Raw genomic sequence first — 72,089 nt, 5'->3', positions numbered from 1 at the left:
CATTCTCCCCCTGTTGAAAGACTCGACTCCGGCGAGTTAAAGGTGTAGACTCCCCTTCCCAAACCACCAGGTTCTATCTGAAACCATTTCGACACAAGAATGTGAAGAACTTTCCCCTTGGTTGCATCAAGTTTCATAAATGATGAAGAATACAAGCTGAATATTTTAAGTCAAGATTTGGAAAGTAGTTCAAATATATCTAGGTTTTTATTATTAGGATTCTTATAATTATTAGGATTATTTCTTTAGGATTCTTCAAGGATATCCCTAGTTATTCTAGAGTTATCTTAGCCTCCCTATATATAGAGGCCTTTGTAGTCTTTTATTGGCAGATTTGAGTTAATAAAAATTGAAAGCTGTTGCTTCTCTCCAGGTTTGTGTGATGCAACCTAACCTTAGGTGTGATGCCTAAGTTCTCTGGGTGTGATGCCTAGAAACCCCCTGTGTGATGCAACCTAACCTTAGGTGTGATGCCTAAGTTCTCTGGGTGTGATGCCTAGAAACCCTACTGGTGTGATGCTGGTAGTTTTATCCCTTTTCTTCTTAAGTTTCTTATTCTAAAACCTTTTTCTTTCTAACAATCGAGACTGCTGCAAATAAACCCCAGTTCTGCAGTTCTTTTGCTACTTGTCCTGCATCAAAACTACTGTTCAAGATTATCTTTAGTGAAAAGGAAATATAAGCAGAGTTATTTCGTATAAAACTATTGTGTACTTAAAAGCAATGTTACCTTCTCAATCCAGAATAGAGATGATTTAATTGGAGCACACTGATTATCCAACTCCTTTTTTTCCTGAACCATTGCAGAAAAAATCTCTAGATTTCTGCAGTTATCCACTATCAATTCATTGAGTAACGGACACTAGGAAACATGCATGCCTGGATAGAAACCACTCAGATTGGGCAGTTCTCTAATTTCCATATATCTTAATTTTGGGAACACAGACTCAGGAGGAGTTGTCCTCCACTACTGTTCAAAGCTTCACTTGCAGATTCTATAGTTGCTGAAGACCATCTCTGACCATTAATGGGACTAAAAAAATATTTTTCAAACTCTCACAAAACAGCATCTCTATGGAGTTTAGAATTTGACATCAAAGTTTGGAGCAAGCAGTTGGTTCTGCCATATTGTCATCAACTTAGGTAATGCATATATGTCCAATCTCTTCAACTGAGGAGCTCTTACCTGCAAGCATATAAGACATTCTAATCAATGTCAGTATGTCACTCAAGTGCACAAAATGCATATAAATTATGACTGAAACAGAAATATAATTACATTTTCATCAAAGTGAGTAACACTAATATGATCATCAAGGTTGACCTTCTCCTGGTGTACCTTTTCAATTTCCTTGTGAATCATATTGCATTTACTCACAGGATGTGATATGAATGCTGCCAGTTTTGTGCAACCCTCCAACACCAATTTCTCCCAAAAAAAAGAAAAATCAAATCTCAATGAGGTGCACATAAGTGAAAACTAGTAAACCAAGGTTAATACTACCTCTATCTTTTTCCCATTCCTGTGTTTTTAGGGTTCAGTATTCCAATTTGACAAACAGTAGAGCAGTAATCAAAGTAAAACCACAAGAAGGTGGCCCTTAGTGAGTGTGCTGCAAGGGGACTCAACTACTCAATGACGCTGCATGCAGAGCTGTTATTTGATAATAACGTAGATCATTTGAGTGAGTGAATGGTAGAAAAAGGGATGGCAACAGAGAATAAAAATCATGCAGGACAGAAGAGGCAATAATAAGAAAAAGTGGAAAGCAAAAACATGCTTATTAATTTTCTACCTCTGAGAACTTTTGATTTGTCATTATCCACCACAGAAATCCATCTTAGATGCTTATCTGATCTCTTTCTTTTGCCATTCATTGTTGATGTGGGCCGCCAAGAGTGGGCAAGTTGAAGTCTATCATCAAGCACTGTAAATTCTGTAATGCCAATCTGCATTAGATTCATTCCTTTTTCGCTTTGGTCAGCTAGCCTCATATGATTGATACCTACCTTTACTCTTGGCTAAGCCGGACACGGTTGCAGCATGATATATTTTGAGGTAAAAGCATAAAATATGTATCATACCCCAGAAAGGAATTCAGGGATTGAGACTTTGTATCTCATCACTATTACAAGATATCTAAGCAATTCAACCCAAACATCATACATGAAATGCAATAGCATCGATCAGGACACAAATCATACCGACCAGTATTTTCTCAAAAACTTTATGCACACTCCACAAGTTCACTAATACAATACACATTTTGCATTGCAGTATATTCTTCCACTTAAACAGCTAGTGCCCAAGCTTTTAGCAAACAAGATTAAGATGGTCAATCACATGCATGCTGAGCGAGGAACAAAAGATTGTCCAAACGAGTAATAATAAATGTCAAAGTAAAAGCAATTGCAAGAAAATGTTACAGTTAGCATATGAAAATATAACAGTTAATTGGAAACAGATGGCCCTGCAGCTTAAATATATATCAAACTGAAATTTTTGTCCGCAGTCAGCCTGATCCTTACAAATATGTACATATACTGATATAAATATATAATATTTATAACATGCACAAGAAAATTTATATGAACTACATTAATATTTATATGATATTCACAATCGTGATGGTATATTCTCTGTGCATGTATAGTGGACAATTCAGGAACCTTAGAGAACTAGCTAACCGAAGATATATAGTGAATGAACTTACTGTTCATCATTGTCTTCCCCCTCCTCCTAGTTGTCGTTACTACCATTGTTGCCTTCCTTCACATCCTTTATGAAATTATTGCTTCTCAATAAATGTCCAGAAACATTGCTTACGTATCACTGAGAAGTGCATTATTACCAACATTTGAATTTGGCAGTTCATCATCAACATCTGTGTCCAGCCAAGTATATGTTTTGTCTTCAGGATCTCATCATGAGATAAAATGTTCAATTTCACGAGGTCACCAATGTATAATCGTTTCAAGGATGGGAATCTGGCAATGCAATTTCCCGAGCAAAAGCCTTGCAGTCATGCTAGCATTACAATTAATATTTAAATGTTGCAACTGGCCAAAAACAATCTCATGATTTCCTCCTGCATCATCATCATCTATGGACATATATGCAGACGTTGATTAATTAGCATACAGGTGATATTCCAAATGACTAGATTATAAATCAATCTTGATCATGGAGATATACATAGTATTACTTTTTACTATTTTTAGCCTCAAATGTTGTTTGCAGTCAGATATTTTAAGAACTTAGAAAAAGTGAAACCCAATTTTCAGTGACTTTAATACATAACAGAATTCAATAATCAATCAAAACTATTTACTTATGATGAACTAATTAAGGAAATATATGCACAGACATATATATAAAGATTAATTAGTTTCATGTAATTAAAGTCTTACCTTCTCAGTTGAAAAGAAGATTGTTTACAGCACACCTTGGGTTGTTTCCTGAAACAACAAAATTTCTGCAGGAAAAATTTATAGTCCACCACAGTGATCCACCCCAATTTAGTGATCCAGTAATGGTCGCTTGGAAACATGGCACCACGGGATACAAACTCCCAACTTGGGGGAGAAAGTCAAAGTTCAGGTTTGTTACTTTAGGGAATACAAATTTAGGATAAGCCATTGTTTGTAACCCCTCTTTCTGTAGCTGCTGAAGGTGTCTGACCATCGAGGCTGCAAAAATGTTTTTCAGACTGTCACAGTTTCGTATGTCCATGGAATTCTGATGTTGACAGGAGTCAAAAGTTCTCAACTTATTAGTTGAATATGTGTCATGTGTTTCTTTATCTTCTATTTCTCCTAGTTCAAATATCACTCTACTGATTGCAATCCCTTATCAGTAAGGTGGCAAGAACACTCAATCTTCCAATATTACTAGGCACAAATTTATTTATTAAGCAAGAACATATCAACTTGAACTAATCCGATTTGGCAAAAAGAGCAAGTTGGCTGTCCCATTTTGCTGTCATCGACTTACTCAAGCCACGAATGACCAATATTTTCAAGCTGTATTCTTGTATTGATACAATCTCCTACAGGATTCCACATTTGGATATCTCAAGATATTTGATTTGAACAAGACGTCTTGCTATGGAAGATGAAAAGTACCTTTAACCATCACATCTATGCATGTTCAAGGTTTTTAAATTGGGCAGCAAGACCTGTTGTACAGAATTATTGATTAGAAATTAATGCAGATAAAGAAACACATGACACATCTTCAGAAACTGGAATGATCAAGAGAAGTATCTGACATTTCTTCATGCATATGCAATGGCTAGGAAACAAAGTATGGATGATAGTGTATCTTTAGGATAGTACATACGTCAAAACTAAAGTGAAAGGAACATACCATCTCCTTACTGATATATGTAAAATCAACATTGTTTTGGAGGTGCAGATGTTTCAGTTGCTGGAAACCCTTCATTATCTAATAGTGATATTGAAGTACTGATCAATGCAATGACCCGCAATCTGGAATATCAAGCTGGACTATCTTACTTGGTTATCAAATAGATGGATGCGAGGATTAACATCCTCCATCCCATCCTAGTGCAAATCTTCAGAACTCTTCAGCAATTTTTTTAGACCTTGGTTCAATTCCATGTATTGTGGTGGAGTTCTAGTGTGTTGAGGGTTGTTTCAGGCATCTCATGTCAAAATTTCTACCAATGACTAGAACGTATACACATTTCACTAATAAGTATTTGGTATCTTTCTAAGCTCGATGTCACGCCCCCAAATCCAAGGCCAATATTGTACTGAAATATGGCTCGTGAATTTGTGACGTGAGTCAAAACAAATACAATTTTCTTGAATAAATCAACAGGAAGTAAAAGAAATTATATACATGTTTGAATAGTACTTTTATTAGAAAACAAATATCGGTAATATATTTACAAAACCAAAGTTAAGCAAAATTCGAATCAGTACAGGTATTCACTAGAAATAGTAGTAGAAAAATATTATTTTATCTAGTAGGTTCATCCCGTTTCCCCAAGCATCTACTCAATACCTGAAAACAAGAAGGTGTAGCATCATGAGCAACACAAGCCCAGTAAGTACACAACTTACATTCTTATATTAATGTGTCTTATAAGAAATCAAAACTGAACAACCAAGTAAAATGTACCAAGAACCATTTATATGTTCATACGAATTCTTAAATATGTATATATATACACACAATACACACACACATATATACAAATATATTCATTCATGTGAATGGTTTGGTAATAAATCACAAAGTCACATCTTCTTATCAAACCAACAAATATTGTAGTATTAATATGTGAAATAACCTTAAAGTAATACATGCTTGATTCTCTTTTTACTAACACCTTCACATATTCAAAATATTGATCACAACCAACAAATATTGCAACATTAATATGTGAAATAACATTAAAGCAACACATGCTTGATTTTCTTTTCACAAACACCTTCACATATTCAAAATATATCATAGATAGATATTTAATCAAAATAACACAAGTACACATCTCTTTTTAGTGAATTTTCAGATTAACTGGTAACAAATCACAAATCCACGTGTTAGGGACTGACGTACTATTCCCAAAACACGGGACACAAATCCACATACTAGGGTCCGACGTACTATACCCAAAGCATGGGACAACCAGGTTGACTGGTATCAAATCATAAATCCACGTACTAGGGACCGACGTACTATTCCCAAAGTACGGGTAAGCCGCAGCATACCAAGGACACAACCAAAGTATGTATACTCAAAGTAAGCACACTTCCTAAGAGTATAATATAATTGTATATCACAAATAAGTAAATTTACTAGCAAACAACATAATTAAAAAGAAGCTTATACATAATTGAAATCAAGTAAAACAGATAATAATAAAGCACAAACATTAAATAAGTAACTATAAACAATTTAACAAAATTAAATTATAGTTAGTATAAACATTAAAAAGAAGCTTATACATAATTGAAATCAAGTAAAATAGGTAATAATAAAGCACAAGCATTAAATAAGTAACTATAAACAATTTAACAAAATTAAATTATAGTTAGTATAAACATTAAAAAGAAGCTTATACATAATTGAAATTAAGTAAAATAGGTAATAATAAAGCACAAGCATTAAATAAGTAACTATAAATAATTTAACAAAATTATATTATAGTTAGTATTTCAGTCCTTATGTCCAAATTTATTGAAGTTCATCAACCATGTTCATGTTTCTCCTATTAGAGTCATCAAACTTCAAAATATGTTATGTTGTCCATCACAAGTCCGAATTAGTCAAATGAGTATACCAATTCAAAGGGTTTCTCACAAGGAATGCAATGGTATAAGTCGTGTAATCCAGTTCGAAGTCACATAGTCCAGAAATGGTGAAGAACTATAACAGTGCAGAAACCGATATTTTTGATACTGTCCTTTGATATCTAAGCCTTTACGTACAGTATAAAATTACCATTACTTCTCAAACTTTCCAGATCACAAGTAGAGGTCCTAAGCTTCAAATTGATATAAAGTTTGTAGAAAATGGATAAGAAATGAGGGAGATATGAATTTTTGAAGTTGTGATGGCTGTATGAGATTTCCAGCAAGTTTAAAAGTTGAAAACTTTGATTAGCCATAACTTCTTCATTTCTTAACCTTTTTTTAGTGATTCAAAAGCCTAAATTGAAGAACTTTTGATGAGGAATTTAATACTGTAAATAGTTTTGACAAAACAGATTTTGTTATATACGAAAATACTGGTTTGCAGCAAAGCAGATCCTTTTCCATTTTATCATTGATTATGTAGTTTGATAAATCTTAAAGACAAAAGAACATAAAAATGTATTCATGTACTTACTTAAGAAACTCAGGGGTGAGGTGAAGATTTTGGTCTTGAATTCAAGCTTGGACTTCTTTAAGAAAAACAAAGGGAGCTTCTAAAGAGAAGAAAGGATGAAGGATTTGTGTGGGAATCTTGAGTTTTCTCTACAACTAAGGAGGCTTCAAATCAGTTTTGCACTTGATTTTTAAGCTTGTAGGAAATATGATCAGATCATATGCTTAAATAGGCTAGAATTAAGCATAAAATAAGTAAGTGGCTAATTATTATAAGGTAAGTGACTAATTACTATTTAGGTTAAATGATTAAAATGATAAGATAAAATTAAAAAAAATAAAAAGAAAGAAAGCATAAATCCACTTGCTAAATATATATATATATATATATATATATATGCATATATATATATATATATATATGTTCACATACACATCCATATGCACATTTACCCAATTAATAAGTAAAGAACTTTAGTAAAAAAAAATTACAATAATTAGTACTAAAATGACATGCATCACAAAAATAACATAGATGAGAGTCTTGAGCTCAATAACAAAGATTTTTTTCGAATATAGTTAATAATATAGTGTTCTATAGTTGGCACTAATTTTCGGGTTATTACACTCGAGCTCTAAAAGGTTTGCATTTTTTCCTTCACTCCTGACCCTCCTATTTGCTAAAGCTGTTTCTCATTCTCAAATCTTCCAGCATTTTCAAGCTTAACATAACATCAGGTGAAATCACCTTAAGTTCAATTCAGAGCAATTGGTTAATTCCAACAATCATAGACAAATTAATAGCCCTATTTTCTTAGGCAAATATCTGACTTCCGAAGGTGCAAAGCTACGCATTTCCATATTCTATAGTTGTCCAACAAGAGCTATGTCTCCAAGTGGCAATGATCTAAGGTCTTAGGAACTGAAGAGATGGAAGGAGTGACCTAAGAACACACAGCTTAATTAAACCCAGTACTTTTGAGTTCTCTCATCTCTTCAAAAGAGTTGTACAGAATTTTCAGCTAGTATCATGATAACTCGCCAAAGACATTTTTACTACTGGGCATGGCAAAACGTTAGGAAGCCTAGGAATAGTGCAGCAAGGGAAAAAGGATCCTAGTGTATTTCTTCAGGACATCCTTGTTTGGCCACACTTGGTTATTGACTGATGTCTTTTTATAAACACATGTAGAGTGCTGCCATCAAAACCCAAAACAAAAATCATTGCTAAGAATGGTCTAAACTTAACAAAATTATATGACTGCTCAATGAACTTTTAACAGCATGATTCAAAAACCCCACATCCAACAAAATCAAAGGGACTCCATATCCAATTTATGACATCGATCCTTCTATGGCATTACAGAAGGCACAATGACATGCACAAAAGAACGCAAAAATAATTTGACCAATGCACTAAAAAGGTAGCCATACTGAAGCTGAATCTTGCTACTAAACCTTGATAGAGCAAAAGGTCAAGACTCGATGGAAAAATTATTTACATTAATAAAGATTGTGAATTTCCGGTCACTCATTCCATGCATATATTAGTGAGCCAAACCAGAGACGACAACCAACCTCATCAATTTAATTCACAAAATTTTCGCATAATATGTAGCAGAACAGAGTTTGCACTGGTTCAAATTGCAACTGGCATGTTAGCGCGCAGTTTCCTAGCTAGGGCAGGACAGTCACAGATAGCTGAGTCAGAAAGAAACATTTTAAGCAGAAAAATTATACCCTTTGATGAGCTTGGTCTTGCCCTTATCTCCCCTGCCATAAAGGGACAAAACTGCAGAAGCTAGGCACACCTGGTTTGAGTGGAGGAGCAAATTGCACACCAACTGTTTGAGAAAATTGCCTCTTTGATTATGATGCACTCTAAATTCTTATGCTTGTGCCTTGTAAAACAAGTCTGATCATTTGCTTTGTTTGAAGAACAAGCAAACACATGACACCTAATTGCCTAAACCCACGTTTTTCTTATGAAAATTAGATACACTGCCATTTTGACTCAAAACACATGAATGGAAGTCAGGTACTGGATTTTATGAACGCATGACGGAAGTTTGTGAAGAAATAGTAGGGTTGATACGACGTCGTTGCTGCGACCGAGTGGGGGCCCACGAAGGATGGAGATAAATTATCCAAAAGCTAATTGGATAAGGTGGGTAACGATTCTATAATCCTCTTTTTACGGTAGATAATTAGATTCCCTGGATGCGGTTGTACGCCCGAATCTGCACCGACCACTTCCCTCGACTTCCACGTGTACGGTAATACAGCTTAAATCGTTTTTACACTTAAGATAAAAGGAAAATTTTTAGAGAAATTACAGTCTATTTTGTCGGTCCTGACTCCTGACGTGTTAGCTAGCTGGCATAATTTTGAGGAGGTTATTTGTTCAAATTTCATATAATATGAAAATTTAAAATACCTGTAAAATAAATTAATTATAAAATTAGTAAGGAAAAAAAAAAACTCGATAACTTTTTTTTTTTTTTTTTTTTTAGGAAAATGGAATCAGGTATATATTACGACGTCACAGCGTCAAGGTAGAGGGTTTCAAGAAATCACTCATAGTACAAATACAAGCACAATATAGACTGCGCAAAGCAGCCAAACACCTAATCAGACTGTCCAAAGCAGCCAAATTATTACTAGCCAAACCTAGAAAAAGAAAATGCAACAAATAAATAACCCATCACCTATCCAACCCTGAACCAAAGCAACTGACATAACAAGCATTGACGCCTAAGACCTTCATGGTGTACATCGCCACTCATCAATTAGCACACAGCAACGATCAAGGACAAAATAGGAGGTGAACCGAGCCAAGCTCAATTATTCAAAACAAGAAAATTGAAAAACTACCACTCTCCCAAAAAAAACTAAAACAGGCTTGGTCTAAGAAAAGGAAGGGAATAAGAGAATGGGCTTACCCAGCCAGACCACTAGGAGCGGCCCAAGCAGGCAGAGGCCCACTGGCCAAGGCCCATCTCTTACCCACACCTTCCCAGACCCGCCCGCGTTAGGCTTCGAGAGAGTAGCCTCAGTCACCAGTTCGGCGGCCGGCCGTGGACCTCCACCATGGCCATGGTCAAGTCTGGACCCCGACCTGGATCGAACTACTTGTTCTCCGACACCTCCTCGCCGCTGAGCCCGGCAGGACGGATCAGACTCCAGATCCAAGCATCGTCACAGCCCAAACACCCTTAAACGCAAACAGAGGAGGGCACACCTGAAGTGAACAACGCCGTCGACCACCCTTGCCCTCGCCGCAATCAAAGTCAGTCACCTCTTGGATCGAAACTCTCCAACACGAACTGAGAAACCTCTGAACAGAGAACCCTTCGCCGCACCCACGATCAGAGAAGCCTCCGACCAGAAAAGCCTCCGATCAGAAAACTCCCGCCGCACCCCACGATAGTCGCCAAGAACCAGCCCCGCGCCGTTGTCGTACCTCGTCACTCCCACGGTCGTCGCCTTGCCAGAGGGAAGAACGCCACCGCCGCTCCACGAACCTAGGTTTCGCCCGTCGAGGTCGCTCCACAAAACTCGGAGGCCTCCCTTAAATTTTCCCCTATGTGTGTTATAAATAAACTCGATAACTTATTTATTTGAAATGTGAAAGAATTGAATGAGAATAAACTCTTGTGATAAGTTTTTTTTTAGGTACCAAATATAAAATGAATAGTCATTCATTAATCTTAATCGCTTATTAGAACAAAATGAATCGAAATGCATGTGAACTTCACATTCAAAAGTGAGTAGGAGTGGGGTTAAAAAACAAAAAATTTATAAAGCATTTTCTAGATCGATGACTAAGATTAACCACTTTCAATTTTTCGAATCAAATCCATGAAGTAAGGAAAATACTTGCATCCAAACCAGTATGTATGTTAGCATCCAAACTCTCTCTCTAAATCCATAATTTAACCATTCAAAAGTTAAATCAACATTTAAAGATCATCTCTGTAAAAATTCATTGTGAATAAAAATCATTTACTCATTCGATTGCGTCAAACAAATGAACAGGTATGATGAAAGTTAACACTCTCATACTCTCATGACAATTGTCTATTGGTTTGATACAATCAAATGAGTAAACGATTTTTATTTCCAATGTAGTTTTGCAGATATAATCTTTAATAATTGATGTAACTTTTAATCAGTTAAATAATAGATTTAAATTGCTGACTGTATTTAAATGCTCACATACATACTAATTTCCAATGCAAGTATTATTCAAAAAAGTAATTAACAAACTGATTTGCGAGTTTTTATGATCAGTCTCACATGCATTCTTGTTTCTCCACCCAATTTGGTGAGCAAATATTCAAGAATTATATAGTTAAAAATCAAAAATATATCACATCAAGCATCAACAACCCCTCTTATCACACACTTCAAAAGATTAAAAATAAAAAATTAATCCATATAGGTTAAAAATTTTGTACAAAACACAACTACGTGTGAAGTGTTTGACCAAATGGATAAGCACTCATTTTGCCAGAGCAAAACCTCGCGGAACACCAAATAGTTTTCCCATTCTCTTTCTCTCTATCCACGCCCACCACGATTTATATGGATAGTGTTCTCCTCTTCTTCTACAAATAATCTAATCCTCCACGACTTTGTTCCGTGTCTCTCTCTTCTGTCTTCTGCCGCCAAACCCAACTCCCCTGGAACAACCTTATTCAGACACTATCCCAACCCTCCCCCCATCTTGTTCAAATAATCCGGATCCTCCGATCCGCCCCACCCCGAACCCACCGCTGATCCGATCCGACTCCCACCATGACGCGGCGGTGCTCGCATTGCAGCCACAATGGCCACAACTCCCGCACGTGCCCCAACCGCGGCGTCAAGCTCTTCGGCGTCCGCCTCACCGACGGCGGCATCAGGAAGAGTGCTAGTATGGGCAATCTGACCCACTATGCCGGGTCCGGTTCCGGCCTGCTCCATAACAACCCGGACTCTCCCGGCGAGGCTGCCGATCACTCCGGCGCCGCTGACGGTTATGCTTCTGAGGACTTCGTGCCCGGATCGTCTTCCAGCTGCCGGGAACGTAAAAAAGGTCCAAGCTTTGTTTTGGTTAATCTTTAAAGTGTGTGGCTTTTTTGGTTTTTGGTTGAGTGTGGATGTTGAGGTATTTGGGTTTGTGTGTTTAAATTGGGATTTGGATTGGTTTAATTGGTTGGGGGGCTAAGCAATAAAGATCACAGTACTGTGTTTGTCTGTGTTTGATTAGTGGTGGGTTAGTGGGATTGTAGTTGGCTTTACTGTTTTATTGAGTTTCTGATTTGGGTGCTTGGCAATTTGTCAATAGTAGGAGTTCTTTTTTGGGGTGTTTGCATAGTGATCTGAAGTTTGGTTTGTCTATTTGGGGTAGTATGGTAGCCAATTGGTTTGTCTATTTGGGGCAGGATGGTAGCCAATAATTGAGGGAGAAATGGGATCATTGATGAAGCATAGAGGAACAGAATGAAGATATTATTTGCAACAGGAGTAACAACAGGCTTTTCTCCTATCAAGATATAGGCTTCAATTATGGGGCTCGATTAGTTTAAGAGGTTAAAACAAGGCTTATGATCTTGGTGCTTGAATTCTTTAGTCTTACTATGTCTGCTCATACTGAAATTGTGAATTTCAGTTTCATTTATTGGGAAGCGGGTTCATTTCATAGGTCGTTGAATGAGGTCAATTTAGATGTGAATATATGCCTGGGTCCAATTTTAGGTGTGGTACTGTAATGTTCCAGGAATTTTGGATCATGTCGTTTGGACTAGTATTTCATCCATTCTGTGGGTGTTGGTAATATGTTTGTCTTTAAAAGGAAAAACTTTTTCTTGAAGGCTAGAATAGTTAACATCACATGGCAGTTCTACTTTTTGTGTTGAACTTCTATTTTTTCATATGTCATACTCATTCATGCTTTGTTGAGTAATAAAATTGAGGTCCAATTGTTCTCTGTGTTATGGTCAGAAGAACAATGTTTAGTTTAGATTGATTGATTGGAAACAGAGCAGAGATTAAAGCATAGGGTTTATTAGCCTTTTGCTCAGGAGATAGCACGTTACGATTTTTACAGTCAAGGCAAAATTACTATTTGAATGATATTACAGAAGAAACTTATAAAAAGAAAGGAGTGTGTAGGGCCAAATAGTGCTTTTAGATCGAGATGTTCGTGTTGGTTTATTTTCAAATTTCTATTGGTTTGGTGCATATATTTGACTTCAGGATCTACAAGGTGAATGTGCTACACAAAACATTGACTACCCACAATAGACGCATAAGTCTTTTCGGATACTAATTAAAATAGTTGAAAAAAGTACTCGTTTAATCATGATGTTTATGTTGCAATTTTGGAATGTATTTATAGAGAACATTGGAACTGCTCTAAGCTCTTACTTCTTGTCTTAGCAGATTATAATTTTATGTTTCATTTTTTGTGTTCTGTAGGCACCCCATGGACAGAGGAGGAACATAGGATGTTTTTACTTGGACTACAGAAACTTGGTAAAGGTGATTGGCGTGGAATCGCTCGCAATTATGTTATTTCAAGAACACCTACTCAAGTGGCTAGCCATGCTCAGAAATATTTCATTAGGCAGTCTAATGTATCACGGAGAAAAAGACGTTCTAGCCTGTTTGATATAGTAGCAGATGATGTAAGTATCTTTTGTCTTGCATAACTTGTGTGCACATGTTTCTCACATATAGGCACACAACTTGAAATATTTACTCTATAATGTGCTTTGCAATTTCTCTCGACTAGCTATTCTAGTTGGTTAAAAACTCATGTCCTTTGCATTTGTAAACAGTTAAGATAGCCGGTCCTTCTTTATGTCCTTTTATTTTATTTTTTAACTAGCACTTCCTTTCCTTCTTGACCTGGAATGCAGCATTTGTCTGCAACAATTCTTCAAACTAGGGCCGTAGTTTAAATACACTTGATTGTGCAACATGATTCCTATTTGAAATCTAATAAGGTTCTCAATACTTTTTGTTGATGCAATATTGTTATAGATGCTTTGTTGATATTTTTCTGCAGTCAGTTGATACTCCAATGGAACCACTGGACTTCTTACCTGAAAACCATGTAGAAGATGATACTGAAAGCAACCACCCATTGCCTGCTCCTCCAGCTTTGGATGAAGAATGTGAATCAATGGCATCTACCAACTCAGATGGAGAACCTTCCCCTCCAAAGGCTGATAACTCACAGTCATGTTATCCAGTGATGTATCCCACTTATTTCTCACCTTTTCCATTTCCTTTTCCAATGTGGCCTGGATACAGTACTGAGCCAACTAAGGTGGATACACACGAGGTCCTTAAGCCAACTGCAGTACATTCAAAGAGCCCAATTAATGTTGATGAGCTAGTAGGCATGTCGAATCTGAGTATAGGAGAGCCTAAAGGTCAAGCCGGTCCGTCCTCGCTCTCACTAAATCTTGTTGAAGGGTCCTCTAGGCAATCGGCTTTCCATGCAAATCCAAGTTCTGGCAGTTCAAATATGAAATCAGGTGGTAGTCCAATCCATGCGCTTTAGTGGTTAGCCTTCTTGGCTTGGGATTTCACAGGTTATGGTTGTTAATATTAGTCATGTTAGTATGATTTGGGTGTGAGTTATGGGATCACTTTAATAAGGGGGGATTTAAAAGTTTAATTAATAGTTGGTTCTGGTATTTAGGTTGTACCATCTTATTGTCAAATTATTTAAATCTTTGACATTTTGTGTTGTCTCCAACTCAAGAATTTGTTCTACCCTCCTACTGTTAGTCATGTAGACATGATATAGTTAAGGAACACTTCTTTACCTGTAGAATAGTAATTCACTTGTAATATGAATAAGTTTGATTATCTACTGTCTTTTTGTTTTTGGTTCATCCACGAATATATTATCTTAGTCTAAAAAGACATTTTTGTTCATCAAGGTTCTGGATAGTGGAGACTTTTGGCTTCCAAGTTGGGGACTATGTAGGGTACCTGTTGTGAGCAGAACCTTTTATCAGGCTGAGGTGCCTCATATACTTGCGTGCAAGAAGTCGGGAGTTCGCCCCGCTGCACGAAATAATGAAAACAGCGTCATAGGAGTTCGGTACTAATAAAAAGTGGCAATTCCTTTGCACCCATTACAGACTTGGAGACCCTCTCTTTCCCCCCCAGCTACAAAGGAGTTGAAACAATAATTTCATTCTCCAAACTCTTGATCTTTTTATACTTTTAAGGTGCTGAATAGAGGAGTGCATTGCTGTTACATATTGAAAATCATTAAAGTTCTGTCAATAGTATCAATAATCTAAAATGTGGTAAATCAGGTCATGAGACTGCCTTCTGGCGTGTGACTAGAAGAATAGTCGTTATTGTTTTAATTTGCAGCCCCATTTATTCTTCAACAATAGTTAATTGCGTCAGTTTGAGTGTTTGACTCATAACTTTCCACTTACGAATGAGACTTCTGATATTAGAGTAAATAGTACTTGACTGTATTCCCATTTATTCTTAAATGTCTTATAAATTTACCGTATAAGCATTATACGAGAATTTCTCAAACGAATGGAATATTAATGCATAACTTTAATACCCAATAAACTAATGTGCAGCCTTCGAACATCAATTACTAGCGCCTCGTCCAAAACTATTTTCGCACAAAAAAAATCAATCAAATTGAGAACCGATCAGTCATTTCTATTCATCATAATCGTTTTTGTGTCTTACAAAATGGAAATTATTCTATGCACCGACGGTGTATAGGTCCGACTATTAACTTCTGATTTTTCTAATTTTTCATAAAACATATTTGAATTGACACGAGTGGCTCTTGACAGACCCGGACCCGTAACCCGTAACCCATCATGAGTTGGTTCAACCCACTTACCCAGAATCCCAGATCCAGTTCCTCCTCCCAATTCCGTATCATACATTCACAGCAACACTCAAAGCTCCAGTCTTTCTACCCCAATTCAAAAACCCAGAAAGCCATGAACCTCTTAACCTCAAAACCCACCACCCTCCGATCCAAAAGGCAACCCTCCCAAAGGTCCCCACTCCTCTACCTCACCCTCCTCTTCTCCCTCCTCATCTTCCTCTTCTACTTCTTCTCCCTCAGCCCCAATTCCCTCCTCACCGCCCAACTTTCCCATTCTCCAAAATGCCCTTCTCTGGGTGGAGACAAGTTCCTCTGGTACGCCCCCCACAGTGGCTTCAGCAACCAGCTCATGGAGTTGAAGAACGGAATCTTGATGGCCGGCATTTTGAACCGGACGCTGGTTGTGCCGCCGGTTCTCGATCACCACGCTGTGGCTCTCGGGAGTTGCCCCAAGTTTCGGGTTTCGGCTCCGAATGAGATCAGGGGTCAGGTCTGGGAGCATGTGATTGAGCTCATTGGGAGTGGGAGGTATGTTGGTTTTTCTCTGTTTCTCGTTTTGTTGGTTAGAATTGAAATGTGGGTTCGAAAGTTTGATTGGTTTCTTTTAGTTTTTATGTCAATGCCACCATTGTGTGGTCTTGATTACACAAAGTGTTTGGTTAGTATAATTGGAGTTTTTGCTAGGATTTACATCTGGATTTATGATAAATTGGGTGTGGTTGAGTTTCTGTGTTGATAGATGTATAGGACAGACACTGGTTTTTGTTTAATCCACGCTTTATAGTAGGAATGTAGGGAATGCAAAGTTTGGTGCTTTTGTTTTCATCTTTGAAGAATGAAATATGCTTCTTTGCTAGGCCAAATAATCTTAACAACAAAAAGTTTGTGCACTTTCTTCTCCACTAAGTTTTCTTCATAACTGCCACCATGTTCATGTATAGAAATAGAAGATTTATTTGATGGCTCCATTTCAAATATCTTTATCTCTTGTTACAGGTATGTATCCATGGCTGACATTGTTGATATATCGTCATTAGTTTCTTCTTCGTTAGTTCGAGTTATAGATTTCAGGGTTTTTATATCCTCATGGTGCAATGTGAACTTAGATTTTGCTTGCCATAATGAGTTCAATGCACATTTGCTGGATAAATTAAAGGAATGTGGATCTGTACTAAGTGGTGTCAAAGGTAACGTTAAGTGTTTATATGCTGTTAATGAAGACTGCAGAACCACTGTTTGGACATACCAGAATGGTAATGAGGATGTGGCATTAGATTCTTTTCAACCTGATGAAAAACTCAAGAAAAAGAAGATTTCATATGTTAGGAAACGACGAGATGTATACAAGACTCTCGGACCGGGTTCTGAAGCTGAATCAGCTTCTGTGCTGGCATTTGGAAGCCTTTTCACAGCTCCTTACAAAGGTTCTGAGCTACTTATTGATATCCATGAATCTCCAAGAGATCAAAGGATAGGAAGTCTAATGGAGAAGATTGAGTTTCTTCCATTTGCTCCTGAAATTGTGAGTGCAGGAAAGAAGTTTGCTTTGGATACCATAAAGGCTCCTTTTCTATGTGCACAGCTTCGATTATTAGACGGGCAGTTCAAGAATCACCGGAAGGCTACTTTTCAAGGGCTAAAACAAAAGTTGGATGCTTTGATGCAGAGCCCTCTCCCCATTCATATCTTTGTGATGACTGATCTTCCTGAAAGTAATTGGACTGAAAATTACTTGGGGGATTTGGCTAGAGATTCAAATCAGTTTAAACTGTTTTTCCTGAAAGAAAGAGATGATTTGGTAATACAAACAGCTACAAGAATTGTTGATGCAGGCCATGGCTTGAAGTTTGGGTCTGTTGCAAATATTCATGATGGAACTGATCAGATTAAGAAGGATTGCCCTTCTGCAGTAATACCCGATGTTCTTCTATACATAGAGCAAACTGTTTGCAGTTGTGCGTCTCTTGGATTTGTTGGGACTGCAGGATCAACTATTGCAGGGAGCATAGAGCTAATGAGAAAGTTCGGCGCATGTTCAAGCTAATCTCTGATGACATTGCTGAATGTCTTTTGACACGACAAATTCTAGTTCAACGAAAGGTTGCTGACTCTGTGAAAATTCAAAAGCATGCCCGAAACTGGTCCTAATATGCCAATACCAAGTTTAAACAATCTTGGCTCGTCCTGAAGCACGACTTGACAGCACCAGCAGACTTGGTGTCGCAAATCTAGGCAGGATGCCAGAAAGAAAGCGATGTGTGTAGAGAAGAGTAGGTTCAGATAAGGTGCTGCTTTGTTAAGGTTATCTGACAGTCTGAAAACAATAGGGTGATTCTCATTATATCCATCGGTGCTCAGTTCAAACTTCAGTATCGAGTCGATAGGCACTTTTTTCGACGTTGATGGGTGCACAGTGATTCTTTGAGTGTTTGCTATTGGTGGTAACGCCATGAATTCAAGGCGGATTGCGCGATGCATATCGGAAACTCTTAACATACGTCTTTGGCGAACATTGTTGTAAATTAACTCCAAAATGTCTGAGTTATCAGAGTGTAATTTGAAGAATGCTTCTCCTGTAGCTGATTTTTCTTTTTTCCCAAATAACGATGGTGTTTGTTAATCAAAATTCCCATTATAGTAATGTTAGAACAATGATCTCAATAGGTCAATTCAAGCTTACGCTATTTAAATCGAGCCATGTCGAAGTCAAACTATACAAGTTCCAGCTAAAACATCAATACCAAATACTTGACTAGGAGAACAGCAGTCTGAGAAACCAACATCAGTTGCCGTATATGGACGTTTGCATTGTTTGGTAGTCGGCATAGGCGGCGAGTGAACCAATGTCTCTACATGTAATTTTCCCTAATAAACTATGATGTTTTCCTTAAAAAGAAAAGGAACAGGAATGTTTTTCATCTCTCTACAACACGTGGAGGCATCAGAGAGCATCTGTAAAAGGCACTCTCGCCCTAAACTACTGCCCTAGCATCATTTTCATTTGGCAACTGAGCTCCAAAATAAAGCAAATTCACCCAAATTAGGGATTTTCAGAGGTGGGAAACCCAAACTGGGTAAAAATTTCATTTCTTTTTCAGGGTTTTTGGCGAGCAATTAATCAAGTGTGTGCAGCTGGTTCATCAGTGGATTCATGCCCTTGTGTTCATCCAAATCCTACAGCCAATTCAAGTGGTGAGCTTTCTAATTTGATCCCTCTCTCTCTCTCTCTCTCTCTCTCTCTCTCTGTGTTCGATTATTATAGATGATTGGGATATTGGATAAAGATTGGTACTTTATGGAGCTCTTATGTATGGATTTTACTGTTCAAATTTGGGGCTTTGTTGAAAATTTGATTTCGACCTGCTTTATGTTCAATGTGTTTGGGTTTGAGGGTCTGTTTTCTTTGGTAAAATTTTAATCAATTTAAGCGTGAAAGTTGCTGACTTTATATAAACATAATGAATTAATGTTATTTCCATGTGCATTGTTTAATACCATGTTTGTTTTCTTTGTTTGACTAGGATGAGTAAGATGTAAGTTGTGTTGTTTGCTCAGATTGTAATTTTATTTACTGTTTTTTTTGGTGTTGTTTGAATTTAAAGGGTTTTAGTAGAGAAATGGATTCAAAAGCCAGGAGAAGAGCTTCTATTGAGAATGGGGAAGCCGGGGAGGACTTGGTTCTCGCTACGTTGATTGGGAATGGAGATGACCTGGGTCCTATTGTCAGGCATGCATTTGAGATGGGGAGGCCAGAATCGCTCCTTCAGCAGCTCAAGCATGTGGTGAGAAAGAAGGAAGTCGAGATTGAGGATCTGTGTAAGACTCATTACGAGGAGTTCATTCTTGCAGTTGACGAGCTTCGTGGGGTGTTGGTGGATGCTGAAGAGCTGAAAGGCGAGCTCTCTAGTGATAATTTTAAGTTGCAAGAGGTTGGCAGTACTTTGTTGATTAAACTTGAGGAGCTTCTCGAGTCTTATTCAATCAAAAAGAATGTGGCTGAAGCTATCAAAATGTCCAAGAATTGTGTACAGGTGTTGGAGCTCTGCGTTAAGTTTAACAAGCACATATCCGAAGGCCAGTTTTACCCAGCTTTGAAAACCTTAGATCTGATTGAGAAAAGTTACTTGAAGAATGTTCCTGTCAGGACGCTGAGAATGGTTATAGAGAAGAGGATTCCATTGATTAAGTTGCACATCGAGAAGAAAGTAACTAGTCAATTCAATGAATGGCTGGTTCAGATAAGAAGTTCTGCAAAGGATATTGGACAAACAGCAATAGGGCAAGCTGCTTCTGCGCGCCAGAGAGATGAGGAAATGCTGGATCGGCAAAGGAAAGCTGAGGAACAGAATCTTCCGGGGTTGGGAGATTTTGCGTATACTTTAGATGTTGAACAGATTGAAGAAGAATCAGTTCTAAAGGTTGACCTAACTCCTCTATACAGGGCTTATCACATCCAAAGTTGCCTAGGAATCCAAGAGCAGTTTTGGGAATATTACTATAGAAATCGATTGTTGCAGCTTAATTCAGACTTACAGATCTCTTCAACACAGCCCTTTGTTGAATCCTATCAAACATTTTTGGCTCAAATTGCAGGATACTTCATAGTGGAGGATCGGGTCCTGAGGACTGCTGGAGGCCTACGTTTAGGTGAACAAGTTGAAACAATGTGGGAAACAGCTGTAGCGAAAATGAAATCTCTGTTAGAGGTGCAGTTCTCCCAGATGAATTCTGCAACCCATCTTCTCTTGGTGAAGGATTATGTGACACTTCTCGGCTGTACTCTCAGACAATATGGGTATGAAGTGGGACCACTTCTTGAGACACTTAACAAGAGCCGAGACAAATACCACGAGCTTCTTTCAGAAGAGTGTCGTAAACAAATTGTTAATGTTATTGCCAATGATACCTATGAGCAGATGGTGTTGAAAAAGGAAAGTGACTATGAAAATAATGTCTTGTCCTTCAATCTCCAGACAACAGATATCACACCGGCTTTTCCATTCATTGCACCATTCTCCTCCACAGTACCTGATTCCTGCCGAATTGTCAGGTCATTCATCAAAGGGTCTGTTGATTACTTGACCTATGGGACAAATACTAATGTTTACGATGTTGTGAAGAAATATTTGGATAAATTCTTGATAGATGTGTTAAATGAGGTGATACTTAATACTATTCAAGGTGGCAGCATTGGTGTCTCTCAGGCCATGCAGATTGCTGCGAACATATCTGTACTTGAAGGAGCTTGTGACTTTTTCCTTCGACATGCAGCCCAACTATGTGGGATTCCAAGTCGTTCAGTTGAGAGGCCTCAAGCTGGTTTAACTGCTAAGGTAGTTCTAAAGACTTCTAGGGATGAAGCTTATCTTGCTTTGCTGAATTTGGTGAATGCGAAGTTGGATCAGTTCATGCAACTAACAGAAAATATCAATTGGACTTCAGAGGAACCAACACAGGGTGAAAATGAGTACATGAATGAAGTTGTTATTTACCTCGATACTCTTATGTCCACTGCGCAACAAATCTTACCTTTGGATGCTCTGTACAAGGTTGGGAGTGGGGCTCTTGACCACATTTCCAACTCTATAGTATCAGCTTTTCTTAGCAGTAGCATAAAGCGGTTCAATGCTAATGCAGTTATGAGTATCAACAATGATTTGAAGATGGTGGAGTCTTTTGCAGATGAGAGGTTTCACAGTACTGGCTTGAGCGAAATTTACAAAGACGGAAGTTTTAGAGGTTGCTTGATAGAGGCAAGACAACTGATAAACCTTTTGTCAAGCAGTCAGCCAGAGAATTTCATGAATCCCGTGATAAGGGAGAAAAACTACAATACTTTGGATTATAAAAAGGTGGCCAGTATCTGCGAGAAATTCAAGGACTCTGCTGATGGGATTTTTGGAAGCCTTTCGAACAAGAATAACAAGCAAAATGCTCGTAAGAAATCAATGGACATGCTTAAGAAAAGATTGAAGGACTTCAACTGAGACTTGAAAAATCTTTCTGCAATAGAATTAGGATCTGCTTTGCCCGCTTGATTATTATATAATTTTTCCCAGTGTTCTCTTGTTTCTTTTAAGAATGCATGGGATTGATTGTTGTTCCTGATAATTTGTACTCATATAATAAATCTTATGCACAGACCTTCGCCTGGTAATTGTAACAATCCTTTTACTTTCCCATGCCAAGACAAATACGTCCATTATTACTTGGGAAAATAATTTGTAGCCTAATAGATGTATTATGTGCTAGGATTTCCATAGTCTTAGACTCTGTGTACTAGTGTAGTGATGGTGCATGTAGATTGTAGACCAAGGATTGCTTTCATTTATTGAAATAGCTACATTTATTTAAGAGATTTCATTACATGTATTAAGATATCAATGCTTACGCTCAATACTGGTGAATGGCAAGAATTTTTCTTCTTCTTTTATTTCTGGCATCCATTATTAGTAGGTAGATACAGATACAGCAGAGAGGAATTTTCAATTGTTGGGAAGGTTTCACCCTGGAGGTAGGTGCTTAAGTCTTAACCATATGTTGCAGAGCATCTCTGGCATTGTTACGACACCTTTCAGAGAGTGGTTCAACTCTTGTCCAATTTGAATCAACTCTAGCTGTCATAAGTTCATTGTTGACAACCGACCTTAATGAAGGTACTGCATGCAGCATGCTGTCCTTTGTTTCTTGTTTTGATTTCCTGATAACTGACTGACTGTTGTTCTCCTTAACGGAGTAGTCATGGATCTGTCTAATATACTTTATTCTGTTTGACTTGTTTACTGTACAGATTGCTTAATAGTTAGCTACACCAAATTATTTGTTTGTGGTTGGCAAGAGTTAAAAGATGAAATGATAAAATGGAAATTCCTTTTAGCTTTCCATGGGTGACTTGTACTTTTGACGTACCATGAATGCTAAACATTCATATGCTAAAAAATTGAAGATTTGCAACATTGTATGATTTAGATGAATAATGGTATGGCAATAAAGTAGTGAATATGCAGTTATGCACATGAATTGCATTCAGGTAAGCTAGAGCTACAATTTATGCGACTCTGAGATATATATAGGGGGAAATGAAAAAGAGTGGGAGGGGAAGTGCACTTGAATAATCCTATCTTGTTTTAGAGATAATTAGTCACCCACAATTTTATTTTGGTGGTGTAGTATTTTAGGTATTGGAGGTAACTAATATTCACTTTATATTTGTACAGAAATATAATCAAATTTCAATCAAAGAATAAAGAAGACAATAATGAGGCAAATTAAATTTCTATAGCCACAACGAGAGGAATTTGTTAGATTCGTACGCTTAGACTAGAGATTAGGGGAGCAAAAGAACTAACTTCTATTTTGTCTGTTTGGTTAGTAGAAAGATTTCATTGAAATTAAGATAGCAAAAAGTAGGATGAAGATGACAAACATTGAATGTTTTTTGACAGATCCAAGCATAAAGCTTCAGGATAGTTTACAAGTAATTGAAAGCGAGTTCAATGCTAAAATGATGATGTGGTTTCGCAACTCAAACTTCAAATAATATTATTCTTATAATTCTCCATCATACTTTGATGCTCTTTAATCGGCTATGTTTTAAGCTTTTTCATATAGGGAGTTATGTTTGATCCAAAAATGCTCAAAGCATCTATTGTTCTTCTCTTTTTTTTGCTTGAATGGATCAAAGAATCCAACTGCAATGAGGAATGCAACAAGAATATGAAGATGATATTATCTCTCTGCATCATGGAGTATGTCATCGATGGCAATTTAATGTACGGTGTCAGGTCCACCGTGAAAGCAAAAGCTAGCTCCCTGAGATCTTCCCCGGCTAACGTGGCAAAACTTTGGTCTTAGAAGTGAAAGTGAGCATATTGTCTCTTTGCTAGCTTTAGCAGACGGTCTCTGCCGACCAAACTAGAGCACAAAATTTAGGCCCAATCTTGTAACTCTTGCCAATTTGCCATCAACATTTACACGCAAATTTCACTTTCGATGTCCTGTGTTTTGTGCCTTTTTTTTTGTTTTTTTGAAAACGGGCATGGGTCTCCCGCTAGGTTGGAGTAGTGGTCCTCCTCCCTATATTATTAGTAATAAGAGTTTGAGAGTACAATGAGGGGACATAGAGTCTCGACCTCTTGACAAAATATACCCATCCTTTTTTCTTTTCTTTTTTAAACGGGCATGGGTCTCCCGCTAGATTGGAGTAGTGGTCCTCCTCCCTATATTATTATTAATAAGAGTTTGAGAGTACAACGAGAGGGACATAGAGCCTAGAGTCTTGTGTTTTGTGCCTTTTAAACAGCGAAAAATTTGAGAAATTTTCTTCGTGAAACTGAAAACAAATTACGAGTTAAAAAGTTTGAGCTAAATGGCATAGTTGTTCGGTAGTGACATGCTCACACTAAATGAATGCAAGGGCTCAGTAGTTTTAGTGAAACTCAGAGTTCAACATTATTTTGGTCACCAACCTCTTTATCAACTACGTGTGTTAGACTGTTAGATGACATGACATATATCTACAACCTCATTAATCCTAATTAATCCTCTTTTATTGTTGAGTTATCTTGGGGTCTTTCTTTTATTTATCTTGGGAGTCTTTTTTTCTTCTTCTTTCGGCTAGTTATCGTAGATAGGGCCTAGACTCTAGAATTGCAAAATGAGGAGTCCAAACCTCCGGTAGAATACAGGGGATGTAAGAAGAAAATGAAGACAAATCTAAACGGTAAAATTCTAAAATCTAAACGATAGATGATGTTGTGACAAATGAAACCGAGGTCAAATCATATCATTTGTCATATAACTCTGTGTACAAATAATTATTAGTAGGCAGACTTTATTTATCATACGACCAAAACTAGATTAAATTATGCAGTTGGTTAGTTTTATTCCTACTTATTTAAATTCTTATGTTGAAAAGACAAACTAATTAGTCAATGTCTACTTCTTCTGGCTCCCAATCTTGCACCGTTGCACGTAGAGAAAGCTATAACCTTTTCAAAGGTGTTTTCAGGAACTAACAAAGTCCTATTGCGGAGCGTAATACTTTTCGGTCCCTATTGACCCTAAACTTAGAATCTGCAGAACCTAATACCAGGGATAGAAGTGCAGGTTGAATTTGACATGGTCCTTAGATAGGATTGACAACTATTGATCAAAGATTCAAAAGAGTTTTTTGCCGTCAAAAGTCAATAGCTTTTTTTTTTGACAACTTGTAATACTCAATCAATAAACCAAGGGGGAGAAGAACCCTTGACAGAACAAACAAAGAGCCAGGACCAAACCAACTAAACTAAACCAAAATTCAATAGCTTTGAGTTGATTGATCCCAAATTAACAATGCAAACTGTGGACACCCTCTGTTTTTTTTCTCTCCATTAATTTGTTTAAAGTTGCTGTAGTTGTGATTGCCGCCTGGAGGAGACTATGCTAGGTATATTCAAAAGGGACTCTCACAAGGATCACAATTGTTTCAGTCAATGCCTTTAATCATATATATAGAAGAGAAATTCTTGCATAATCAGAAATTTTTTTCCATTTTCTGAAACTGTACATGCTTGTTAAAGTAAAATACCTAAATCATCCTCCCTGTTGGGCAATGATTGGTCCGCCGCAAGAACTTCTCTATATAAAATAGGTTAATAAATAATAAGAATTTGTTAGTACGGCCATAGCTCAAACTTATTAAGAAGGATTTGAAAAGTACTTTACAAAATTTATCTTTTTCTTCACAATGTTTGTTACTAAAAATGATGTGAGAGCTATGTAAACTTATAAAGTAGTACATTTAATCTTCTTAAGGACAAGTTTATTTATTTGCATAGTTTTTTGAGTATATTTATTTGCATAGTTTTTTGAGTAAATGATAATTCAATTAATAGAACTCATGCCAAATAAGTCATTACATACCCTCCCGTTGATGAGCTGAGGTCAGATCAAGGATTTGTGGTGAAAACCACAGTGGTACATAGGGATAGTCGGATAGACCTATCATATACGAACGTAGCGCTCACTTAAAAGCGAGCTTATAAGCTATGGAAAAACATAGCGAATATACAAGCATAGGGCCCTAAAAAGATAAGGGGTTATTTATCTAAAACAATAAAACTAAAATAGAGGCTACAGCCCAATAGCCCATAGTTTGCCCAAACCTGAGCCTAACAACAAGCACCCCAGCCCAATCCATGTCGCACTGTGCCAAGCCACCAACAGTGAAACAAGCAGCCCCGCCACTGCCAAGATGAACACCACCACCATCATCACCTGAAGCCGTCAACCTAAACCCTTAGCGAAACCCATACAAGAGAAGACCCAACTCGATCCAATCGATTTCCACTGCACCAAGTCACCACCAGAAAACTCCGCTGCCTATACCTCCATCAAAGCCATCACCTGTGAGTTGCTCCTTGACCCACCATGTCGCCGTCGATCCCACATGCCACATCGCCCAACAAACTAAGATTCGGCACCAATGTCGTCAACCTCCAAGCCAAGAGGCAAACTGAGAACAACTATCAGCAAGCCTTTGAGGCCCGTCCGGCAGCAGCCCCGACATCACGCGACCAAGACCGACATAGATGCCAGGCCACCACCAGACGAACGCCGGAAGACGCGCTAGGGTTCTGAGAGAAAACTTCGAAGAGAGAAGTCTGCCTCTCTCTTTGTTTTGTCTTGCCTAGTTAGAGTCAACTATTTATTTGCATAGTTAGTAAAATATGAAATGTGTATAATACGGACAAAATAAATACGTGTATTATTCATACATTTCATCAAAAGTTCATTAAAGGGTTCGACAAAATATTTTTGATTAGTTAATGAATTGGACTTGGTATGGAAAATATCATTCTCATTAAGCTGCTTAGTAACCATATCATATCATAATTAAGATAAGAATGCAAATGATTCATTTTAGTAGCTAGTCTTCACTGGTTCTCATGGATTAGTAAAAATCTTAGTTCATACTATTTATGGGTAACAATTCCGATGAAATATTTCTTAATACTTAATTACTCCCTCCTTGAATGTTCAACTCATGGTTATTCACGAATGAGTTCTCATCTCCGTTTTGTGTTAGCAAATGCAAAGGAAATCAGGGAAGTAAATCATTCCGTTTCCAAATACATTCTAAGTAAATAAATGTCATTAGTTATAATATAATAGTAGATGCTATTAGTGAAATGTCAATTGAATAATTCAACCCATAAATTAAGTCCCTTGAATTTGACAACTAAATAAATTTCGGATGCCATGAGAACAGTACAAAATTCATCTCTTGACCATGGTAGAGGTAGCCAAGATTTGAATAGAACTACCATTTTGTTTTTCTTAAGTACGATGAATGGAACTACCATTTTTCGAATAAGTACGTTTGTTATAATTGAGAAATACGTATGAACTTGATATATCCAAAAAATATATATATATATTTGACGCATTTACCACGTGCAAAGATGTTAGTGGAGAAAAACAAATAAACAAAAAAGGCCAAACGTCTCAATTTCTGAAACATGAACATTGGGAAACACGAAGCCAAGTCGTCCTAGCTTATCCATGATTCAAAGTAGACCTCCTTTTAGAAACCATTATAATTACTCTTAGTCGTCGTTCACCGACCGCTACTTATTGCCTTCCTCTCCAAATCCACCTTACTCTTCTTACAAAACCAGACTGCTCCTTTGTCAAATTCACACTCTTTTTTTTTCTTTTTGTTTTGGTTGAGACGAAGGTGAACAATGGAGGGTGTGGATCATTTGGCTCTCGAAAGGAGCAAGACCCAGTTCGATGTGGACCAGATGAAGGTCGTCTGGGCCGGCTCCCGCCACGCCTTGGACGTCTCCGATCGAATTGGCCGCCTCGTCGCCAGCGATCCGGTAATCCAAATCTGATCGAAATTTTCACAATTTTCAAGTCAAGTTCCAGTCTTTCAGTTCTTAGCTGAAATGGGTCTAACCCAAGCTTTTGTTTTTGTAAATCTATTGTTTAAAGCTCATGGCTTTGTTATGAGTTAGTGCTTTAGCTTATGGTGATTGGAATTGGGAAAAATTTAGAGGGCGGGCTAATGCAATTGTGGATTTTTTTTTTTATTTTAATTGTTTTTGTTTTGTTGTTAGGTGTTTAAGAAGGATAATAGGGCTATGCTGAGTAGGAAGGACTTGTTTAAAGACACTCTAAGAAAGGCAGCTCATGTCTGGAAGCGGATCAACGAGCTTAAACTCACTGGTAGGTTTCACAATATTTTACGGATTTGGATTATTGTTTACTTGTCTGTGGTTGAATGATTCGAGTATGCTACTGTTATTGCAGAAGAAGAGGCATCCAGGTTAAGGTTTTTTATCGATCAACCTTCATATATGGATCTTCACTGGGTAAGCTCAGTTCTTTTTATAGGCGTAGCGTGTTCTAGTTTGCTGCATTTCCATGTCTTATATGAGATGATCACTTGTTTGTAGAGTTAGTGTCTTTCTTGTATGATAAGCTTTGTGCATATTCTTCTAGGATTTAGTAATTTAGAAATTCAGATGCTTAGATTTTAGTTTGTCTGATGAAGTTGATTTTCTCTTCAGGGAATGTTTATACCTGTTATTAAAGGATCAGGTACCGAGGAGCAGCAAAAGAAGTGGTTGCCGATCGCATACAAGATGCAAATAATTGGCTGCTATGCACAGACTGAACTTGGCCATGGCTCCAATGTCCAAGGGCTTGAGACCACTGCAACTTTTGATCCAAAGACAGACGAGTTTGTTATTAATAGCCCTACACTGACCTCTAGCAAAGTAAGCAATTTTGATAGTACTGTTTTTCTAGTCTTTTATTTCTTGTGGTTTTTAGTAATGCTTTAGTATCAATAGTAACAAACTTGTGGCAGCAAGTTGTTCTTTGATCCTTTTTGCATTTTTTCTACATATCTCAAGCATGATGTGGCATTCTTTTTTATTCTCCATGGTCAAAATATCTAGATAAGGTTCTTATTGCTTTTCCTTCATTGTTGTGAGTAGTGGTGGCCTGGTGGTTTGGGAAAAGTTTCGACTCACGCTGTTGTTTTTGCGCGTCTTATTACTGATGGTCAAGACCATGGAGTGAACGGTAATTACTAAGCATACATTTTTTTTGCAAGTTCTATTATAAAGTGAATGGCTAATGGTTTAACCATGTACTAAGCATACATTTTTGCAAGTTCTATTATAAAGTGAATGACTAATGGTTTAGCCATGTAAATATCTTCACTTTTAGGTTTCATCGTCCAACTTCGGAGCTTGGATGATCACTTGCCTCTTCCAGGCGTAACTGTTGGAGATATCGGAATGAAATTTGGAAGTGGTGCATACAACTCCATGGACAATGGTGTCCTAAGATTTGATCATGTGCGCATCCCAAGGGATCAAATGTTGATGAGGTATGTACTTCTCATTGAGTGTACAGATGGGATGATGTTCTGATGTTTAAAATTTTTAGCTGCACATTTACTTAGGGACTTGCATGGGTAGATAGGACGGTCATTCTGATAATTCTTCCGAATGTCCCAGAGTCTCACAGGTTACAAGAGAAGGAAAAGTTGTTCTATCCAACGTTCCAAGGCAACTACTTTATGGAACTATGGTTTTTGTTCGACAAACAATTGTGGCTGATGCTTCCTCTGCATTGTCACGAGCAGTATGTATTGCTACTAGGTATAGTGCTGTTCGTCGACAATTTGGTTCAAATGATAGTGGTGTTGAGACACAGGTATGATCTAAACTTATCCTCTTCGTGAATTTAGAGATGTCAGTTTCTTTGTTTGTTCCGAACATGATGTATCCAGTGCTTTTGGTTCATGTTTTTAAGGTGATTGATTACAAGACTCAACAAAGTAGACTATTCCCTTTGCTGGCTTCCGCCTATGCTTTCAGATTTGTTGGTGAGTGGTTGAAATGGCTATATACGGACGTAACACAAAAACTGCAAGCAAATGATTTTTCTACATTGCCTGAGGCTCATGCATGCACTGCGGGTTTAAAGTCATTGACTACTTCAGCAACTGCTGTATGTGATTATTCCTGCCCTTGCCTCCTCTCCGTTTTCCCCTTTTTTTTTTTTTTGGGAGGTCGGTTGAGCTCATACACAACAAAGATATCCCTTCCCATACCATAGACAGCATATAAGTCTTGTTTATTTATTTAATTTTTTTCCCTGTTCTTTTGGCAGGATGCCATTGAAGAATGCCGGAAATTATGTGGTGGTCATGGTTATCTTTCTAGCAGTGGGCTCCCCGAGTTATTTGCTGTTTATATCCCGGCATGTACATATGAAGGAGACAATATTGTTCTACTTCTGCAGGTCTGTGGCTTGAGAATCCGAGATCTTACTTGTTTTTGACTGGACCCTTACGGGTTACTGCATGGAATTTGCTTTGGGTTGAATCAGATCCAACAGGTTCTGTTAATATTTGATTATGTGTGCTGAATTGCTGAAAAATGTCTTCAGGTTGCAAGGTTTCTGATGAAGACTGTTTCTCAGCTACCGTCTGGTAAAAAACCCGTTGGAACAACTTCCTATATGGGGCGTGCAGAACAGTTGCTCCAATCTCGTTCTAATGTTCAGAAAGGTTCAGTATCGTAAATCATGTAATCTATAAGTTGCTGGTTTCCTCTTTCTATTTGTCAAATACAGGGTTACCAAATTTTACATTGTCAAAGGATAATTTCTGCTACACTGATATGCATATATACATAATGGTTGGCTATACCTTTTGAATACCTTAAAGAGTTCAACTACATGCTTTTATTGCTTACTTTGTATTTCAATGTCATGCAGCTGAGGATTGGTTGAAGCCTAGTGTAATACTGGAGGCATTTGAAGCAAGGGCTATGAGAATGTCTGTTGCCTGTGCAAAAGACCTTAGCAAGTTTGCAAATCCAGAAGAGGGTGGGTTTGTGTCCTTTTGGCTCTTTGTTGTGTGTGTGTGCGTGTTTTTTTATATTTTATTATTATTATTATTATTATTATTTTTATTTATTTATTTATTTTTTTTTAATTTTTATTTTTATTTTTATTTCACATATATTGTTAATGAGTAAAAGAAGAATTTTCATCAAAGTGTCCAAAGAGAATACTATCACAGGTAGTATCATTTATTTTCAATTTTTTTTCCCTTGGTGCGACTTCAGTTAGGTGCTTCTATATTTCTTTTTAACTTTGTATTTAGAACTATATATTACTTTAAAAAAGTTCCTTGGTCATTCATATTTCTTGAACTAATGCCATCACATTATGAAGTATTTGATAATTTTCATGTTTTTCTACTGCAGGCTTTGCGGAACTATCGCCTAATTTGGTGGATGCAGCAGTTGCTCATTGCCAATTGATTGTTGTTTCCAAGTATAGCTCATTCCTTTCTGTCATGTTATTCTAGTAGAGTTTTGAAATCCACACATTTCCTTGGGTTTGACTCCTCCCTGTATAAAGGTGTTCGTTATGAAGCACTATTTGTTGGATGAGTTGGGCACCACTGGGAGGAATTAAAATCTTAAGACCAGTTATTGTACAATTTGATCATCTTGTTTATAAGTTTACCTTTCATGATAGGTTCATTGAGAAACTGCAACAAGACATACCCGGGAAGGGAGTGAAAGAACAGTTGCAGATCCTCTGTAATGTATATGCTTTATTTCTTGTTCACAAACATCTGGGTGATTTTCTCTCCACTGGAAGTATCACAGCCAAACAAGCTTCACTTGCCAACGATCAGCTTAGATCTCTATATTCCCAGGTTTACCCTCTGCAGCATTCTTGTAAGATCTACTTGTTCATTCTTTGAAGGCTGCTGTCATCTGATTATTGTGTCATTATTTATTCTAGGTCCGCCCCAATGCCATTGCCCTTGTTGATGCATTTAATTACACTGACCACTACCTTAGCTCAATTCTTGGCCGATATGACGGTAATGTGTACGCGAAACTTTATGAGGAGGCCTGGAAGGATCCTCTGAATGACACGGTTGTGCCAGAGGGCTATCGCGAGTACATCCAACCTTTGCTGAAGCAACAGCTCCGAAATGCAAGGCTATGATTATAAAATGTGGTTGTGATTGTATTGTTGCCAATAAAGCTAGCAGCTATTTGTTGCCCGAAGGGAAATTGTGAAATTTATGTCACGGAGACATATATATATATATATTACTTGATTAGAATGATAAAAAGAACTGGGATGATGTAAACAGGATATGGTAGATCGTTTATAAAAGCTATTAATTAAGTTAAGTACGGACTATTCGTGGCCCTTCTGTTCTGCAATTCTCACTGTCCAGTATGGTTAGAGTTAGAATGAGTCCATTTTACGCGTCACAGTCTAGGACTGAACATAATGGTAGTTTCAGACTTTCAGTGGTTAAGAAGGCCATGGCACTGTGGTTTATGTTGGAGGGAATCGGTTTCCATGAACTGGCGAAAGCCTGTGTACTGTATACTGGGCGGTCTGGGCCAGTTGGGATTTTGGTACAAATGAGATTGGAGGTTGAGGCGATGAGTCCGACTCTTCCCTTGGGCCTCCTCTTCTTTTCTTTGGATACATATGACATGGCATATTGACGTTTGTACCTAACTATTTTCGGACCCAATAAACACGCACACATACACATGTATATGTGAGTTTTATTAGTAGAAATTTGCTCACCATGGTATATTTAGCGTCTACCCAACAAGCTGAACTACTCATTTTGTATATTTTTTTTTTAGTAGAAATGTCAATAAAAAATTCATTCTCTAATTATATATACGCATAAATTCTTTAAAAAAATTAGTCAAATCGGAAAACATCGAACCATTTTATTAGCACCATATTTGATGACCAAATGATTATGAATCTCAGGTTATTCTAATTAGATCATAAAAGAATGAGTGGTTCGGATCATTGAATTAGGTTTGATTAGCATCATGTTCATTTCAATTTTATCTAACAAGAGTATATTTATTTACACATTTTTTATGACCTAGCTAATAATTTTGGATTTGATTGATTTTGTATAGACACGACTCTTGAATAAAAAATTTAGAGAATGAATGGTTTGAATAGTTGAATTAGGTTACATAATAGTGAAAAATAGTAAAAATCTTTCTAGGGTCTCTACATATAGGGCTTCTTTGCTAAGAGTTCCACACTTAGAAAAGTGGGAACATCATCAATTTGATAATCACACTATATTTTAACACTTGGAAACGTTGATCTTTCACCAACATTGCTGAATTTTGCAGGGTTAAATATCAAACAGAAATTTAAAAAATCAACGATTCCGATTATTGAGATACCTTGTGTGAGTATCAAATTGATGATGTCGACACTGTGCCGACTTCCTTAAGGGAATTGGTCTCTCTCTAATCATCAACTGGCACTTCCAGCAACGAATATAACTCCAGAAATATTTACAATCATACATGAAACTTACTCCTGCGCATGCAAGTCACCATCCTGATGATGTAAATTAACTATTGAATCAGCTGTGCCCTAGCCTGATACGAACTGTCGATCCTTATGTCTTTGTCTAATTTGTCTCTTAAACTATATAATTCAAATGGTCCCCCATAACCAGCGCCAAAAATGTCTGCAATGCCGCAGCAGCTAGCTTGCTCTATTATTTAAATGAGTGCACCATCTCAACCACCAATTCTTCAGCTGTCTCCCTCCCATCGTTAGCCTCGCTTGCCAGGACATGCCCATCATTAACCACATGCTTAGCTGAGCTCATATATTCCATATATTGAACTACAGCTGCTACCTATATACATCTCCGATTCTTCGTACTCTATCTTTATCTCACAGTGGACCACCTGCAAGTTAATGGTTGTTTGACAAAATAACTTGCAGCCAAATTTTGTTTAACCCATATGTAAGGCGGCATGTTATCTTATACTCGATTCCTTGATCTAGCTTTATGTCATAGCTACTCGACCAACGTCTTGCCACGAGCCAAACTCACAGTTACAGCAAACCTGCAAGAACTAATTAACTTGCTGGCAAATGTAATCGATCTTTCAACAATATCTGCTCCATTACAAACACGTTTGAATATGGTGTGTGGTTTAAAACAGATCGAGCTGGAACTAAACAGATAATTGATCTTTCTCAACAACAAAATTGTGTCACTATTGAGCATTATTATTATGTTGAAATATTCAATGCCATAATTGATTTTCAATTGATGGAACGAAACAGTAGATTCAATGAGCAGACAAGGGAACTCTTGGTTCTTAGTTCTGCATTGGATCTTCGATTTGATTTTCAGTCATCTGATGTTGACAAAGTATGTTGTTTGGCTGAGAAATTCTATCCTCATGATGTGCCTAATTTGAATGATCTAAGAGACTAGTTGGAGCATTTTGAGTACCAATTCTCTGAACTCAGAATTTCAAGATTTATACACCCTTTCGAAGTTATGTCAAGAATTTGTTAACACAAGGACACCATTCTTTTTTATTGAGAGACTAGTCCGTCTAGTGATGACTCTTCCTGTTTCTACGGCTACAACAGAGATAGCATTTTCAGCCATGAAGCTCATTAAGAAACGACTTCGAATCAAGATGAGTGATGATTTTCTTGCAGATTTAATGACAGTGCATATTGAGAGAGATATTAATTGTTAATATTATTGATTCAAATTTGGTTATCGATGAATTTTATGCTTTAGGTAACCAAAGAGCCCAACTTAAGTAGTTGAATTTGTGTTGACATTGAATATTTAACTTTCAATTGTTTCAATTTTCTATTGTTAGATTTGAGTAACAAAATGCATTTTGTGGATGATATTTTAGCAAGTGTTATACAATTGAGATATTCCATCAAAACAAAGTAGACTTTGCTAAATTTATAAGGATAATTTTTCTTGCCAGCGTAAGGTAAATTTAGCCCACTTCAAATCTAATTTCTGATTCCGTCCCTGACTTGCTTGCGCGCGCACACACATTGCAAGTCTTTAAAGTTTGATGATCTAAACATTCTAAATGCCCTTATATTTTTTACCCAAAAGACAAAAATTTAAAGGAGGGACAGGTCGAAATCCTTCTTTTTCATTTTTTGGTCGAGATGCAGACTACATCCTCTTTGTTTGAATTAGTTTGTGAAGTGTCTTTTCTTTTCTTTCTTTCTTTCTTTCTTTTGTTTTTTGTCAAAGAATTGATTTCTGAAGTTTGACTGTTTAACGTTCAGTCATTTTCTATGGCGTGTGGTTTCTGTAAATTACCGTTTGTCCAACGAAGAAAACAAAAGGAAAAGAGAAAGTACTACTTAAAGACAACGGTTAGGTCACTATCCGTCTGTTCGGATCGTACGTGTTGACAACTTTCATTTTGGCCAATATTGTGATTTGACGGCCATTAGTTCTTTTCCGAACAATACATACACATCATGTGTTCCACAAAGTAGTTTGCGAAAGTATGGTAATCTAACGATCATCCTTTCTCAAACCACACGTACACATCATGGGTTCTGTACAGTAACGTGTCCAACTATTATTATCTGACGACCATGCTCTCTCGAACCACACTTACACATTATATGTTCCGCAAAGTAGCATGTGAAACCCCTTTTGGTTCACGTTTTAGTAATCGGAAGGTGAGGTTTTCAGCTTTCCATGAGTTGATAACTTCTGCAAAGTTTCATCGCATGTTAATTATCTTTAAGGTACTGCACTATAATAAAATTAATAGTCGAATCAAGTTAGTCAATCTTAAATCGTTCATGTTTATATTATCAAAACACAATTTTTAATGTAATAACGATCTTTGTCATTGTAAATATGAATAACATTGTTTCACAAATTAATTAAATCCCAAGCAATTGGATCAGTACCAGCTGACAGATCCGACTTGTACGCACCAATAGCGCTTAAACTTGCACCGACACTACAAAGCCGATCTAGCTGGTCTCCTGATCCAATTATTAAGCATTGATGAAACTAAATGCTCGACAAGAATTAATATGAATATTATATGATTCATGCAGAATATGAAAAACATTTTACTTCAAGTTTGAAATATGAGGAAGAGGGAGAAGACTTTGTTGGCCTGATGAACACCACAAGACTTGTATGTGACAATAGAGCTCAAACTCTAGAGATAATGAAAACCTTTACTAATATATGAAGTTATGTATAATTCAATCTAATGTTATAAGTCAATCTTATGTTATAAGTTTCTCATTTATAAGTACAAAATTTTACGATTGATATGACAGACGACTGATTACTAAACAAAATTGTGTTTTGGAAGTCTTAGACTTTTTTTTTTAACAAGGAAATAATTGAATAGATTAAAATTCAATAGAATTGATTACAATCATAATGCAACACATCCTTAATACATTCTTGGATGTTATCAAACCACAAGGAACACGGTTCGAAGATAATGGAAAACCTTTACTTATATATGAAGTTATGTATAATTCAGTCTAATTATACATAACTTCATATATTTTAAGTTTCATATGATGGACGACCGACTGAATATTACTAAACAAAATTGTGTTTTGGATGTTTTATACTTTTTTTTAATCAAGGAAATAACTTTATAGATTAAAGTTCAATAGAATTTATTACAATCATAATGTAACACTACTCAAAATCATTTGCACCCAAAGCCCTAGCTTGGAGCCCTCCACCAGAAAAAAGCCCAAAATCATTGAGCCCATCAGCCTGCCCAGCAGACCAGCGTGGCCCACTGGTCCCCAATCCAGCAGTCAACCCTAGTTTGAAACTAGGGTTCAATGCAGAAAAAATAGAAGAAACAGAGGACTGAACTAGTCTTGCCTCCGCCTCTGCCTCCACCAACGGATGTGGACCACGATCAACCACCGTCACCGGCCCCGGAAGTCCCAAAATTGCCCTAGCCATCCCGGAATTCACGAGTGCCTCCACTTCTGTCGACAGTGAATTCGCCACTACCTACAAACCAGAACCAACACCAGCCCCCTGTCTCAGCTCGCTCCACCATGATAGAAGAAGCCAAAGTTCCTGGAGATGCCATGGCACTTCTCATATCGAAAATCCAACTCCACCGAAAGTTCCGATGAGAAACGGAACACTCACTAAGCCCATATCCGCTGCCGCACATCATGGATTAGCCGGGTTTGTTGAACAAAATCCTTCCTCTGCAGCGCAGGCTGATCAACCTTAATAAAGCTCCCAATCACGTTCTGCATACAGTTCAGAGCTCGTTCTTTGCGCATGGCAACACGCAATCCCTTCACCGCAACCCAAACTTTGAGGAAGTGCAGCAGAACCTGCAACAGCATATCTATTAATCCGCTAGCAGGAGCAACGGGTTGCTGTAAAACCAAGGTCCACTATAGAGGATGTGGTACTTCACCTCTTGCTCCTTGAAATGGAGCACAAAGATCTCTCCCTCCTCTTCACGGATCATGACCTTCTCCTTCAGCTGCCACACCCAGAAGATTGTCGCCGAGAATGATAGTACGAACACCCATTTCTTGGATAGTAGCTAGCAACACAAGTAAAAAAAATGGGTCATGGATCACATCTTCGCCCCCATCCTAGCTCACCACTATCTCCTCCGCCAAAGCTGCGTAATCTCGATAGTTTTTTGGCTAGAGAGAAAATCCTAGCAGAGTAAAAGTCAACAAAATGAGGAAATCATTTTTTTTAGAGGATTAGTCAACCACTTTATTAATAATAATCATAAAAAAAAAATCACAACTTATAGATGTAGAAACTACAGCAAAATATAAAATAACAAGAACAATACTCGATGCAGCAATGCATCAGAAATAATACCTAACAAGGGTATTAAGGGATGCAATTACGCATTTGATGAAGCACCAGACATAATCCGGGCTATGTAAAACGGTACCAATAGTATGGCCGAGCATACTTCCATGCAAAGATATATGTCGAATAGAGGGTAACGTTCTATTAAGATAACCGACGGTAGTGTGACCGACCTTGCCTACTCCATGCAAAAAAAAAAAATACACCGAATAGAGAGCAATCTCCTACTAAGTAACCAAAGAAGCAGATCCAAAATTCATAACAATTTAGGGTCTATAAAAAGTCTCCTGGATCCCAAATGCGAGCCCAAACAGCAATGGGCTCATACACTAGTTGCAAAGCCCTAATAATGAAGACCCAACCCAAAACCCTACTTGGGCTGTCCAACAGAGCAAAGGCCCAAATCCATAACCTGCTTTGGGCACCCAAAATCTCTCTTGGCACCCATCCCTTCCTTGACCACGGCCTCGATCTCTGCTCCATTGCCCTTTGTCGGAGAAGGAGCATCCCAGCCCCACCAACTCGACGCCGATCTCCGCCACCAATACCACCAACCGGAACGCGGATCCCGCCCAGAGTCCAATCTCTGCTCCGCTCCAAATGCAGCTCCAGCGCACCAGGAAACTGGGCCGAGACCTAGCAGATCCCCTCACTCAGCCACACCGCCACCAAACCAAAGTTGCACGCCGGCGACTTCAGTCGTGCCCGAGTTGGTCGAAGACCCTCGACTCTCGATGCAGACCCGATCAGAGAAAGCAGCGCAGCCGTGGCTTCTCCCCTTTGAACTGCGGCCCGGTCAGAGAAGATCTGAGAAGAAGAAACTGTCACAGGGCGAGATGCGAACCTCAACTTGATAATGAGCACGACAGAAGTCGTGCGTGATATAACCGACCCCGAGAGTGGTACCGGAACAGCACTCCATCGATGATGGAGGAAGGTACAGAGAGGCCGGAGGCGGCACTCTCCCAACCCTAACAGAGCAAACCCCGTAGGTAACATAGGTCTGTGGTTTTTCATGAAATCAAAATGAGGAAATCATGAAAAATTCTTAATTATTTAGTTCTGAGAAATCATTAATTTGTGGAGGATGTTTTATACTTTGGTGAAGCTTTAGATATAAATACACGCCAGATTTCATAATATATGAGTTTTGAAAAGTTGATTGATTGATATATATTCAAAATTATAGATCAATGTAAACATAATTAGATTGCCAATTTGAGGATATCACATATCTAAGACAATATAGTAGCTAGAGCCTAGAGATTTGATTTCCAATTAGTGATGACACATAATTTGTTAAGTAGCTTTCATGCAAACCTATATCAGTATATGAGAACTGTCTTTACAGTAAAACAATGCTCTTTGTATTTTGGCTTAAAGTTAACTTTATATTTGGTACGTATTAGTCACTTTCATGAATTCTCTTAACTTGCAAAATTCTTTGGATGAGCTCTTTTTTTTTGCACCATAAAATTGCATTTGCAGTGCACTGCGTCTGCCGTAAAGACCTTGTTTTTCCTTCTTATTATTAATTAAAGATACCTTCATATCAATAGATATCTCTACCTCTATAAATGGAGGCCATTTTTTAGTGTCAAAAGGCTTCACCAAATTTTGAAGTGCCTTCAATAACATAATTATCAAATTAAGTTAGTAAAATATAGGGGTTGTGACCACTTACCCATTTTTAGCTTAAAAATTGTCCACTTACTCTACTACGAGTTTTTTAACCTCATTTACCCAATCTAAAATTCATTGACAATTTTGCCCCCATTAAACAAATTAAAACTCATCATCTCTCTCCTCTCATCATCTCTCTCCTCTCATAATCACTCTCCTCCCGGACTCTCTCTCTCTCTCTCTCTCTCTCTCTCTCTCTCTCTCTCTCTCTCTCTCTCTCTCTCTCTCTCTCTCTCACTAACACGGACCTCCGGCGATTCATACCACGACCTCAGACCGCCGGCCTCCTACATCTCCTTCCCCCGAAACGACGTCTGGATGGCTGCATCGAGAACGATTTCTAAACGCCTAACAGAGGCTCCATTTTCGTTTTTGATCTTCTGTGCCAAATCGAAAGATCTGATTGTGCTGTTCCTTCCGAGATGTTCCTGGAGGATGGCTTCTCAACTCCGATCGATGTCTCTGGATATTAGTCAATTATGGTGATCCAACGGGCTAGCGGTGGATTCGTCAATTACCCAGACAAAACTTCAGTGTGTTTTTAATGCTTGTTTTCAATGGGCACAGTTGGTTTTCGGTAGAGGAGGGTCCCCCATAATATTGACATCAATTAAATTCAAGCTTTGGGTATGGAGTTTGGACCATTTCTCTCTCCCATAGTCCCATGCATGAATTGATGGATGATGATGTGGGTGTTTCGGGAAGCTCGCAAAATTAGTGACTATGGGTGAGCAATAATAATATTACTAAGAGGTAATAATGTTTCTATTAGGGTAATAATCATATTACTGGGGTCAATAATCATATTATTAGGGGGCAGTGATGTTTTTATTGGGGGGCAATAATAATATTACTAAGAGGCAATAATCTGATTATTGGGGGGCAATAATATGGTTATTGGGGGGCAATAATATGGTTAATGGGTATTATTGGGGGGCAATAAATTCAGCCCCCGAAGTCCGGTCACCTTTTGCCTGATTCCGGTCATCTGTCGCCGGAGTCCGCGACCGGCCACTGGTCACCGGAGCACAACAAGGTGGAGGATGACTTTTCTCTCTAAGTGAGAAAGAATGAGAGGGCAAAAAAGTCCCAAAAATAAATAAAAAGAATAAAAAAAGAATTAATTGGGTAAAGAGGAAATAATCTCTTAGAGTGTTTTGGGTAAATGAGGTTAAAAAACTGTTAGTGGAGCAAGTGGGAAAATTTTAAGCTGAAATTGGGTAAATGATCATTTCCCCTAAAATATAATATAAATAGATAAATGTGTAAATTGAAAAAAAATAGCCAAACCACCAATTTTTTATGTCCAAAAAATAAATAACCACCATTCTTTTTAATCGATCTATTTTCCATTAACATCACAACATCACCCACAAGAAACGCAAGCACATTGCTAGTTTATATATAAATGGAGTCCAGAAGTTTGGTGTCAAAAATTTCACCAAATTTTAAATTGCCATAATTATTTTTTAGACTAAAACCTACAAAACCATAATAATATCATCATTTTTTTTTATGAGAATGCATAATAACATCATCTAAAAGGGAGGTTCTACTCATACCTCCAAAATTAATATTTAGACATCCTCATTTAATAGACCTCCAACTTAATTTTACAAATGACCAATATGTTATCTACACCTCTGTAATTTTTCCACAATGTCCTCATTTAATAAAAATAATAAAAACTTTTTCTTATGATTTAGAATACAGCATCACAATATGTTCCTGGAAGTTATATTGTTGTGATGCCAACTTTCTGATACTAAAGTCTACAACATTGATACACACATATTCCATTGGGTAATTAAGTCTAACAAGACTAGCACCAAGTCTAGGTTGTAATTTGAACTATGATGTTTGACATTCATACTACATGCTACGAAGGCAATCAAAAGTCTAGATAAGTAATTGGTACTGCAATTTTTCCAAACTATACTGGATAATGGTGCAGTTGCTTCTGGGAAACTTTTAGGGGATTTACAATCTACCATTCATACAAAAGTCAAAAACCATTTCTACAAATCCTTGGAATTCCAAATGTTGTAGAACATCTTACTTAGGATTCCTAAGAATTATAATCACAGAATCACAACGGAGGTCCTGCTGATGAATCTATCTTTGTTAACCGGTTGCACTTTCTTCTTGTCCTTGGCAATTTTTGGGACCTCAGTCCACATCTCCTCAGCATTCTCAAGGACCATCTTCACACAGCCAAAAAGCTTACTGTTATTACGACAATTGTTGAGGACCTGGGTGTTATTTTTGAGCAATGACTATCAAAAGTCCTCACACAGCCAAGAAGCTTCCTATTATTACGACAATTGATGAGGACCTAGTGTTATTTTTGACATTCATCATCAAGACAGAAAATGGTCCAATATTGAACTCTTCGTCCTCATTATTGGAACCATCTTCCTCTATTGGCCGACTCATATTGAATTAATGGGTAGGTTTTTACACTTTCTCGAAAATCTAAATATCAACTACTGGTCAATGAAGCGCGAGGTTTCTCAGGGAAGAAAGAGAAGCGGTGGAGTATATGAAGGCAATCAGAAGTCAAAAACACAGTGAGTAAAGCTGTAGCACCGAGTAAATGTAGTAGGAGATGAAAAAGGATGGGTCTATATCCTGAGATATCTCAATGACCTAAAAGCAAAACGTTCAGAGCTGGAGATATCTTGATTTTCAAATACACAGATTCATTGTAATCAAGACAGTGAAAAAAAAAAGAACATAAAACTTCCAAAATGTTGCTTTTCTCAGTAACTGAATCCTCAATTTCTTTCATTTTGATGTATATCTTAGGATTTACATTGGAGGAGAAAATTTTATTCACATTGAAGACGAAGTATTGTTCGTGGAGGTAAAAAGAGACTTTTTTCCCCCTCTTTTGTGTCTTTATAAGTAATTTGACATGATTTGACAAAGTCAATTATCACTTGGAAAAAAAAAAAGAGGTCTAAATGTTAATTTTAGAGGTATGAATAGAATTTCCCTATCTAAAATATTTAGTATGATAAAATTAAAAAATATTAAAATAAATTGAAGAAGTAGCTACCATAAATATCTATATTATTTCTCTATTCACCAACAACATGTGCATCACACAGTATGAAGAAGTGAGTTGTCTATAATGCCCTTCAGGATAAAAAATAAAAAAAAATGGTAAAATAAAATATTAAAAAAAAAAAGTTGAAGAAGTAGGTGATAGAAACATCCACGTTCTTCAACCCCTTTAAACAAGGGTTCAAATTTGCTCATCACCAATATTTTGGTGGTGATATCACCACTCAATATAAAATTGTCAAGTGTTAATAATTAATCATGATGTTTTATTAAAAAAAAAAATATTTTAAGTATTAAATTAATTCTTTATGACTTGACAAGTTTTAATAGGGTGGTGATATCACCACAAAATAAAAGTGATGAACAAATTTGAATATATTTTACTTTTGCTAAAAACTCAAACATCAATCGAGGAATTATTCTGTGGTCCTGGACTATCACGTGGCACTGCCATGTGGTGATCCAAGTTAATAATATCACTTGAATTTGGTGGGGACCATGTAAGGCGTGAAAAAATAAAATAAAAATTAAATTAACAAACCAATAAAAAATAACTACAAGTCATATGAGTCAATAATATCAACCCGGACTAACACGTGTACTATAATCCGAGACCATATTATAATTTCCCACATCAACATGGGGACAGCATTATGTATCATTTAATGGTTTGGTCCCATTAACTGCTAGTTCTCTTATAAAATCTACACTGCAGTTTCTTCTTTTTTCGTCGAAGAAGAGCGATCACCACCCTCTTCTTTTAAAACATGGAATCAGCAAGAACTCAAAAAGGGGAGCGGAAAAGGGTGAGCAATGGGAGTGAAGAAGGCTGTAAGCAGAAACCAATGTATAGAGGAGTTCGAATGCGTCAATGGGGAAAATGGGTATCAGAAATCAGAGAGCCAAGAAAGAAGTCGAGAATATGGCTCGGAACGTTTTCTACAGCCGAAATGGCAGCTCGAGCTCACGACGTTGCAGCTCTGACGATCAAAGGCCGCTCGGCTTATCTCAACTTCCCTGAGCTAGCTCAGGAACTTCCTTGTGCCGCTAGCTCATTGCCGAAAGACATTCAAGCTGCTGCAGCTAAAGCTGCTGCTCTTAGCTACCCTAGCTGCAGCAGCAGCCGCAGTCATGAATCCAAAACCGAACCGGCTCAAGATTCATCGTCTTCATCAAAAAATGAAGATGACTCGTTTTTTAACCTTCCTGATCTGCTATTAGACGTTGGAAATTATCGTAGCACTCATGAGTGTTTTTCACTTGTGGATGCAAGTTTCAGCATAGAAGAGCCTTTCTTATGGGATTAGAGAGCAATATATTGAACCACCAGCTCAGCGATTCCATATTTGGACTCTGGAGTACAATGCTAGAGTGATAGAACAAGATGGTGAAAGGAGGACGAATTCGAACTCTGGCCTTCAAGGTAAACACTCTCTTACTACTGAAGCTACAAGTTCACTGCAGAACGCTCAATGCTGAGTTTCTACAGATTGGATTTACGTACTAGCTATATGGAAATGATACTTATAATGAAAGGAAGCTAAAAGTTACTGACCCCTTTTCATGTATTGCTCCTCTTGTTTTTTAGAATTCATGTACTCTTACTTTCGAGAGAGAGAGAGAGAGAGAGATATATATATATATATATATATATATATATATATATATATTACAAAAGTATCAACACTTTTGTAAGTGAAGTATATCATATGACTGCAGAGTTCCATGTCTAGGAGTATGGGCTTACAAAATAAACTAATGGACGTGTATTTTTTTTTTTTGATCCACTGGGAGTAATTGATGCATTTGACTACATATATATACAAACCCTAGACCTTCCGATTTGGGTAAGATTCTTAGACAGTATACGGCTGAATTAATGCAAAGAATGAGGGACAGACTTGATAAAAGAGGTATTGATCGAAGGCAACTTAACGGAAGAGGTTGAAGGCAACATGATAAAAGAGGTGAAAGAAATGTTGCGAAGGATTTTGTGTATAACTTATTTACAATGAAGCTCACACAAATACATGTTCAACTCCACAATCAGAAGACCAAAACACATACCATTGACGTCCAAAGTTGAAGCCATCGTAGCAGCTGCAGAAACAAAAGATGAAGGCGAGGTTGAAGTCTTCTGCTATTCACCAACTGTAGCTTCTGAATTAATGGGCAGAACACAATGCTTGTAGACGGTGGTGATAACAGGGACCCTAACCTCTTATTTATACAAGTTCAAGTCCTAGGAATCCTCCCATAAAGGTTTTCCTTATGGAACAAGACTTGTATCTTAGATTCCTAATGCATCACGGTTTAGGACTTTCTTGTAGTCCAATTAATGGATTCCTAATCCAATGATAAATACACTATCACATTAGATATCTAGGTTGATTCTTTTCTAGATCCATGTTGTACTCGATTTAATGTATTTGATGGTTTCCTAGTTGCTTTAGGATAACTTGTGATGAGTCCACTTTTGATCTAACAATCTCCCACTTGGACTATCACTGGTTATCAAGGACAACCAAAACTGAATAACAATAACTCGTTTACAACCAACTGAAGTGTGCACCAGAATAAGGAAAAGTCTCAAAATCTATTCAACATGGTCAAAACACAGTAGCTTATGCAGAGCAAGGAAAAGCATACACTTTGACAAAAATGCAGCACTTCCAGACTACTAACATAAGCTCCTGCATTCCACATATGCTATTAAAAACAAAATGATGCAGTATATGAACATCATGTATTACCAGAACATCATATACCCAAATGGTCCAACTGAATGTTTCAAAATGAAACTCAAGCAAAATTGAAAACACTGATGGTCTTAATGCTTGTACTTTAAACTCAATGAACATGTTCATTGAAGTTACAAGACCATCTGACATTTAGGTAAATCAAGAACACAAAATAAAAGTTGCAGAGAATGTTAATAAAATTGCAGTAACACAACCTAAATGAAATACCTCGAGAATTTTATTGATAATCAAAATTCAATAATACATAAAGTTGTGATAATAACTGAACTGAAAATACAACTATCAAAATTACAAAGAACTCAGAAAATACAAAACTCATAAAAATTTGCTCTTAACTAAATTAGGCTCCCACTGAACTCAAGAACCTAAACTAGGTAAAACACCAATATTCTCAATGTGTCTCTTGAAGGCAGCTACTGACAATGCTTTGGTGAAGGGATCTGCAAGCTGAGAATCAGTGCTAATGCTTAACACTGAAATTTCACCATGCTTGACTCTCTCTCTAACATTGTAGTACTTAAGATCAACATGTTTTGAATTGTTTGATCTTTTACTGTTTTTACTGAAGAACACAGCTGCCTCATTATCACAATGAATCACAAGAGCATCAGAAACAATATGACTTAAAATCCTAGTTTGCACCAAAAAATTTCTAATCCATAGCCCTTCACACATTCCTTCATACACTGCAATAAATTCTGCCTGCATTGTAGATGTTGTCACTAAGGTTTGTTTCATAGTTTTCCAAGCAATAGCCCCTCCTGCAAGCATAAAGACATATCCACAAGTCGATTTCTTGGAATCATGATAATTTCCTGCAAACTCTGAGTCTATATATCCTACAAGCTTCAATTCTTCAACTTGTCTATACACAAGCATGTGGTTCTTGGTCCTCTGCAAGTACCTGAGTACTTTCTTTCCAGCTACCCAGTGTTCATGACCTGGATTAGACTGAAATCTGGAAATAATGCCAACTGCAAAAGATAAACCAGGTCTAGTGCAGACCTGAGCATACATTAGGCTTCCAATAAGCCTTGCATAAGGCTTAGACTATATATCCACCTTTTCCACTTCATTCTTTGGACTTTGTTTCTTAGTGAGCTTATCTCCTTTAGACATTGGAACCTCCCTTGATGCACAAGTCTCCATGCCAAATCTTTTCATAATTTTAGCAATATAGTTTTGCTGGGATAAACCTAGCAAACCTTGTGCTCTATCTCTTATAATTTCTATTCCTAGTACATATGATGCCTCACCTAAATCCTTCATGTCAAAATTCTTTGACAGAAAAGCTTTGGTTTCTTTAAGTAGCTTTAAGTTGCTACTGGCCAACAAGATGTCATCAACATAAAGTACCAGAAATATAAATTGGTTTCCAGATGTTTTGAGATAAACACCCATGTCAAACTTTTATACAAAAGAAGATCCACTAAATTCTCAGTAAATCCAAAAGAAGAAATCACAGAGTCAAACTTTTTATACCACTGTCTAGAGGCCTGTTTTAAATCATAAATAGATTTTCTTCACTTGTAGACTAAGTTTTCAGTTCCAGGCTCAATAAATCCTTCTGGCTGCTTCATGTAAATAACCTCATCGAGTTCTCCATTTAGAAAGGATGTCTTAACATCCATCTGGTGTAGCTCCATGTCAAATTGAGCTACAAGTGCCATAATGATCCTAAAAGAGTCTTTGGTTGAAACTGGGGAAAAAGTTTCAGTAAAATCAATACCCTCCTTCTGTGTGAAACCCTTGGCAACTAACCTAGCTTTATGTCTCTCAATATTTCCATTTGCATCTCTCTTGGTTTTAAACACCCATTTGCAGCCTATAGCCATTTGTTTGGGGTCAGGTTTCACTAAATCCCAAACTGCATTGTGGTTCATGGACTCAATCTCAGCTTCCATAGCTTGTTTCCACTCACTTGATTGATTGCTTTCAATAGCTTGATTAAAAGTAACTTGATCATTGTCATCTGCAAGATCAATTTCAACTTCATGTTCTTGCAAATAAACAATGTAGTCAGAATCCCCCCCCCCCCCCCCCCCCCCATAAGTTGGTTTCCTTGCTCTATTTGATCTTCTTAATTGGGGATTTATGTTTTGGTGATGTTCTGCAGGCTGATCTTGAGGTTCTACATGCTGTGGTTGATCAGGTAGGGGTTCAAGATGAGCTTGATCTTCTGCAAAATGCATTTCTTGATCAACAAGTTGATCTTGTGCATTTTGAGTTTCTGGAACACTAATGGCTGCTTGAGTGTCATGAATTATAGGCAATATACTTTCAGTATGCTCATTATCCATAATTTCTTCAAATTCTAAAGATAAATCTTCAAAACTTGTATTATGAATTTTCTCATCCAAGAATTTTACTTGATGTGTTTCAAAAATTCTTGGTGAGTGCTGAGCTGCATAAAGCTTGTAACCCTTAGATTTTTCAAGGTAGCCTATAAAATAGCAGCTTACTGTTTTAGGATCAAGCTTGTTAATGTTTGGATTGTAAATTCTAGCTTCTGCAGGGCATCCCCATACATGACAATGGTGAAGGCTAGGCTTTCTGCCACACCATAACTCAAAAGCAGTTTTCTCTATAGCTTTACTAGGTGTTCTATTGCAAATATAGTTTGCAGTCCTTAAGGCCTCACTCCATAAAAACCTAGGTAGACCTGTTGTGTACATCATGCTCCTGACTATATTCAAAAGTGTCCTATTCTTTCTCTCAGCCACACCATTCTGTTGAGGATTATATGGTGTGGTATATTGAGCTTTAATGCCTTGTTCTTGCAGAAAAAAGGCAAAAGGACCCTTTTGTTGTCCACTCTCTGTGTATTTTCCATAAAATTCACCACCTCTATCTGATCTAACAGTTTTGATTTTCTTTTCTAGTTGTTTTTCTACTTCAGCCTTAAATATTTGAAAGGTTTTGAGTGCTTGAGATTTTTCTGAAAGTAGATAAACATAACAATATCTAGAAAAGTCATCGATCAAGGTTATGAAATACACATTTCCACAGATTGTTTGAGTTCTAAATGGACCACAAATGTCAATATGTATGATCTCTAAAAGTGCTTGGCTTCTGTATGCAGTCTTTTTTCTTAAGTTAGTTATCTTTCCCTTAAAACATTCAACACAATCTTGTAAATCAGAAAAGTCAAGTTCATTCAAGATATTGTTTCTGACCAAAATTTTCAATCTCTCTTTTGATATATGGCAAAGCCTTCTATGCCACAAATATGCAGACTTTTCATTGCATTTAGTTCTTTTAACACCAGTTAAAGTGTTACTCGATGTGTTATTATTTTCAACAAGAGAAATTTCTTGTTGACTGTGTGAACAATTTAACTGTAGGTAATCATTCAATATAACACCAGAACCAATTTGAACTGAATCTTTAGAAATAATAATTCCATTATTGTCAATAAGAAGTCTACATCTAGATTTAACCAAAAGAGAAACTGAAATTAAATTCCTTCTCATGGAAGGTACATAATAAACATTATCCAAACTAACAACTTTCCTAAACCAAGATCTAATTTTAAGGTTCCAATAGCTTTGACTGCCACTCTCATGCCATTGCCTACACACAGATTCACTTCATCACTTCTTGGGACTCTCTTCCTTATGAATCCCTGCAGAAAATTAGTAATGTGTAAGGGACTTCCTGAATCAATCCACCAAGTTTTTGGTTCAACATTAACTAAATTAATTTCTAAAGAAAACAGTGAGTTAGAAAAATTACCCTTTTTGATCAACCAATTCTTAAAGCCTGTGCAATCTTTCTTCATGTGCCCTATTTTCTTACAGAAATAGCATTTGAACCTAAATGGTTTGTTGGCTTTAGCTACTCCTGAGGTAGATCCTTTGAAGATGGTTTTGGTAGGCTTGATCTTAGACTGGTTCTGGTATTTCTTCTTAGGCTTCTCAACAAGGTTCACTGAGGTGCTCGGCTCTCCTTCCTTCCTAATCATGTCCTCCTCATCTACACAAATGGCAATCAGCTCCTTGAGGCTCCATTTTTCCTTCTGAGCATTGTAGTTGGTCCTTAGTTGGCTAAAACTATTAGGCAAGGAATGCAGTGCAGTGTGCACTACATAATCATCAGTGACCCCCATGTTGAGGTCCCTTAGCTGAGCATTAATCTCAATAAGCTTCATGATATGCTCTCTCACTTTTCCTGTTCTAGTGTACTTAAGGTCGTTAAATTCCTTGGCCAGCCTAGCTGCCTCAGCCTTATCACTTTCCCGGTATATATCATGAATGGCATATAAAAAATCCATGGCTAGATCAGGTTCTTCTATACTGCCTCTAACTGTGTCTGACATGGTAGTCCTAATAACATTCTTTGCCATCTTATTAGCCTTATGCCACTCCTTAAAATATTTCTTCTCTTCATCTGAACTTTTTTTAGGTTCATCCTCAGTTATGCAAATGTCCATGTTCTGGTTCATGGCTAGGTAAAAATCTACTTGGTTTCTCCACTTCTTGTAGTTATAGCCAATTAGGAGTTGAATAGTGTTCAAGGTCACAGTAGGGATTCCTAAAGAGCAAAACAATTTTTTTTTTTTTTTGGTGAGTTTTCCATCTGTAAAGTTCTTAAAATTTTAAGTTTTATGTTTTTTTGTAACTTCAAGCAATATAAAAAAAAACAATGCAAACAGAAAACAAAAACAACACACAAGCAATGTCACACATTAATAGCCCTTTTAACCAAAATTAATATCATGCAACACTTTTGAGCAGAAGACATAATATACTGAAGATTCCAAATCAACATGCCACATTTATTCAATCCAAGTTATCCAAAGAACACAAATCACATCTTTAGACAGAAATTTGAATTCTAAGTATCCATATTTGAAAAGAACATATATGCATATTGCTATATGCATGCATTCTAAAATCATACTGTACTACTTCTTTGGAAGCAAAATTATATGCATAATTTTAAAATACAAGATACAACTTTCTGGTTTGTTAACTTAAGGTTTGCTGCATGAATTAATGAAGAATGCTTTGTGCAATATGTTCATTCAAACCTTCAGAAAACACAAACCAAATTGAGCTTGAAAACTTGATTTTCTATCCGGATTAATAATCCTTATAAGAACTAAGCTCTTTGTACCTGTCAAAATTTTAACAATGCCTAAAATTTTGGGAGTTTTCTGTATGCATTGTTATATCGTGATTCACAGATACAATAGCCTCAAGAATTCATATTAAACATGCATATCAATCACAAAACACAACCAACACAAATATGCAAGCACAATGTCGATTTCACAAGAACACAAAAACATCCAAGAAATTTAAATTTCATCCGGTCACCATCTACTCTAGCCTATGCGCATGCCGGGAATGCTACTAGGGTTCTTGTGCTCATCAATCAACAAAACAAATTGAATCGAAAATTGAGTTTTCTGTAAAAACCTAATCTTTGCAATTTTCCCAATTTTTGTTGCAGAAAATCTTTCGCGGAAGCATGAATTCAAGAACCAGAGTGCAGCAAAACGTCCTTTTTGGCATCTTGATTCGACAGCATAAGGGTTTTAAATTCCCATAAGGATGAATCATCCTTTGTGCTTCTGATTCCAAAACCCAGAAAACCCACTTAATTCAGATGACCGTTGTAAAATAACGGTCATCTTCTTTAGTTTCTGAAGGAAAAGTTTTCGGGCTGGGTATGAGCTTGGATCAGCACATGCTGTGACTTGAGCCTTGAAGGATTTTCTGAAGATGGCCAAAACGTGGCCGTTTTATTGCAAAGAAATTTTTTTTTTTTTTTGAAAACCTAAAACGATTTTTACATCGAAATAAACTGAAGAACAATTTTTGTGAGCCTAAGCTCTGATACCAATTGTATAACTTATTTACAATCAAACTCACACAAATACATGTTCAACTCCACTATCAAAAGACCAAAACACATACCATTGACGTCCAAGGTTGAAGCCATCGTAGCAGCTGCAGAAACAAAAGATGAAGGCGAGGTTGAAGTCTTCTGCTATTCACCAACTGTAGCTTCTAAATGGGCAGAACACAATGCTTGTAGACGGTAGTGATAACAGGGACCCTAACCTCTTATTTATACAAGTTCAAGTCCTAGGAATCCTCCCATAAAGGTTTTCCTTATGGAACAAGACTTGTATCTTAGATACCTAATGCATCACAGTTTAGGACTTTCTTGTAGTCCAATTAATGGATTCCTAATCCAATGATAAATACACTATCACATTGGATATCTAGGTTGATTCTTTTCCAGATCCATGTTGTACTCGATTTAATGTATTTGATGGTTTCCTAGTTGCTTTAGGATAACTTGTGATGAGTCCACTTTTGATCTAACATTTTGATATATATAATGACCCTTGTAAGGATTGACTGCACAATAAACAAGCATAGCTATAGCACTTAGATCACATATTTATCATTCCAAAGGGGAAAACGTACAAATAGATTCTCCCTAAACCTAAATCACTCACCAATTTATGAAGATTGAGCTCAACAAGTGAATATAAAATTTGAATAAGATAAATCTTTTGCCTAATTCATTCACATCCATGGGCGAACACTTCTGTAATAGGGAACAAACATCAAGTTGGACTCAAGTCACCAATCAAATATTTTTCATTCCTCTAGCCAAAAGTGATGGAATATTGGAGTTTGGACTAGGTTCACATTCTTTGAATGGGTTAGCCTTCTTGATGTGGGAAAGAGGATATAATTAGAAATTATCATCACTACAACAAATTCTGGCATTAGTGACCAAATTGTCAGTGACCATATCAATGTTGGTCACAAATAGTATTGAATTAGTGACTACTAGTACTAGCTGGTCACTAACACTTTTAATGACCAAATGTTTTAGTACTAGTGACCATTTATGTTGGGTCACTGATGTTTCTTAGACTTTATAACACATGATTTTGCAACAGTGACCAAAACATTGCAGCTAGATGGAGGGAATTTTCTCTTAAATCTTAGAGTAGGCGGGTTAGTTTCAAAATTAAAAACCAAGTTCTTTTACGAGCGCGGCATTCAAAACCGCCATTTTAAGTCTCACATAATTTATACCCAAAAAATAAAAAATATAATCCCTAGTTCACCGTCCTCTTCTCTTTATCGTGCTTTTCCCTCACTCCTCTTCTCGCGAACAGAACCCTTTTGCTTCATGGTCCATCGCTGAGCTGCTGTGCAGGTTGAAGAAGGGGGACGTTGTGGAGCTAACCCAGGTCATGGGGAAAGGCTTCGAGATTGATCTGATCGAACCGCTGGAGAATTATCTTAAGGTTCTAGTTTTCACAACAGGATCTGGAATCAAGTTTGTTGCCATTCAATTGATTTTGGATTCACTAATTTCGAGGCAATAGAATGAATTCGATTGCTAACATGTTTCAATTTCTGTTCTGGAGTCTGATCAGGTCTCTGATTGAATCAGGGTTTAATGTTGATAAAGGATTCAATGTGAAGCTCTTCTATGGGGCCAGAAACCTTGACAAAATGGCTTATCAGGTCTGTAATAATGTTGTTCTTGTTCATTTTCATATGTTTTCTAGGGTTGCATTTTCTTTTTCGATTTGTGACTACTTTTGTTTGATTGATGTCTGCAATGTGTCTTTTGCTTTATTTTGGTTCTAATTGCAAACTGGTTTGAATGGGCATGGAAGAGCGCTGTTCTTTGCTGGCCAAAATTGAACTTCTTCATCGTATTTGTATCAAATATGGCCACTTCACTAGAAGATCTACAAACCAAAACGATCTTCTAGAACGAAATTTGAGGAAACACAAGGAAAAGGTGAGATCGACTAACATTTGAATGTGGGTGTTCGTCCATATCTTGTTGTAATTTTATTGGATTTTTTTTTTGTTCATTTGAGCTGTTCATAGTGTTCTCTCTTCTTTCATGGGCTGGAACCAGTGGGACTCAGATCTTCTTGCCTGTTTTAGCTGCAAGAATTAGTTCTGTAGTAGTGATCTTGAAGTTTGTGAGTTTTTTTCCTTCTCTTTTAGCTTTGATTTTATTGGATCTTGGAGTGAATGATTATCTTGGTTGCATTTTGATGTTGAATTAGCTCAATCATAACATCTAATTGGTTAAATTTGGGTTTATTAGATAAGAATGCTTTGCAATTTGACTGGATATTGATTAATCTAGAGTTTTCTATTGCAATATTGTTTAGATTGGATATCTCTCCGTCATGGTTTCATAAAAGCCATGCCTTTCCTTCTTGAAAAAGAATTCATTTCAACTTGCAATATGGTTTGGATTGGATATCTCTCCGTCATGAATTTAGTAAATTGTTTTGTCTTTGTTTCTTTTCTCTTAATGCTTCTCAGTTTGTTTGCCCTCTGTTTTTTATATTTTGTTGTACATCAGGGTTCTAAAAAAGGGCCTAGGCAGCACCTAGGCGCTGGGCGCTTGATCACCGATCGGATTATAGGCTAGGCGATGGCTCTAATCGTTTGGCTCCTAGGCGGTCTAGGCGGCTGGCCTAGGCGCTGCATTTTTTTTTTTTTTTAGGTCCTCGTCGACGAGGAAGTGAAGAAGAAGAAGAAAGGTACCGTCATTGAGGAGGGCGCGATGATGAGTCGGTGGTGGTGGTCCGAATGAAGCTAGATTGCCGGAATACTGGCTTCTTAATCAGATGTGGTGGTTTTCGGCGATTAACCCGTTGAGAGAGAGAGAGAGAGAGAGAGAGAGAGAGAGAGAGAGAGAGAGAGAGAGAGAGAGAGAGAGAGAGAGAGAGAGAGAGAGAGAGAGAGAGAGAGAGAGAGAGAGAGAGAGAGAGAGAGAGAGAGAGAGAGTAGAGATAATTGAAACCAAAGAGCAATTTTGAAGAGAAATGTTGAAGATAAAGACTGGAGATGAAGTAGAATGATCGGTGAGTGATGAAAATATTGAAGATAAAGGTTGAAGAAGACTCATAGTGATGCATGCCCATCAGACCTCTCTCCCTCAACGTTTCGTCTACAATATCTATAATTCTATATTAACAATATTAATTGCTAAATGATAATAATAAGTATGGTTGTTATTATCTCAGAAACATATTTTTTCCAACTTTTAATTAATTGTAGGACATAATAATCGAAAATATTATTGTAGGACTTTAATAATAATTATTAATTATTAATTTTATGTGATAAAAATAGTTAAAAATTTTAAAAAATAAAAACCGCCTAGTCCCCGCCTAGGCTCCCGCCTAGGCCCCTAGGCGCTAGTCCCCGGGTCACCGCCCGATTAGCGCCTAGCGTTTTTTAGAACCTTGTTGTACATGCTTCTTTTTTAATGAAGTTTGTTTGTTATCAAGAACCAATGACTGAATCATGTTGTGTATAGATTGTTTAATTTAATTCTAACATGGTATATGTATTATTTGAAGAACTGAGTATTGAATTTAAAGAAACATTTGTTCTTGGGACAGCCACAAATTTATTGATTTGATTGTCCATTTCTTTTTTGTAAGAGCTAGGTACATGATGCTAAGGGAAAGACTGATGATTTTGTAGGCATGAGAACTATATACAAAGTAAAAGGTTTGTTCCTTGATTTCTTTCTCTTTCTGCTCATGTAATTGCTAGTTGAGGAATGAGGATATACCTTAAGTAGATGTAAGTCGATCCCAAGATATGGCTATAATTGTAAATAAGCTTGCTTATTGTGTTATTGTTCTCGTAAACTAGGAAATCCAAAAGAGCAGTAGAGCTACTCCTTGTAGAACTGAATGAGGTTCAAGAGAGAAATAACGGTCTCCAGGATGAGCTAGCAAAATCTGCTGATGAAATTTCTCTACTCCAGGGAAAGGGATCTTGTTGAGGCTGGCAAGCTTGAAGCTGTTTTAAGTCTTGAAAAGTTATCTACTGCTCACTCCAAGGAAAGAAACCAATCTTCTGAATTTGCAGGACTGAAATCTGGTGTAGATCAACTCAGGAAGGCTTTCCATGATATTAGCAATTCATTGGCTGTTCTTTTTTACAATGACTTGGAATTTTTGAAAAACTTGGAGTCTGGTATTGACTCGTACGTGTCTCAACTTGAATAATGCTAATGTGGTTGATGTCCACCCCTTCACTGCAGCTGGTGGGATTTATTTTGAGCAAATCAAATGAGGTATTTTCACTTTGCATATGCTGATTTGTTAGTTCTCTAGTGTTTAACCACGATTAGTTATGATAATCTTGTTTCTATGGTCTAAGTTTTCTTCTTCTTCATGACCTCCTTTGCCGAAGGGCTTTGTGCTTTATTGAGTGCTACTTGTTTCCCTTTTTTGCCACTTTCTCCGAGTTGATACATGTATAGTTTTTAAGTATACTTTTACCTTTCCCTTATTATTCAATATAGGCATTAGTAGACATAATTCTCTACTAAGACGCTGATGTAGATCTCCCTGTCCCACGTGTGGCTTTTTAAGGCCATTCCATGCCTATTCTAGGTTACTTTTTCTAGCATGCATTAAAATTATTTGGTTTGCATCCTTTTTTTGTTTTTTTTGCTTGAAAATACCATTGTCATTTTAAAGTCAGAAATGTGCTGGTCTTGACTAAAAATTATGGTGGTTTGGTTTATTGCAATAAAAAAATTAGAAAATGAAGCCTTTTTAGTGTAAAATGATAATGATTGTAGAAGACTTTCATTGCGTATACCTTTGGTCTTTATTATTCACAGGTTGGTACGATTGTTATTATTACGGTAAATTCCAACTGTATGATACCAATTTATGTTAAGGATGACATAACCTACTAAATTATTTTATGTCGTAAAAATTGTAGTGTTGTGCATATTGTGAAGTATGTGCACAAATATAGAGTGAAATAGTTCATATTTGGTCATTTTCTGTTTGATTTTCTAGCCTTTTGTTTTCTCAATAAATGCTTGAAGATTTCAATTTTCAGTTTCCTTGTGTTTGAGAAATGAATTCTGTATTGTTTTGTTTTTAATTATTTTCAATTGGGTACTAATAAGATGTGGAATTTGTGTTTCAAGGATGGAAAAGGAAGGGAAGAGCAGTGAAAGTAGACTCAGAGTTTGTGCTACATATTTGCTAGCTGTGCATTAGTATCTCACAAACATACGACGTTAGTAGAGTCAGTTTATGCTGCATGTTTGCTGCCCTTTTATTATCATATAGAAACTGCGTCCATTTTAATGTGTGTGTGTATACCTTACATTGAATATTGTTATTGACCTAAACATGCTAGTCTTGATATGTTTTCAATGATTTGCGTACTAGTTTGCTGATTTCGATTGTTTGACTTTTTGCTTCTAGTATACTAGGGTGCATTCTTCGATGAACATATAGCAGAACAAATTTTTGGCAATAAAGGATTGCAGCTATTGGTCGGCCACTGAAGTGTTTCTTGGTAGGAGACTTGTGCTGATTAATTAGCCAACTTGCCACTCAATTCTCTTTTATTAGTACGCTATTTGTTCAACGGTTTCCTAAATTTGGGTTGTAGCAATATTTACATACATTGTATTAACAATGTATTTAGTCTAATACAATTTCTATTATATAGAAGTTTGATTAGTATTGGAGTTCTATTTTTAGCTAGTTATTATTTGATAGCTATTACAGTAGACCAAAATAAAAAAGCTTACGAGATATATATTTTTTTTTCGGGAAAAAATCAGGAATAGTCACCAAGTTTTAACACGTTCGACACTTAACTCACTATATTTTCAACAATATCACTTAACTCACTCAATTTTGAATCCAATTTTCACATAACTCACTGCGGTCTAACGACGTTTATTGTGCCATTAAAAATTTGAACGGAAAGGGTCATTTTTGTCTAATTATTTGTTTCTCTATCGTTAGTATACCAAAACACTACTCTGAGACTTAGAACCTAATTTCTCAAATCTAAAACGAAAAGGGGAATAGCTCACTCTAGAGAAAGAGAAAAGAATCTGGAAACTTTGATCGATAGTAATGTCGGAAGGGCCCAAGACGTAGAGATATTTCAAACTGAATGGAGAGCCACCAACAAGGCAAGTTAAGTGATATATCGTGAGTTACAGTTCTAAAATACCCAAAAATTGAATTGGGATTGGGGAAATTGAATTGGGATTGAAGTTAGGGTTTTAAAATGATGGAATTTGGGATTTAGAGATAGTCTTCGATCTGTATCTCTTATTTTTCCTTATCTCAATTATATGTTTCTCTTCCTCTTTCTTTACTCTTTTTCAAATTCATTGTGGGGGTTTTCAGGTTCAAAAAAGCTTTCTCCTTTCTTATGGATTTAAACAAGGGTTATATATTGAAGTGATTTTGGACGAATTTTTCATGATTTGTACAATAACAAAAGACAAATGATTTGTGCACCAACAAGGCATCGTATCCTGGGAATTTGGATTATATTTTGTTTCATGATTTATGCAGTAACAAAAGACGAATGTTGTTGCTTAATTACAAGGATTTGTTTTATCTTCACTTGTGTATTTTCTTACAGTAAGACTTGTTTATAAACTAGTTTGTGTCTGATTACTTGTTTATAAGCTAAGATTCCTGCTTGCTTTGTTTGACAAGATACAATTGGAATTTTTAATTAAAGCTTTGACAAATTGTATGAGATGATGTATTAAAGATACAATTCATTTTCTTCTTATTTGCAGATTCGGATTGGTTTACAATGGAGATTCACCATGGAGGCAGGTTCTATAGGTTGGATAGTGGTAGTAGGTAGTACAAGGGAGGTGAGGTGGTGTATGTTGATAGATTAGATCCTGATAAAATGTCATGGCCTGATTTGAACATTTATGCTGAAGACTTTGGTTATAGAGAACCCCCAATTATGTACTGGTTTCTGTTACCTGGAAGTATTCAAGGAGAAGGTTGGTTACCAATATGCGAAGACAAAGATGTGTTAGATATGTTGAAGTTCATGCCAAGTAATAGAATATTGCAGATTTACATTGTTGGAGGAGGTGTAAGAAAAAAAGGGAAGCTGAGCTAGAGGATGAGCGCAGGGGTTCTCCTAAAGAGGTTGATCACCAGTAGTATATTGGCAACATGGTAGAAGACTTGGAAGAAGTGATTGATGATGGTCCTGCTGTGACAAGCAATTATTGTGCAAAGATTTCAAATGGGGCACAAGTTTCAAGAGAGGCAAATGGAAAGTGAAACAAGGGAGGTAGGCCTAAGAATAAGAAGGATGTGGTTACTCATTTGACAAAACAGTTTATAAATGTTAAGGCTAGTGAGACAATTGCAGATGATAATGTGGTGGGCATGTACCTGTAGGAGGTGGGAACTCAGTGGACTTCCCTGTCCACAAGCAATTGCTACAATATTTTCTAAGGGATATAGAGCAGATGACTTTGTGGTTGTTGGTCTGATTGCTCTTATATTCTGTTGACATAATGAATTCTCATGTGTTACTGTGACATCTAGTGATTTCTCATAAATGTGAGGGATGTGATTATTTTTGTTTGATACTCTTAAGTGCTGTTCCGTATGTGTATCTAAATATCTACATATACAATTAAGTAAACTGGGATTTTGGTATGGTTTTTGCAGGTACCAGCAACCTCAAATATTGCAAGTGCTTTATCTCAACCAGTGATCTCATCATCATCTCTGACTTAAGTTAACATTCAACCTCAGTCTTGTTCACAACAAACTGTTATCAGATCATCCCATAATTCCAAGACATTTGTATGTCCTAACACAAGGATGTTAATGAAGAGCAAGTTAGTAGCACAAAAACCTAAGCCTGTGACAAGAAGCAACATAAGTGGAAGAGCCCAACAAGGACCAATGGAGGGTTCCAACAAGAGAATTTGGAAGCCATGAACTAAACTTCTATTTTGGACTTGTTTTGTTTATCTTTTGTCAATTGAAGCTGGTCTTAGAAACAACTAGTATTATGATTTAGTTTTTGTAATCATAGCTGTTAGCTTGTACTTCATTTGTTTTGATACAGCTTCAAAAGGAAACTGAATTTGCCAGTTTAAAGGCATGTTTATTTTTATTTTTATGATCTAAGGAGAAACATGTGAGAATCTATAGTTTGAATTAGTTTTTTATTTTCATGATTTAAGAAGAAGCATATGAGAATCTATAGATTAAGGGGAAAATTTTGGAGGTAAAACTATTCATTTGGGAGGGAATAACTTGATTGGATGAAAATATCCCTCACTATATTGCACGTGACCAATTATTTAACGACCAAGGTGACGGTAGTGAGTTATGTGAATGTCTGCTTCAAAACTGAGTGAGTTAAGTGATATTGTTGAAAATACAGTGAGTTAAGTGTCGAACGTGTCAAAACTCAGTGACCATTCCTGATTTTTTCCCTTTTTTTTCTAGTGAACGAAACTTTAGTGGCCTTAAGGTTTGGTCACTGATATAAGCATGTCTTTGGCTTTAGTGATGAGGTAATGTGTTTTAGTGACCAGATCTGTTAGATTCAGTGAAGAATTTTATGGTCACTAATTCTTTCATGATTTGTGACCAAATAATCTTGGTCATTAAAACTTTTCATTTTAGTGACCAACAACCATACTTTGGTCACTAAATAGAATTAGTGACGAGTCTATAGTGACCACTCAGTGACCAACAATATTGGGTCACTAATCATATTTAGTGACCAAATTGACTATTTTTAGTGACCACTGCTTTTGTCATTAATGTCAAGTTTTGTGGCTGTGCATATTAATGCGTCGCTAATTAATTTCATAATAACTTAAAAAATTATATTGAAAGAATGTATTAAATAGATTTTTAATTATGATACATAGTCATATTTTTATCACCATTAGGGTCAAAAATTTCTTACACTAGACAGAATGATATCCAAATTTTAAAAGTGATCAAAGAGATACCTAGACTTAAAAAAATTGATCAACTTCATACCTCTATCTATTTTCTATCAGATCTCCGTTAAAGATAAGAGTATATATAACCTTTCACTCAATTTTTAGTTGAAAATGACAATATTATCCTTTAATTCTTTCTCTTTTTCTATTCTTCTTCTTCCTCATTCTTCTGCAATCTGTGAGCTTTCTGTAATCGGAATTCAAAAATTTTGCATAATTAGAATTTGAAACTGAATATAGAGATGCACATATGCAAAATCAAACCCATAAATTGAAGTGATTTGTGGTCAAAGGGCCATCAACCATCTATGACCCAATTTTTTCTTCTATAGAATTAAAATCTTCCATTCAATTTCAATTCCACCATCGATCTTAGAAACAAATAAAGTTGGGATGTTTCCCACCTTCTAAATAAATGAAGAAAAATGTGGGGGCAGAGAGAGAGTGAGAGATAGAAGAAGAAGAGAATCAACAAAGTAAAATAAAAAATAATTAAAAAATGTTATAAATATTATATAAATGTAGTTGTCCACTGTAAATATTCATTAATTATGTCATTATGATGTAAACATTACTCCTATATAAAGGGCACAATGAGAATGAAATACACATTTCTACCTCCTCCTATATTTTGTTTCTCTATTCTCTCTCTCTCTCTCTCTCTCTCTCTCTCTCTCTCATATTCTCTAGTTTAGAACACCTTATCAGCATGAATTTGCTCTTATTTTTCTTCTTCTTCTTCTTTGAACTTCATGATGATCCGCAAGCCTTATGGTGCAACATAGTTGCTTATGACCAAGGCTAATAATCTATGAGTTTTTCTTCTTTCTCTCCTAGATGAATATCAATTTTCTTTATGCGATCATTTACATATATTTGTATGTATCTTTTATATGATATAATTGTTGAAAATTTATATCTCATATACGATAATGAGAACTACATGTTCCATTGCTCAAGACTCGAGTCCTCTGACCGAGTAGTCTTAGAACCTATGGTTCTATAGACATCACATGAATGTTTTTCTCCTGTGTTCCTTATGAGATCCATTGTTCATATTTATGAACTCTTCGAAACCTTTGTTTCATATATGAATTTTTCATAGAACATACTGTTCTAATAATTATGGATCCTAATATATCTCATCTTTTCTCTTTATAGAAAGATGATGCATCTAACAAAATTGGACTTTGATCCTCTTAAAATTTCTGGCAAGAACTATTTGATGCTGAAATTCACCTTATGGCTGAAAACCTTGGAAATGCCATCAAAGTTGACAATAAGTCATCTATGCAAAGATCCCGCGAAACCTATGATTTTCTTGCGTTATCATCTTGATAAGATCCTAAAAGATGATTACCTTACGGTGAAAGATCCACTTGAGATTTGGCGTGACTAATGTGTCATTACTATGTTATGTAGACTCATCTATATACATACTCTACATTGTTGTATAATACAACAACAGTTGCAAACCATCCTAACACGGAAATTATAATTGATCACATATTTGTGAGTTGTCACTTTAATGGGACAATCCTCCCGCCATTAAGGGGAGCAATATCGTTTAAGAAAAACGACATGCATTGGTGTGTAATATCTATCCATCCACCATGTCTCATTTTAATTTTGAGAAAAAATCTCAATTCGTTATCTTTTTTACCTAAATTTGGTTTGGGCTCGCTATCCCTAGTGAATATCATAAATCCAATTTTTTTACACGCATATTTTGCGAATGGTCAAACTAGATAGTCTTCCCACCATTAGGGGGAGGAAACGCTATTGTAACGGCGTGAATTTATGTGAAATATAGCCACCAAGTCCAATGTTTCAAGCTCCCTATAAGGGAAGATTACAAAAGTCCTATAACACTCTTCATGAGGTTATACAAAGATCCACATTCTTGAATTAATTTGTCCTTGAGAGACAACAAATGCTAAAAGAGGCATGAGTACTTGATATGAATAAGCTTATTATAGCTAATGCATGCATATATTTTGAATGTGTGATAGATCTCTAATTGATGATCATTGATGATATCTCATCTGTTGTAGCTACTAAATATCATCAAGGGTTGTATACTACCACGTTTCATTGTGTCGATAAATTATACTATTGGCCAAATTGGAAAGAGGCAATTCTAATGAATTTGAATATTGTAAATGTGATGATATATTTGGACTTTATAACCCCTAAAATACAAGAGGGTGTTCATTCCAGTGAATTAAAATCACTATGACACAAGTCTCTTTATAGAGACATGAGCTTGTCATTCTTCTCCAAGCGACAACTTTTCTATAAGTACAGTGTTATATTGACAAGAGACTTATGGCATGTTGTCTTGGCTAATATGAAGATCTTAAAGGAAAATTGCTAAAAGCAAATCCCCAAATCCTATGTGTCATTATATGCATATTGCTTAATCAAATCCTTGCCTGATTCATATTGCCAAAGGCAAGTCCATGAATGAATGAGCTTAAAGGTCAATCATGGAATCAAAAGTCTAAAGCTCATACATACTCATTCAGTTATGGTCAAAGTGACTTATTGCCTCAATGAGTACTATGACAAGACTAAGAAAATCGAATTCGAATCATACTCATAATGTTGCAACATGTTCTAACTTTCGCGAAGTTAAGAATTTATCTAGAGTTCATATTGAGCCTATATGAAATTATCAATTACACAAATTGATATTTACTAAGTATGTCATACTTAAATTTCAATGCTCGGATAAAGGTAAATGTGTCAATTGTTGTTCATTTATATTGTTATTCTTTAACTAATATCTTTATCTATAATTTGAGCAAATGAAATTGGTTCTACTCTTATCATGTCAGGTAAGAATCATTAAGAACATCATAGTTTTATTGGTAATGCCCTAACTTTTGCAGGAATTGCAATTCATGATGAGTCCCCTTTATGCAAAGCACACATGGTCTCACCTATGTGATTGACACACCATATCTAATATACATGGTGCATGTATTTTATTATATACATGATTAAAGCTTGCAACAATCAGGGGGAGATTCTCATCAGGGAGAGCATTCAAAATTATGCTACCTAGCTATGACATATGCGCGTTGCACTCTTTTTCTCCTTCAACCAGGGTTGTTTTTATCCCATTGGGTTTTTGTTACCTGGCAAGGTTTTTGATGAGACAACATTAAGCGCGTCCAACACCATATCATTTAGTGGTGGACATCCAAGGGAGAGTGTTATAAATATTATATAAATGTGGTTGTCCATTGTAAATATTCATTAGTTATGTCTTTATGATGTAAACATTACTCCTATATAAAGGGGTCTAATGAGAATGAAATATACACTTCTACCTCCTCCTACATTTTGTTTCTCTATTCTATCTCTCTTATATTCTCTAGTTTATAACAAAAAACAGTTTTTGTGTAGAATATTATTCACCGTACCACACGTGATCAATTTTAACAGAGAAGTTACAAAAAATAAACCGAGGTATCAAGTGATTTGTTTTTAAAACTTTAGGTATCATTTTGATCACTTTTGAAAGTTGGGTATCAATTTGATTTGTTTTTAAAAATTTAGGTATCATTTTGATCACTCTTAAAAGTTTGGTATCATTTTGTCCGGTACAAGAAAGTTTTGACCCTAGTGGTGATAAAAACTCTTTATTTAATGAGAGGCATGTATGGAAGTTTAATGAAAAAAAATGAGACAAAAAATAGTAATTAGTGGGGTATATGTAAAATTTCACTTTTTCACTTCATTAAGTCTATATTTATATTTGACATGTTTCGTTTACATAAAAGCATCTCCAATGGAGATTTCTTTTGGCTTGTGTCAAATTTAAATTTGACATATGACATGGTAAAATTGACTTGTTAATATTTTAACTAATCTTAGCTTCAACCAATATGTCAAAAGAAGATGAAAGAAAATGGACAAATTTGAATTTGAACAGTGAATTGGCATTGGAAAGAAAAAAGTCAAATTCAACTGATGAAAGAAGATGTATGTTGCCATGTCAGAACTGACATAAGGGTTGGAGAAAGCTAATATGTCAAATTTAGTTGTTGGACACTCAATGTAGAAAAAGGCATCTCCATTGGAGATGCTCTTAAGTTATGTTTATATGCACGCTTACCTTTTCTCAAAAATACAATATGCAAGCATGTTTGCACCGTACATTTTTTTCTGCTATAATTGTAACAACTTCCACTACAAAATTGATGCTGACAAAATGTGGCGAGGTGATCTCATTTTGGAGATCAAATTGACCCCCAAATTCTTGTAGTCTAAATTAAAGTTTAATCTAGGGGTTTAGGCTCAATGTCCTCCCCCCCCCTGTATTCGACAGTTTCATTAATCAAGGCTTGAGGGCAGCCACACCAGCCTTTTATTCAAAAAAAAAAAAAAGTCTCCTTCCAGATCAAAAAATAAAATAAAAATTGAATCAACTTCTACTATAAAATTGAAATAGCTTCTGTACACAAATGAAACAGCTTCTGCCACACTATTGACAGTCTTCTTCCACTACAATTGATTAAGAAAGTCATTGTACATTTTTGGAAGTCTTCAATTTGTATGGTATAAAACTATAAACTCGGATTCAAGTAAAATGTAGTTACAGTAGTTAAGAAAGTCATGGCCTACAGCTAGAGGTAATCGGCTACCATGATCTTACAAAAATGGGGGTCGAGCGTATGCCTTATATATATGCTTTGGTTGCCGGGAGCTTGCTGGCGAGAGTTTCGGATTCAAGTAAAATGTAGTTACAGTGGTTAAGAAAGTCATGGCCTACTACTGGAGATAATCGGCTACCATGATCTTACAAAAATGGGGGTCAAGATTATGCCTTATATATATGCTTTGGTTGCCGAGAGCTTGCTGGTTATAGGACAAGGATTTATTTGACTCGACTACAACCACTATAGTTGGATCACAATTCTTTGAGACTTGGGGTTGAGGAAGAGATAATATTCCAGTTTTTTCCCTGCGCCTTGTTTGGTTTACAGATTGAGTACTTTGGGAGTACTTTGGAATGAGTTTGTTTGTTTAAAGCGCACGAAAAAGGGGAAATGAATCTGTTATTTTCCTTCCCTTTGGCCGGGTTGCTTTTCCACATCACATCGGATTGGAGAGGCTTATCTATGGTACGTTGAACCTGCTGAAATGTAAGACCTAGGTTTTATAGAGAAGGAAAAGAGAGAGAGAGAGAGAGAGAGAGAGAGAGAGAGAGAGAGAGAGAGAGAGAGAGAGAGAGAGAGAGAGAGAGAGAGAGAGAGAGAGCAAAGGGATGAAGAAGATGAAGAATAGTGGCTGACTTGAATTAATGATTCACGAGATTCTTACATAGCCTTTTATATAGAGTTAGGCTCAACTAATTCTGTTTATCCCCAACCGACTTAGCTAATTAGTTATAGTAACTAATTCTTTGACAACCACTCTTTTCATTACACGTATCAGTCTTTATAATCACAACAGTTACTTTGCTAACTTGTTGCCAACCTGGACCATCTTGACCATGACCATGTTGACCATCCTTATAATCCTTAAATCCCCCCACAAACTGATGCTAGGGACCAAGCATCAGGTTGGAGCAGAGATATCTGAACCGAGGGGAATCAAGTCCTTTGGTGAAGATATCTGCTAGTTGTTGCAATGAAGGAACAAAACGAAGAGCTAGGTCACCGTTAGCCACTTTTCCCCTAGTGAAATGCACATCAACCTCCACATGTTTGACTTTGGAATTATGAATTGGATTTGAAGCAAGGGCCAAGGCTAAAACATTGTCACAGTGTAATGTGGGAGCAGAAGGTAACTTGACATGAAGATCATTCAACAAATAGTGTAATGTGGGAGCAGAAGGTAACTTGACATAAAGATCATTCAACAAATGTCGCAGCCAAAGAACTTCAGAAGCAGTATCTGCCATAGCTCTATACTCAGCCTCTGTTGAAAACCTTGAGACTAAAGTTTGCTTGCGTGAGCTCCAAGAGATTGGACAGTTACCAAGAAATATGACAAAATCGATTGTGCTCCTTCTATCATTAGGTTCACCAGCCCAATCTAAGTCGGTATAGGCTCTTAACTCCAATGGTGCAGCTCTAAAAGTGATCCTATAGTTCATAGTACCTTTGATGTACCTTAGAATGCGCTTGACTTCCAGAAAATGTACTTCAGTTGGACTTTGCATAAACTGACACACAGAATTGACACTGTAGGCAATGTCAGGTCTGGTAAAGGTTAGATACTGCAAGTATGCTACAATACTCCTGTATATTTTGACATCATTAAATGGAGCTCCCTCATCTTTGAGCAACTTGGAATAAGGTAAGCATGGAGTGATGCTGGCATTACAATCAGTCATTCCAGCTTTATGGAGTATATTATTTGCATACTTAGCTTGTGAAATGAATAAACCTCCATCTGGTAAATAGGTAATCTGTAACCCCAAGAAGTAATATAATAGTCCCAAATACTTCATGTCAAATTCCTCCTGAAGAGCTTCTTTAACATACTGAATTGCAGAAGCACTATTCCCTGTAAGTATAATATCATCTACATATAGGAGTAGATATACCTGAGAAGGACCAGAACTCTTAATAAATAAGGAGTGGTCTGCAATAGAACACTTGAAACCCAGCTGAGGTAGGAAAGAGGTAAATCATTCATTCCAAGCTCTTAGAGCTTGTTTAAGGCCATAAAGTGACTTTTGTAACTTACAAACATGAGTTGGGCACCTTGGATCCTCAAAACCTGGTGGTTGGGACATATATACTTCTTCCTTCAAAATGCCATGAAGAAAAGCATTCTTAACATCTAGTTGATGTAATTTCCACCCAAATTGAGTTGCCATAGCAAGAACAAGTCTCACAGTTGTATGCCTAACAACTGGACTGAAAGTCTCTTCATAATCAACACCTTCTTCTTGACTAAAACCCCTTGCTACTAATCGTGCTTTCTGCCTTGCAATGGAGCCATCTGAATTTTTCTTTACCTTAAAAATCCATTTACAACTTACCACATTCTTATCAGCTTGAGGAGGAACTAAACTCCAAGTTCCTTGGTTGGTTAATGCATCAAATTCGTCTTGCATTGCTTGCTTCCAAACTGGTATTTCCAAGGCCTTTTTATATGAAGAAGGTTCTATAGCATTAAGATCACAAGCTGCAGAAGCAACAAATGCATTCTTTTTGAATATTCCATTCTTGCTTCTAGTTGTCATGGCATGAGCATTAACTGAAACTGTAGATACCTCAGATTGAGGAATGAAGTTGGATATAATACTATTTGTCTCTGTGGAAGGAGGATCCAAATGAATCTCAATGGCTGATATGGGAATATACACTTCTCCAGGTTGAAGAATGAAATTACTTGAAGAACTGGGAACAGTTTTATCTATATCAGATAAATGAAGAGCATAAAGCTGAAGTTGCCCTGCAATAGGAGACACTTAATTCTGAGATTGCCCTACATTAGAAGGCACTGAAATATGAGGTTGTACTGCTGAGACAGGTGCTGGACTGGAAAAGGCTGATCTTGTGTTGATGCAGGGAGGACAGGTGTGGCTAAGTACTGTGCAGAATGGACTGTGGAACTTGAAGTTTTATTCCTAGAAGGGTGTCTAAGGATAACTTGCACAGGATGCGAAGATGATGATGTAAATGAAGTAGGCTCAGATGATGAACTAAGAAACTGATGAGGAAAGGAGGACTCATCAAACACAACATGTCGAGAAATGATGAACTTGGAATTGGAAGGATTAAAACAAATGAAACCCTTATACCTTGGTGCATACCCCAGAAAAATGCACTTGACAGTTTTGACTTGGAGCTTGTTTGAATTGTAAGGCTTGATTAAGGGAAAACAAGCACATCCAAAGACTTTTAATGACTCCAAAGAAGGTGGTTTTGAGTGTAGCATCTCAAAGGGAGAAGACATAGAGAGAGTTGGAGTAGACATTCTATTTATAAGAAATACTGCAATTGCACAAGCATGGAACCAGAATTTTAGAGGGAGAAAAGACTAATGAAGCAAAGTAAGTACAGTTTCTACAATATGTCTGTTTTTCCTTTCTGCAAGTCTATTTTGTTGTGGTGTGTATGGACATGATTTTTGATGGACAATACCATTTTTAGCAAGAAAGGACTGGAAAATATGGCTCCGGTATTCACCCTCACCATCAGTTTGTAAAATTTTAATAACAGAGGCAAACTGAGTTGTCACAAAGGAATGAAAAGCAATGAACTTGAAACAAACTTCTGCTTTATTATGTAGTGGAAAAATCCAACAAAATTGAGTACAATCATCTATGAAGGTGAGATAGTACTTAAAACCTTCAATGGATACATGTGGAGAAGGACCCCATACATCAGAATGAACTGTATGAAAAGGTGTAGATGACCTAGTACAAGATGTTGGAAAAGGCAGTTTAGTAAACTTGCCTGCAAGACAAGACTCACAAACACTAGATGACTCAACAGACTGAAAAAGTATTCTAGACTTTGCTAACATAGATGATGTAATGGCATTGGAAGGATGGCCCAATCTTTTATGCCATAGAGACTGAGTGACCTTTGATCCAAGAAAAGCTGACTCTGAATTGGAAGATGGGTTGAAGAGATTTCTGGAGGTTGACACAGGTATCGGGTAAAGTCCATTCTCACTGAGGCCTTGAAACAACACCTTGCCTATCACCTTGTCCTGTATGAAAAAGAAAAACTCATCAAAAATCATTCTGCAGTTATTGTCCTTGCATAATTGATAAACAGTCAAAAGCTGTGCAGCAAGTTTTGGAACATGTAATATTTTTCTAAGTTTCAACAAAGCGTTTTTGTTGAGAAATATTGAACCATTGCCAATATGTTTGATAGCAAGACCTGCACCATTACTAACTTGAACTTGATCATCAGCTGAATAGGATGTGACATTATTTAGAACTTGAATGTCTGATGTCATGTGAGAAGAAGCACCAGAATATGTGATCCACACTTCATGAGTAGGAGTTGTATGAGTCTGCTGCAGTGAAGCAGTCATTGCAGAGTGTTGTCCTTGCAGTTTAGCAAACTGAAGTCTCTGACTACACTTAGCTACTGAGTGTCCATTTGTGCCACAAAGTTGACACTCAAGAATGTTTGGAGCTGAAGTAGAACCATTGACCTTGCTGAGATGCCAGCATGTTTGAGCTGAGTGGCCTGGTTTGTCACATATCTGACAAACAATCCTAGGTCTATAACCACCAAATCCTCCATTATTACCAAAGTTTATGTTTCCATTTCCACCAAACTGTTGCTGATTCCCATTCCTATTCCCATTGTTCCAACTAGAGTTGAAACCATAACCTCCATTGTTTCTAAATCCTCCATTGTTTCTGAATCCCCCATTATAACCTCCTCCATTGTTCCTATAACCTCCATTGTTACCTCTGCCTCCATTATTAAAAGCAGCAAAGCCATTATAGCCATTTTGCACAGGTGTAGGCAAAATTCCCTTGGAATCTTGAGAATCAACAGAATAAGAACCTTTCTTTGCCACCATTTCAGTCATAGAGGTCAAAGACACAGATTTTGTTTCACATTCTAACTCAGACTCAACAGCAAGTAGCAAAGATCGAAGCTCAGACATAGAAATAGGAGCATGCTTTGCCTTAATCATCGTCCTTAGTATGCTAAACTCAGGTGGTAAACCCTTAAGAATCAAGATCATAATATCCTCATCTGCAATCTTAACACCAATAGAAGACAATTGATCCCTAGCATTCTTGACCCTTAGCAAGTACTTATCAACATTATCAGACCCTTTCTCTATGGATTACAGATTAGATTTCAACTGAACAACATTAGCTCGAGAGACAGTAGCATAACGATCTTTAAGTGTAGTCCATACCTCCAAAGCCGAATTACAACCTACAACATGAGATAGAGCCTCAGGAGAGAGAGTTGCAGTAATCAAAGATGCCAGATTCCAATCTTGCTCGAGCCAATCTTCATAGTCCTCCGATGGAGTTGAGGTAAGAGATCCGTCATCGGATATGGTATATTGTGATGGACAAGACACAGTACCATCCACAAACTTGAGAAGGCCATGACCACGAAGTAGAGAATACAGCTGAAAATGCCATATGGGATAGTTGTTGTCATCGAGCTTGACCGAGATGATGCTTGAGAGATTAGCAAGAAGAGTCACAGCAGTAGCCACCATTGTTGCTCAAGAGAAACAAACTGGAATCTTGATAAGATTGGAGAAGAGAGAATTTAGGGATCGAAAAAGAAAAGATGGAGAGATCGAAGAAGAAATTGGTTGAAGCTGAAATGAAAGCTTAGATCAGAGAGATTGAAGATCTAAAGGCTTAGAAAGCTGAGGATGGAGACCGATCCATGGATCTTGATACCATACTGAAATGTAAGATCTAGGTTTTACAAAGAAGGAAAAGAGAGAGAGAGAGCAAAGGGATGAAGAAGATGAAGAATAGTGGCTGACTTGAATTAATGATTCACGAGATTCTTACATAGCCTTTTATATATAGTTAGGCTTAACTAATTCTATTTATCCCCAACCGACTCAGCTAATTAGTTTGCTAATTAGTTATAGTAACTAATTCTTTGACAACCACTCTTTTCATTACACGTATCAGTCTTTATAACCACAGCTGTTGCTTTGCTAACTTGTTTCCAACCTTGACCATCTTGACCATGACCATGTTGACCATCCTTATAATCCTTACAGAACCCACAAGTCCTACACCTCTCTCCATCGATCACCGTAGTTATAAAATTTGTAATACACTTCTGTCTCCAATGCCTCTGTAATTCTCAATATAGTCGGAGAACCCAAATCAAACACAGTCAGAGAAACACAAAGAGTACGAGTACCTCTATAGATGGAGATGCTACTAAATATGATTAATGCCATCTATATCGATTACCAGTGACATAGAGACCTTTTGATCATCATGACACCTCCTACTACCAGGATGTAATCCGTTTAATTATTGCGGATGTACCCTTCTGGTGTCTCAAGTATAATGCATATGGTCCTGACAGGACCCGCCCCGGATTTCACCCTGAAATCCGAAGAGGCCCTGCGGGGCCCACCTTAGAAGAAATTCTACCAAAAATTTGACAGAACTTCCCCTAAAAATGGACAACCCAAAACCTGTAGAAAAACAATTACACTTCTAAATCATCCATCCTTATTCTCCTGGAGCCACCCTGCTCCCTATATCACAACATCTCACATCTCTCATTTCATAAACCATTCTGAATTTAAGAATATTAATCTCATAGGTTATCAGAGCAATCTAATGTACAAGCGAACAAGAGAATAGAAAGCAAGATAAATGACCGATGCTTTTATAATACGGAAGCTATGACAGCTATGCCTCAACCCCAAGTACGCTCGACCTCAAGCTAAACTGGCCTGCAAACTGGGCATTTAAAACCGAAGGGCCCAGGGGAAAACATTTAAAATCCGTTAGAGTGAGTGGACGAAAAATAAGTACTTTCAAATGTATAAGTAAAACTTAACGCTTTCCTAAGTTATTCTCTAAAATCTCGCATGCAGTAACAATCTTGAAAACACTCTTAATCATCCTCTTTACTGAAATCTCAATCACGTAACAAGAACATCTTGAAGTCTCTTAAAATCTCATCCTCAATCCTTATAAAAACATCATTTTCATGAGGCTCGTTTGATGACTAGAAAAGACTGCTGTCTAGTCATCTCATGCCATCTAGGAGGGACTGCCACCCAAATGACGCATCGGAAGGGACTGCCAACCGGAATAGGAGGCGGTGGATAGATGGAACTGCCAACTAGCCACATGTGGTAGACGGGACTGCCGACTAACCACAGGTAGTAGACGGGACTGCCGACCAACTACCTCATGTCATCTGGAAGGGACTGCCAACCAGGTGACGCATCGGATGGGACTGCCAACCGAGCTGTAGTCTGGAAGGGACTGCCAACCAGACCATTACCTAGAAGGGACTGCCAACTAGGTAAGATACGCATGCGCCAAAACTGGCCTCCTTAATCAACTGAATAGCCTCCTCAAGAAACTGAAAATAACCTCAAAATCTCAATAAATCCTCGAAAGCATCCTCGAAAGCAAAAATCAAATACTCTGTAAATCAATAAATGCTTTCGGAAAGGAAAACTCAATCTAACTTCAAAGCTGATAAGTACGGAGCTCAAAGCTCAATAAATCTCGATAATCAATCATGCTCAAATATTCGATGAAACATTCGTACTCGTGAATCCTCATAAAAACCGATATTCGAAATCCAAAATTCTCATAATATTTTCTGAATCA

General features: G+C 36.9%; 5 protein-coding genes and 1 pseudogene across 6 annotated transcripts; 5 read left to right on the top strand and 1 right to left on the bottom strand.

The window, feature by feature from the left end:
- Positions 1–11,353: 11,353 nt before the first annotated feature.
- Positions 11,354–15,155, top strand: LOC112177160 (transcription factor KUA1). Of its 2 annotated transcripts, XM_024315383.2 has the most exons (4): positions 11,354–11,920; positions 13,306–13,514; positions 13,898–14,372; positions 14,784–15,155. In XM_024315383.2, exons 1-4 carry the CDS (start codon positions 11,641–11,643, stop codon positions 14,792–14,794), a joined length of 975 nt encoding a protein of 324 aa, XP_024171151.1. In that variant the 5' UTR covers positions 11,354–11,640; the 3' UTR covers positions 14,795–15,155. The 2 variants fall into 2 exon arrangements, with proteins under 2 accessions (XP_024171151.1, XP_024171150.1); XM_024315382.2 differs by lacking the exon at positions 14,784–15,155 and having other exon boundaries at positions 11,355–11,920; positions 13,898–14,735.
- Positions 15,156–15,537: 382 nt separating this feature from the next.
- On the top strand, positions 15,538–18,296 carry LOC112177159 (O-fucosyltransferase 30). Its single transcript, XM_024315379.2, has 2 exons — positions 15,538–16,246; positions 16,715–18,296. The coding sequence occupies exons 1-2, from the start codon at positions 15,705–15,707 to the stop codon at positions 17,760–17,762; spliced, it is 1,590 nt and encodes a 529-aa protein (XP_024171147.1). The 5' UTR covers positions 15,538–15,704; the 3' UTR covers positions 17,763–18,296.
- Positions 18,297–18,521: 225 nt separating this feature from the next.
- On the top strand, positions 18,522–21,875 carry LOC112177158 (exocyst complex component SEC15A). Its single transcript, XM_024315378.2, has 2 exons — positions 18,522–18,910; positions 19,321–21,875. The coding sequence occupies exon 2, from the start codon at positions 19,336–19,338 to the stop codon at positions 21,703–21,705; it is 2,370 nt and encodes a 789-aa protein (XP_024171146.1). The 5' UTR covers positions 18,522–18,910; positions 19,321–19,335; the 3' UTR covers positions 21,706–21,875.
- A 5,572-nt stretch (positions 21,876–27,447) lies between these two features.
- On the top strand, positions 27,448–31,969 carry LOC112178797 (peroxisomal acyl-coenzyme A oxidase 1). Its single transcript, XM_024317016.1, has 14 exons — positions 27,448–27,585; positions 27,826–27,934; positions 28,019–28,080; positions 28,279–28,488; positions 28,711–28,798; positions 28,946–29,108; positions 29,239–29,437; positions 29,537–29,734; positions 29,897–30,028; positions 30,176–30,296; positions 30,506–30,616; positions 31,000–31,069; positions 31,277–31,460; positions 31,550–31,969. The coding sequence occupies exons 1-14, from the start codon at positions 27,448–27,450 to the stop codon at positions 31,757–31,759; spliced, it is 1,995 nt and encodes a 664-aa protein (XP_024172784.1). The 3' UTR covers positions 31,760–31,969.
- Positions 31,970–41,201: 9,232 nt separating this feature from the next.
- LOC112175272 lies at positions 41,202–41,582 on the bottom strand (annotated as a pseudogene).
- Positions 41,583–42,982: 1,400 nt separating this feature from the next.
- LOC112181003 (ethylene-responsive transcription factor ERF039) lies at positions 42,983–43,522 on the top strand. The gene has a single exon (XM_024319612.2). It carries the CDS (start codon positions 42,983–42,985, stop codon positions 43,520–43,522), a length of 540 nt encoding a protein of 179 aa, XP_024175380.1.
- The last annotated feature ends 28,567 nt before the right edge of the window (positions 43,523–72,089 follow it).

This window comes from Rosa chinensis, chromosome 7, assembly GCF_002994745.2.
Source record: "Rosa chinensis cultivar Old Blush chromosome 7, RchiOBHm-V2, whole genome shotgun sequence".
Taxonomy (NCBI): Eukaryota; Viridiplantae; Streptophyta; class Magnoliopsida; order Rosales; family Rosaceae; genus Rosa; species Rosa chinensis.
This window is presented reverse-complemented; position numbering and strand designations above follow the sequence as displayed.

What these genes read in the sequence shown, in the direction of transcription:
- LOC112177160 (XM_024315382.2), top strand. Translation starts at nt 11,641, where the DNA reads ATGACGCGGCGGTGCTCGCATTGCAGCCACAATGGCCACAACTCCCGC. An exon ending in CTGCCGGGAACGTAAAAAAG is followed by an intron (nt 11,921 to 13,305) that starts GTCCAAGCTTTG and finishes TGTGTTCTGTAG; the next exon opens with GCACCCCATGGACAGAGGAG. An exon ending in TTGATATAGTAGCAGATGAT is followed by an intron (nt 13,515 to 13,897) that starts GTAAGTATCTTT and finishes ATTTTTCTGCAG; the next exon opens with TCAGTTGATACTCCAATGGA.
- LOC112177159 (XM_024315379.2), top strand. Translation starts at nt 15,705, where the DNA reads ATGAGTTGGTTCAACCCACTTACCCAGAATCCCAGATCCAGTTCCTCC. An exon ending in GAGCTCATTGGGAGTGGGAG is followed by an intron (nt 16,247 to 16,714) that starts GTATGTTGGTTT and finishes CTCTTGTTACAG; the next exon opens with GTATGTATCCATGGCTGACA.
- LOC112177158 (XM_024315378.2), top strand. Translation starts at nt 19,336, where the DNA reads ATGGATTCAAAAGCCAGGAGAAGAGCTTCTATTGAGAATGGGGAAGCC.
- LOC112178797 (XM_024317016.1), top strand. Translation starts at nt 27,448, where the DNA reads ATGGAGGGTGTGGATCATTTGGCTCTCGAAAGGAGCAAGACCCAGTTC. An exon ending in CATATATGGATCTTCACTGG is followed by an intron (nt 28,081 to 28,278) that starts GTAAGCTCAGTT and finishes TTTTCTCTTCAG; the next exon opens with GGAATGTTTATACCTGTTAT. An exon ending in ATAGTGGTGTTGAGACACAG is followed by an intron (nt 29,438 to 29,536) that starts GTATGATCTAAA and finishes CATGTTTTTAAG; the next exon opens with GTGATTGATTACAAGACTCA.
- LOC112181003 (XM_024319612.2), top strand. Translation starts at nt 42,983, where the DNA reads ATGGAATCAGCAAGAACTCAAAAAGGGGAGCGGAAAAGGGTGAGCAAT.